This window comes from Artibeus jamaicensis, unplaced genomic scaffold (assembly GCF_021234435.1).
Source record: "Artibeus jamaicensis isolate MK-2021 breed Jamaican fruit bat unplaced genomic scaffold, CSHL_Jam_final contig_387, whole genome shotgun sequence".
NCBI classification, from domain to species: domain Eukaryota; kingdom Metazoa; phylum Chordata; class Mammalia; order Chiroptera; family Phyllostomidae; genus Artibeus; species Artibeus jamaicensis.
The window spans coordinates 40,938,711-41,009,043 of NW_026521812.1; the positions used below are offsets into that span (position 1 = coordinate 40,938,711).

Sequence of the window (70,333 nt, forward strand, 5' to 3'; positions counted from 1 at the left end):
TAATGCAGTACTTAACCTTTTAATGCTGCTTTATTTAGTATATGGTCTAATCAATGATGAAACTTATCCCGAAGCTGATTACCTGAAGAAAAGCATATACGGATTCGGCTTCTGAGATGAGACCAATGTGCAAAAATGAAATTTTTGTTGCCTGCAGGGGGAAAACTGCTGTCTCACAATAGTGTTTTTTTCTCTGCCAACAGTGAGGGGTCGCTGTCTGCCGGTTGAAAGGGGCCAGTTGGCTGCACTGTTTTTGAGCTGCAACCATTTCTGTGAGTGGATATATTTTGCTTAACAGCTAATATTGTGTCCTTGGTCTTATCTGTGATGATCCTATCCCGAACCTGAATTTCTGTTGAAAAAACTTAATACGGATCTGGCTTCTGAGATAGACCATTATAAGGACTACAGCATTTTTAAAAATAAATTTTAAAGAAGTTTTTATGGTTGGTAGTTTTATAAGTCAAGTGTTTTCTTTTCCCAGGGCCAGTGTTACAAGAATGACCTGCATGTTGTGTGGAAAACTGGTGATCAGGAAAAGCTCTTCATTTTATGGACATGGAAAGAAAATATATACATCAAGATAGAGTATTTATTTTTAATTTTGCAAATAGAGTCTGAAGCACATCAAATCTAGATTAATATATCTGTAAGATTTCAAGCCACTTCTATTTAGTCATGTTACACTACCCTAGAGAGTCACAACCTGTTAGCTGGTAGATTATATCCTAGATCTGTTTCTAGAAATGCATGTCAAACTAAGTGTTTGTAATGGAATTTTTTGTCAGTTATAAGTAGCCTTGTAATCAAATAATTGTGGATAAATGTCTTAATTTTGATCATATGTTTGAAGTTAAAATGCATAATTAAAGTGGAGTGAAAGTTTATGCTGTTTAATGGAGATGAGAGCAATGTGAAAAGACAGGGCCTATTATGGGGTGGGGGGACCAGGCATTAAAGTGATTGCTCTGAATAACTGACTCAGAATATTTAGTCTATTGTAATTGTAATTTGAAAGGATGTTTAAGCTAAAAAAAATGGAGAGTAAGGAAAATGAAGAGAGCACAACATAGCAGTTAAGGGTCACAAGAAGGTCACTGAAAAAAACCTGGGTTAGAACTAGTCAGACATTGCATGGAATGGATTTTTGTAAACAACAGTAGTAGCATCTGATCTAACCAAGGTGATTAGGTGATTCATGATTGTTTTCCCTAAATAGCTGTATGAATAAGTTGTTCCCAAGCCCATAGTCATAGTCAAAGCATGAAATGTCATATTCAAAGCATGAAATTTCTTTCCTCAGTGAGCTGTCATCTTTCTCCTAAAATGTTTGTTTTCTTGGCTTAGTGAAAAGAATTTCATTTTGGACCCATGCAGCTCAGGAGAGAGGCCCTTAAGGCTTACAAGACTATACCTGAGTGGTCAGACACATAGTGGATTTGCCCCAAGTAGTAAGACAATGTATACAATGGATCTCTGAAAATGTTTCTTGAACCCATATTAAAATACAAAGTACTGATATTAGTAAACATTAAAGGGCTCAGTGGGATAGCTGTACGATATTAAACTAGGTACAAGGAATTCCACAGTGCCTATGGTTGTGGGAAATTAAGGGACCTTGAGGCTTGTTCCAGTGAGAACAATTGATTGGTGTGGTGTGTTACACATATTGTATCTTGGTATTACCAAAAGAAATGAGGGAAACTGGCACCTTAGAGGTAAAATGCACCTTCAGGTAAAAGATGCAATGAGGTAATGTATATAAAATGCAGCAACTGACAATCTTGGCTATTACAGCTCCTATATTTCCTCTGATGCTATAAGATCAACAAACAAGTAACATTGTGTTGTTAACCTTATTAATTTCTTCTGTTACACGTATATAAATATCAGTAAACTGTTTGACATTGCAATCTGAATCCTTTAATTTTTTTTAAAATTGATTTTGAGAGACATTGGTTTGTTGTTCCACTTACACATTCAGTGGTTGCTTCTTACGTATTCCTTACTGGCAATCAAACCTGCAACCCTATATCAGGACCATACTCGAACCAACTAAGCTATCTAGCCAGGGCTACAATCTGCATCCTTGAATCTCCCTTGTCCTGGTCCATTTGGAAATTTTTAACATACTTTGTAAGATATATTTTGTTCACTGACTTGACTTAACTACCTGGTACTTGGTTGTATAGTAAGTTTTAAGAGGAACAATGAATAATAAAAGACTAATTGGGGTCTTGCACAAAACACAAAACTATCCTTTGTCGGAGCTGGCAAACAACTTCAAAACAGGGCAAAGTTGTGAAATAGACAAAATGATCCCTCTGTCCTTTTCCTGCAGTTCTGGTTTTGCTCCTTTTCCTCCCAAGCATTCTTTTAATGTCACATTTCCTTAGTTGATATAATGCAAATCAAACTGGTAATATGCACTTTATTGTACTGTAGGAGGTTCTGCCAGAAATCAGATGCAAAATATTTCCTGTGTCTTCTATATGTCAGTAGTATAAAATGCCAAGGAGAGTAAGAAAGCAGACTATAGAAATACAAAGTACTGTGGGAGAGAGGAATAATTAAAATGTCTCTGAATATTGAACAAGTGAATTTGTAACTCAACCAAATCCAATGTGAGGAAGATAGATTTGGGCATAAGAAATGGTGAAGATTTGCTCCAGAACCTGAGAGACCAAGTAAGCGAAGGTAAGGCTGAAATGTTAGAAAAGTACCTTATTAATGTTTTGGGACAAGGAGTTAGAGCTATGTAAATGCTATAGTCATTTGAGTTCACTAAGACATGTTTTCAGTGGAAGGTGCAGTTGTCATGTTCTTGACAACAGGGTCCACACCTGGACAAGAAATGGGTTGGATGCAAAAAGGTACCATTTTAGTGGAATTAAATAAAAATTCAACATGTACCAGATTCAACTAAACTTACTACTTGCTTTAAACCTTTTAGTAGACACCTGGATGAGTGTCTCTACTTATCATTTCACATAGTAGAATTCTTTCTGTTAGAGTCCTAGCTTTCTGGTTTATGAATGCTGGGTAATAAAACAGACTAAGTTAAGACCAGGGACATTAAGTTAGCCGGATGGAGGCTTTAACGTTCCACAATGTATTTGCATCTTAATAGTGAAATCAGTGGAGACTCAAAAGCCCTAAAGACCTAAGGGACTAGGATAGACAGGTGGGCTTAGTTAGGACTAGTTTTAGAGATGGAAAGCAGAATCTACATGTCTGGATTTAGTGACTAGCCAATAGGAATTCTTTTCTCTGCCTGACACCATGCTTCCAGGTTATCTTAAAAGTTCATTTGGCTCAGACCTACCATTTGGTGCTTTCTAAAATTAGTTCCATTGCAAGAAACCCAATATCCTACTGCACTTGGCTTCCCAATCAAGTGCCCTCTAAACTAAGTAGGTGCTTTTTGATCCTTTGTTTGCCCAACATGTGTGAAAGAGCTCTTGGCTGTTTTCATGGTTCTTATAGCAGTTTCCCAGTTAAATCCTTTTTGAATCCCATGCTACTAAGATAGTCTGCTTATCCTTTGCCAGTCCTTCTTCCTTTTTCCTCTCGCAAGTTTATTTTTAGGTCAAAATACAACTACTTAAATTATATTAGGCCCTCGGTGGTGTCACTCAGCAGGTTGAGCACCAGCCTGCAAACCAAAACGTTGCTGGTTTGATTCCCAGTCAGGGCACATGCCTGAGTTATGGGCCAGGTCCCTGGTAGGGGATGAGTTAGAGGCAACCTGTTGATGTATCTCTCACATATCAATGTTCCTCTCCCTCTCTTTCACCCTCCCTTCCCAGCTCTCTAAAAATAAAGTTTTTTAAAAATAAAGTATAGTATTGGGTTAGCCCCCCCAAAATTTTTTTCTCATAAGATAGTTCTAGTAGCATTTAGTTGTCTTTAGCTTCATTCAAAACAATTTTGTTAAGATTGTACTGTGACAACTGTCATATCAGTGTGCACTTAAGAAAAAACATCAAAATTTGTGAATTTTTGTGTTGCCATCCTAGTATTAAAAATACACAACATAGGGCATTTATGCTTTATTATTTCAAGGGGTAAAAATTCAGCTGAAGTGCAAAAATGTGGTTTGTGCAGTGTGTGGAGAAGGCGCTGTGACTGAACATGTCAAAAGTGGCTTGTGAGTTTCATGCTTGATAATTTTCACCAGACAGTGCTCCACATTTGGATAGACCAGGTGAGGCTGATAGGGATTAAATTGAGACATTAGTTGAGAACAATCAACATTATACCATGCGGAAGATAGCCAACATACTCAAAATATCCAAATTAATCAAGTTATTGGTGAAAATGAAAAATATGGCTTTTATATTATGTAAAAAACCATACAGACTTTTTGGCCAACCCAGTACTTGAAATTGTCTCCCTGAATATTGTCACTGCCTCTGGCCTTGTCCACCTCACTGATTTTATGTATTTGGAGAGATAATATCAAAACAGAAGTTTGCCATAAAGTTTATGAAATTTTATGGACCATCTTGGTTTCGATTTGAGAACCAGACTCCGTGGTCTCATTATCAAGTTCTGGCCTCCCACTCCCCCTTACCATTTGTCCACTATTGAGGTCCTGGCATACCATGTGGCTGAGTTAGAACAGGAAATAAGGATCTGATTTCACAGAATTCCAAATGGACTACAGTATAATTCACCCTATTTGGAAATTTATTTATGCTTCTCACTTGATTCTGGTTCTTCTCTATAGAGAATTAACAATGAAAAAGTGTTCCAGAAATTTGAAGAAAATAACATTTACAAATGCAGTACATCACTTTACTGAGATTAGGGAAGAATGTGCCCTTGCCACTCCTGGTTAGGATATATTTGAGCCTAATATGTCCTGAAAATAAGTGAGAATACAATAAATTGTACATTTTAAAAATCTTTTTGGAGATTTTACTTTTAGACAAAGGGGAGAGAGGGTGACAAATATTAATGTGTGAGAGCTACATCAATCGATTGCCTCTCGCATGCCCCCAACTGGGGCCTTGGCCAGCAATCGAGGCATGTGCTGTGGCTATGAATGGAACCAGCAACATTTTGGTTCACAGGCTGATGCTCAATCCATTTAGCCACACCAGCCAGGGCATAAATTGTACATTATTAAGTGTGTACATTTTGTTAAGTTTCTCCATAGACATGCACCCATTCGAGTATTACCACAATCCAGATAATAACTGTCCATCTCTACCAAAAGGGTAGAGAGTTGATTTTGAACACAGTAAGTTTTTTTTTCAATTTTCACTGAAGGATATGTTTATTGATTTGAGAGAGAGAAACATCAATGGGAGAGAGAAAATGATTGGTGGCCTCCCATACACACCCTGAGTAGGGACTGAACCCACAACCTACTCATGTTCCCTGACCAGATAGCAAACCCACAGCCTGGTGCATGGGATGATGCTCCAACCAAGTGAGCCACACAGCTGTGTTGAGTTTTAGATGATAAAATCCAAAATGAGATGGAGTTAAATATACAAGTCTAGAGTTTCAGGGGAGGGGTATAAGCTGGCAGAATAAAATTGGGAGTCATCAGCATGTAGATGGTATATTTAAAGCCATACTATTAGAGGAGATCACCAAGGGAGTGAGTAGAAATAGAAGTAGTCCAGGAGTTGAGTCCTGGAACATCTCAAGAGTAGGACATTCCAGGTTTAGTTCAAATCCTGGAGGTAGTTTTGTGTCGAGGGACAAAAATTGGGAGGCAGAAATCTGTTGTCAAGTCCAACTGCCATATCTGGAACAGAGACTACACAGCAAATCAAGGAGTTCTGGGATGAAAAGCAAGGGTGAGAATTAAGAAAATTGCTTGGATCACAGCACTGGGAATTGCCTTGGACTTAATGCAGAACACTTAATAACTGAGGACAACTTGTAAAATATCAGGCAAAGTGGTCTTCAGGAAAGAATGAGATGGGGAATTTAGGAAATGTCATAAGAATTATCCCTGGCTGGTGTAGCTCAGTGGATTGAGCTCAGGCCTGCAAACCAAAGGATCACTGGTTCTATTCCTAGTCAGGGCACAGGCATGGATTGCAGGCCAGGCCCCCAGTAGCTGGTGCTCAAGAGGCAACCACACATTGATGTTTCTCTCCCTCTATTTCTCCCCTTCCCCTTTCTCTAAAAACAAATAACATCTTTTTTTTTAATGGGTTATTATCAGACACTGGACTCAGAGAAGTGGTATTAACTACAAACAAGTTACAGGTTTGCCTTACAGTGCTAAACTGATGAGGCTGAAAACTACCAATTTTTCCCTCACCACTGTGGCTCCTTGGAGCATTGTCCAGTAACTGAAAGATTGTTGGTTCGATTCCCAGTCAGGGCACATACGCATTAAAAGTGTAACTCTAGAAAGCAATAATGATATCTCTGTGTAAAATAATATCCTAGAATATGATAATCCATTTTGTTTCAGTAAATAAATAAATAAATAATTGGACTAAAAAATTAAAACGGAAGATTTTTTTTTCTGAAAGTTTGGGCCAAAAACGTGGGCACACATTATACATGGGAAAACATGGTGTGTGTGTGTGTGTGTGTGTGTGTGTGTGTGTGTTTGTTTGTTTGTTTTTGCCCTGGCTCCGTGGATTGAGCACCAACCTGCAAACTGAAAAGGTCACTGGTTCAATTCCCAGTCAGGGCACATGCCTGGGTTGTAGGCCAGGTCCCCAGCTGGGGGCATGCGAGAGGCAACCAATCAGTGTTTCTCTTACACATCAATGTTTCTCTCCCTCTCTTTCTCCCTCCCTTCCCCTCTCTCTAAAAATAAATAAGAATAAAATATACTTTAATCTAAAATAAATAAATTATACATACATATTTTTCACTCTGAGTGAGGTGTTTAAGAACAGTAACAAACTAAGAACGTATCCTTAGGAAGAGCACAAGGGCTCTGGAAACTGCCATTCTGGACAATATTTTGAGGACTTGGAAATATTTAACCTGAGGAAATAGAAATCAAAGGAAGGCCTGATGACTATTGTTAGCTATTTAAAAGTATATCTTCTGAGATAATAGTAATAATACCATGTGGTAGGTACTATTGTTATGCCAATTTTATAGATGAGGAAACTGAAACTTAGAAAAGTAGCCTAGTGAAGGTCACATGGGAAAGTGGGGGAATTGAAATTTTAAATCTGGCAGTCTTAATTCAAGAAATGGTGTCCTTACCCCACTTAATACCTTCCTCAGAGGAGCAGTTTAGTGTTTCTCTAGAAGGCACAAAGGAGATCAATGAAATAGATAAAAAGTGGCAAACTTCAACTCAACCTAAAAATAAACTTAGCAACAGGGGAGTGGGAGAAGGAGAAGAGGGGAGAAGGTACAGAAAATAAGTAGCATAGACGGTAGATAGAAAATAGATAGGGGGGAGGGCAAGAATAGTAGGGGAAATATAGAATCTAAAGAACTTGAGACACGTGGACATAAACTAAAGGGGGGAATGGTGGGGGGGTGTGCAGGGTGGATGGGGAATGAAGGGGGAATAGAACAACTGTAGAACAACTGTAGTGGCATAATCAATAAAATATATTTTTAAAAAGAAGAATATACCATCTCCGTATCATGGTCTCCTGCTGATATTAGTTGGAGGAAGGAAGCTGACCTTAATCAACTTGAAAGACGCTTCTAGGTCTAAATCCAGATTCTTGACTTGCCCAAAAGAATCCAGCTAATTAATAACTAAAATGGCAACCAACATCTACTACCTCTCTTTCAAACCTGTGCTCAATCCACTGGTTTGATAGTGTGGTGCCCAATTTTTTTCCCAGTGAAAATTAAAATTTTCTCAGAATTCACTTACCTGTAGGAATGGGTAAAATCACATTAAATTGCACTAGCTCATTGCCCATCTGTTGACACAGAGCCTCTAGCCCCAACATAATTCCTTTGGAGCCCCTGTTAGAGTATGTCACATGTATTCACAAATAGGTCTTACATGAAGTCCTCCCTGACACTCTACCTATTGCTGAGGCCCCTCCTTTGGGGACCTCCGTGCATGAAGTGCTTCCCTGCTCCTGGCATTATTTCTCATAAAGCAGAAATCTGTGACACACTCTTTGTACCTCCTGTCTCACTATCCCCTCAGAGAACAAGCCCTTTGGCCTTTTTTCATAGGTATTTTTCCATGGCACTTAGACCTGGTCCCCAGGTCAGTCTTCTGTTCAGTACTCTCCTATCCTTCTCACCTACCCCATCTCTGGTCTCACCCTAACAGGCTCTCACCCTGCGATTCATCCTATATACCTGGAAGGCTCAGCCTCAGGAGCTCAGACAAATCGGAGTCTCAGATTAGGCCTAACCCTACTATGTCAATAGTAGCCCAGAATCCGTATTTGCTGATTCAATTTTGTATTGATGATTCGGCCTCCAGTTATTTAAAATATGGACTTCAACAGTAATAAAAACACAAGCCAAATAGCTTTAGTCAGCTATTTTGTTCAAAAGTACAGTTTGGGGCTTTTGCTAATAATTGATAAATTATATTTGTGAGAACATGGGCATAAAGCACACTACACTGCCCTGGGTCAATTGTAAGTTTTATTCTTTGGGGTACATCTTGATTCTCATTTTTTATTTTCATCACTAATGGAAACTCTCAGCTTATATTACATTTCTTTTTCAAAACTGAATGCACAGACTTTGCTCTGAGTCTGACCACATACCTGGGGATGCCAGGACAGTTGTGAAATTCATGAACTTTTCTCCATATATCTGGATATAGCTTAGCTTACTGATGGATATTTCTTGATGCACGTTTGCTTTAAGTTCAGTCTTTGCCTTTGGAGATTGAGCCGCACCGATTACGTGTGTGATAATTCATGAATATCTTAAGCTTCCATCTGTTTGATCATTGGACAAATAGGTACTGAATAACTACTGTGTACAGATACTGTCCTAAGCACTAAAGATATAGCAGTGAACAAAAGGGCCAAAATCCCTGCCCTGTGGAGCCTACATTTTAGGAGAAAGATGCTACATATTAAATACATAAATTATGTGAAAAATGAGATGTGATATGAAAATTAATAGAAACCTTGGTCAGGTGGCTCAATTGGTTGGAGCATCATCCTGTGCATCAAAAGGTTGAGAGTTGGAATACCTGTCAGGGCACACCTGGTTTTCGGGTTCCATCCCCTGTCAGGGCATGTACAGGAGGCAACCGATCAGTGTTTCTCTCTCTCTCTCACTCTCTCTCTCTTTTCCCTTCTCTCTCTAAAATCAATAAAAATATATCCTTAGGTGAGGATTTAAAAAAAAAAACTAAAACACAGGACATTGGGTTTGGGTTTGGGAGAGTAAGTAGCTCTGTGATTTTAACTGGAGTTGACAGATTTTCATGAGGAGGTGAGAGGGGCAAAGACTTACAGAAGGTGAGGGGTGAGGGACTACGCAACTATCTGGGAAACGGGAATTCCCATGACAGTGTCCCAAAGACAGAAGCATATGTGGTAAAGAAAGACAAGAAGCAGGTCATGCAGATCATGTAGAACCTTATTTGTCATTGAAAGGATTTTGCTCTGGGTAACATAAGAACTACTATAAAAGAAAACACAGAAATTTGAAGTTTGATTCATATGCATCAAGACCTCTGAACCCTACCCCTAAAGGCCAGACTGTGGTCTCCACCATTTACCATTAAAAGGAAACTGGGTTCATTGAAGAAATAACTGATCAGAGATCTTAGGCAATAACTGTATAAGATGAGCCTGATGCATCTTGTCATGTAGCAGAGAGCAAGAAAGCTATCAAAGACTGCTAGGGTTGGCTTAAAAGAACTCAGTAGCCAACTTGCAGCACCTCCTACTTTCCCTGGTGAAAAATTTGACTATTATTAAGGATAATAATTACAACCAATTGAAATACACTAGCTGTGTTCACATCTATGAATTCATAATGATACTAAAAAAGCCCAAAACTGATTTTGATGCTGTTAGAGGGAGGATGCTAAGAAACCAAGTTATTAATTTCAGAACTGACAAATAAAGGGACTTTCCAACACTAACTGTAGTAACAGAAAATCAAGTAGAAGGTGAGAAAGCTTGTGTTTATTGATGCATCCCAGTTAATAACTGGAAAAGATTGACATAATTAGAATATTGCCCTTTTGCAGTATCTAATGAATGGATGTATCTAAACAATTATCATCAATGGTTGCTAAAACCAAAATCGAGAAGCAAAAAAACAAAAGGCAACCTGAGTATAAGTGACTGTTTGGATATTTTGGGGTTATATCAACAACATATTACTACTTATAGACACACTTTCCAGGTGAGAAATGCCTTAAATTTTTCCCAATAAAGATAATGTATTTATCTTAAGATATTAGCATTCTACATTCTTTGCAAAAATATCACAAGTCTGCAAGATGTATGATCAATCTTCCCAAAAAGAATTTCTCAGATGAGTCTAACAAACAAAACTCTAGAAAAGTTCATTATTGACATGAATAAAATATCATGGAGTTTATTACTTCAGCTTCAGAGGCATCTTGGAAAAGTGAGTTTGTTGCATAAATTTAAACACTTCTATCAGCTAATGATATCAGTCCTACCCGTAATATTACTGTCCTTCTTGCTAAACAGTCATGTCTCAGATGTACAATAAGCTCAATACCATGTTAATCTGTATTCAAGATGTTTGGTTAGTAGATAATGTATATAATAAAACTTCAAATATCTTTGAACATTTTTCTTAATACAAAATAAAAATATAAGCTATTAAACATATCCAGTAAAATTCAAATATAAGAGACTGTCTCCTATGCAATTTTCTATTTGCCATTTAATTGGTATTTAAATTAATTATATCTTTTAACTTAAATAAAGAATAATCTGCAGAACACAAACTTTCAGAGTAAATAAAATATACATTTTTAATTTTAGGCATGGGGTTCTGGGGTGTTTAATGATCTAATTTCCCAAAGACTTTTTGTCTTTCTTTTTTACCTATTAAAAATTTGTAAAAAATAAAAGTTATATTCTCACCTCAAAAAATTATAAAAATGCATTTTATAAAAATAAGAAAGATATTAGGAATAAATTATGAGGTATTAAAATAACTCATAATGGCACCATTCAGAGATAAGTTTTGTTAGAATTTTTATGTATTTTTCTATGCAAACATAAATTTTAATCAAATTTGAATTATACAGTACGTGGTTTGTTATCCTGTTTTTTTTTTTTTAATTCTCACTCAAAGACATTTTTTTCATTGCTCTTAGAGAGAATGGGAGGGAGAGAGATAAATTTATGAAGGGGAGAGAGAAACATCCATGCAAGGGAGAAGAATTGATTGGCTGCCTACTGTATGCACCTAAACTGGGGATCCTTTGCACCTGCACCAGACTGAGCTGGCAACCTAGGTATGTGCCCTGACCGGAAATAGAACCTGCATGTTACCAGAGGACACTTCAACCAACTGTGCCACACCAGCCAGACATCTTGGTTTTTTATTTAATATTCTATAAAGACAATTTTCAGTGCCATTAAAAATTCTTCTACTCATTGTACTTATTGGTAACATTGAGAATATTTTATTTTTATGGATAATCAATACTCATTTAACCAATTCCCTAAGAATGAAAATTTTGATTGCTTTGAATGTTATTATGATGACAAATTTTACAGCAATAAATATTCCAGTGGTAATGCTACACTGGTTACCTCTGAATATCAGGTTATTATTGCTAACCAAGATTTAGTGGGTAAGCTGTCTTCTCACTTCCATTTGCAGCCATTCTAGTATGTAATGCCCCAGCAAGTGGACTCTCAAACTTTTCTACTGCCCAGTCTGCAGAGGAATAAACTACCACGCATCCTCAACTATATTTTTATTCGTTACTTCCACCACACTGCCCTAACTGAAATCTAGTCCACCCCTGAGAGCATTGCTTTTCTTTGCAGCCTTCTTAAACTATCTTCCTTGGATGTGGAAGTTAGAGTCATCATCTTCCTTACCTCCCTACTGCTATTTCTTGGCAATTATTCCTCTACCTTTATATACAATCCCCTGGTTTTTTAGTGCTCATCCCACCTGGCTTGTCACCCTTTGTCTTGCTTTAAGGCTATTATTTTCCAACCTTCCAGTTACTTGCCTTTATTGATTTTGAAGACTTTGGGGCCTTGGTGTCCCAGTTTGTATTATCTGTCTCCAATGTCCACATGTCAATGTCCAAACCATCTGACTTCTCAGCTCTTTGACTTCTTCCACCCCCAGCATTCTTATCTGGGATCCATGGCCTTCAAGGATAGAATTCAAGGGGTCTATGAGCTTGGATTAAAAAAAATCTATATTTTCACTAAGCACTAACTAAAATTTAGCATTTCTTTCAATAATAAGTGTAGGCAATAGATCACAGAATGATTAGCAGAGTCTATGGTTTTGTCACCAATAAAAAAACTATGCCCTGGTCAGGTGGCTTGGTTAGGGGCTTGGTCCTGTGCATCAAAAGGTTGCCTGTTAGAATCCCTGGTTGGGGCACATGTGGTAGGCAGCTGATTGATGTTTCTCTTTCTTCCTTTCTCTCTCTCAACAAACATGTCCTCGGGCGAGAATAAAAAAATAAAATGAAACAAATTTTTAAAAATATTTAAAGTTCTCCATATATATTTCTCACTTAATTTTCAGATGTTTATTGTCATAAATCTATTTGGGAATGGTAGACAATTTTTACAATACTCAGTCAATCTCATCCAGGGCTATGATATATCTCTCCATATATACAGTCTTATTTTTATTTTATTTAATATTACTTTTGTGATTTTCTTCATGTATGGTATTCCTATAGCTTTTATAGGTAGCTGTGCTTTTTATATACTTGTGCATGTATATGTGTGTGAATACACACTCACACACATAATATCATCACTATTATAAACTAGGAGTCATTTCCATTATATTTTATTACTAGGTATTGCTGGTATATAGGAAATCTAATGGTGTTGTTGATTGCTTTCTTATCTAGTTAATTTATTTACCTTTATTTATTAGTTGCAAATGCCCACTATCTTATCATCTGTAAAAAGATATATTTATCTTCTCTTTTCCAGAGTTATGCTTCTTATTTGTTTCAAAGCTCATTTTAATTGCTAGAAATTCTTTGTTAAGTAATGATAGTAGTAAGAGCAGGTTCCCTTTTGCACTACTTATTTCAATGGACACAAATATAGTGTTTAAATGGTCAGTGTAACATTGCCCAGATTTTACAAAAGCATTCTTTGTTATTGTAAGAAAGTTTTATCCAGTTCTGAGTTTACTACTATTAAAACTCAAAAGTAAATTTTATTTTTATGAGCATGCTTTTTAATCATGTCTAAATAAATATATAGCTTACTCCCTTTGAACTATTGATATGATATATTACATAAGGTATTTGGGGATAATCTCTACTATATCATTTAACCAATTGTAAAGTTTAACTCGCAAGTACTTATTTTAATTAGAATTTTTACAGTTCTTTTCATAATTTAAATTGGTCTGAATGTGTGTGTGCATGTGCACGCACATGCTCTGTCACATTTTGTATTGGAGTTTATGCTGATCATATAAAACGAACTAAGGCCTTGACTGGTGGGGTTCAGTGGATTGACTGCTGGCTGCAAACCAAGATATCACTAGTTCAATTCCCAGTCAAGGCACAACAAGCCTGGGTTGCAGGCCAGATCCGCAGTTGGATGTGTGTGAGAGGCAATCAGCTGATGTATCTCTCACACATTAGTGTTTTTTTGCCCACCCATACCCTCTTTCTAAAGTAAATAAATAAAATCTTTTAAAAAATGCAATGTCTGTCCAGAAAGTGTCCAGCCATATAATATGAAAAATAGTCATTTATTTATTTATTTTACCATTAAATATTTATTTATTTTAAGTTGTTCAAATACAATTTTCTGCCTTTTACCCTCATCTAGAGTCATTTATTGAACAGGAAACATTGTACATACGATAATGATGTATCTGTACCCTTCAAAATAGGCACCTTGGGACCTCACACAGTTCTCTCAGTTGCCATCATCTGCCCCATCATATTTTCCTGAATCTCACTGATGGTCTGAAATCTCTTCCCTTTCAAAGATGATTTTAGTTTGGGGAAAAAACAGAAGTCACGGGGCAGCAAATCTGGGCTGTAGGTGGGGCTGAGTCACCTGGTTGATTTGATGTTTCACCAAAAACTCTGCATGGGGTGTGATGCTCATTGTCATGATGAAGCTGCCAGTCACAGTTACCCATAGCTGCAGCCTTCTGAATCATCTGAATACTTTCCTGCGAAGGAATGTTCAAGCTTAATGGAAAATCTGATGGAGATTTGTTGTTCTACTTGCTCATTTTCAGTGCAATGGCCACACAGGACACATGCACACTCAACAGCATCTACCACCCCCAATGACTAGTATAGTGAAATCGTCATTGTTCATGCATGTGCATTCCAGCCCACTTTTGGGCTGCTAAGTTACATTGATGTCATGCAAACTGTTCTCCATATATTAACAATGGCTAGGACTTCCACCAAGATGGAGGCATAGGTGGAAGCATTGTGCCTTCTCACACAATCAAGTTTAAAAACAACAAAGTTTTAGCAACAAAAATGCAGCCAAAGCCCAGAAAATTGAACTATATGGAAGTCTGACAACAACGAACCCTTCAGTCAAACCGATAAGAGGGGCAGAGCCAGCAGCAGAGCGGGATCAGGCAGGAAAGATCCACCGGACCAACCCGGGGGTGCAACCCGGGTGTGCCAGCAGCTGTGGGCGGATCCCAGGTATAGAGTGGCGGACGGACCCACTGAGGGCTGACCATGGTCACACGTTCACGCGCAGATGAACCAGTGAAGGAGCAAGCAGTGAGATGGATCGTGCAGGCCCCAGTGGCGGGAAGCGGCAGAGGGGACCGCTATTGTCCCTTTCTGACCCCACTCCCACATACAGCGTCACAAACCAGTGACCTGGTGGCCTCCCTCTGACCCGCCCCAACATGCAGCATCACAAACCAGCAACCTGGGTGGCCCCGCCCTGGCGAACATCTAAGGCGCCTCTCCTCATACGTAACAGGCACGAACAGAGCAAAACATTATGGCTCAAGAAGAACTCAGAGCCCCAGAGCCCATAACTCTAAGAGATGAACTCTAGCCAAACTCTCAGATGCACAGTTCAAAACACTGGTGATCAGGATGCTCACAGAACTGGTTGATTTTAGTCACAAATTAGGGGAACATATGAAGGCTAAACTGATTGAAATGAAGGGAAATGCACAGGAAACCAATAGAGATGGAAAGGAAACTGGGACTCAAATCAAGGGAGTGGGCCAGAAGGAAGAAAAAAATGACCAAACAGAGAAATATGAAGAAACAAGAAATAAAAAAAAAAGAAATGAGGAGAGGCTTAGGAACCTTCAGGACATCTTTGAAAGCTCCAACATCCGAATTATAGGGGTACCAGAAGGGGAAGAGGAATAGCCATGAGTGGAAAGCTTATTTGAACAAATAATAAAGGGGAATTTCCCCAATCTGGCAAAGGAAATAGACTTCCAGGAAATCCAGGAAGCTCAGAGACTACCAAAGAAGTTGGACCCAAGAAGGAACACACCAAGGCACATCATCATTACATTAGCCAAGATTAAAATGAAGGAGAGAATCCTAGAAGCAGCAAGAGCTAAGGGGACAGTCACCTACAAAGGACTTCCCATCAGACTGTCAGCAGATTTCTCAAAAGAGACCTTACAGGCAAGAAGGGGCTGCAAAGAAGTATTCCAAGTCATGAAATCCAAAGACCTACATCCAAGATTGCTCTATCCAGCAAAGCTTTCATTTAGAATGGAAGGACAGATAAAGTGCTTCTCAGGTAAGATCAAATTCAAGGAGTTCACCATCACCAAGCCCTTATTATATGAAATGTTAAAGGGACTTACCTAAGAAAAAAGAAGATAAAAAAGGTGAACAGTGAAAGGACAGCAAACTCACAGTTATTAACAACCACACCTAAAACAAAAGAAAACTAAGAGGACAGCTAGATCAGAAGCAGAACCATAGAAATGAAGATCACATGGAGGGTTAGCAACAGGGGAGTGGGAGAAGGAGAAGGGGGGAGAAGGTGCAGAAAATAAGTAGCATAGACGGTAGGTAGAAAATAGATAGGGGGGAGGGCAAGAATAGTAGGGGAAATATAGAATCTAAAGAACTTGAGACACGTGGTCATTAAACTAAAGGGGGGATGGTGGGGGTGGGGGTGTGCAGGGTGAATGGGGAATGAAGAGGGGAAATAGAACAACTGTAACGGCATAATCAATAAAATATATTTAAATAAATAAATAAATAAAGGCTCTACTTTTTCTGGACAGTTCTCATAGTTTCAGGTATATAAATCAATTATACTTTTCTCTTATTTTTCAAATAATTTTTTCTGTTTCCCCCCACTTTTTCTTTATAAAATTTACATTTTGTATTTCATTGTTCTTTATTTATGATTGGATTGCTATGCTTGTTAATTTACTTTCATTCTATATTTTTCCAAGGTAGAAACATGTAAAATTATAATTTTAACTCTAAGCACAGCTTTGGCAGTAGTCTATACATTTTGCTATAAATATTACACTGAAACTTGGCTTTGCCTTTGGAATTAGGCTAAAATCTGCTGTTACACTATTACAGTTCTTCTTTAGCCTGTGGAAGACTGAATTGTCAAATATTAACTTAAAAAGAATTCAAGGCATCTCTGAAATTATGTGCATTCTATGATCATGTGGTAATGTACATTACCCTTATTTTAAGTCAGATAAGTACATCAGTAATATGAACAAGGTTTGTAATTTAGATATATTTTTAAATCTGAGTGTAGAACAACTATTTCTCGATATTATCTGTAAAAAAAAAAAATCCATTTGAGCCCAGGCTGGTGTGGCTCACTGGATTGAGTGCCGGCTTGCAAAAGAAGATGGCTAGTTCAGTTCCCAGGTGGGGCACAGGCCTGGGTTGTGGGCTGGGTCCCCTGTTGGAGGTGTACGAAAGGCAACCACACATTTGTGTTGTACTCTCTCCCTCTTTCCCTTCTGCTCTCTCTAAAAATAAATAAATAAAATCTTTTAAAAAATCATTTGACATAATTTATGTTTGAAATGCTATGTCAGTGGAAGGACAAATATATTTATTATGAGTATAATATTGCAACAGTTAGTGACAATTTTGAAAATACAGGTAAAGGTGTCCAAAATACACATTAAATTAAGAAAGCAAGGTGTATTAATAGGGTTTTATATATATATTATGTGAAAGTATTATTTTCAAATATATTAATATAACATTAGTATTTGGAGAGATAAAAATCTGAAGAAATATATACCAACTTATCTTTTATATGGTAATCATCTCTTGCAATGAGATTATGGGAATTTTACTTCCATTTTATATATTTATGTAACACTTGAATTTTTATGTGGAATATATTATTTTTATAATAAAATATATTTTAAATAAAAACAGAACTGAAGATACACATATATTAGTGTGTGATAATCATATGATTATCTTTCTCTTCTTGGAAGAGTCTATGATCCAGTTCTAGGATTTTCATTTTCTCACACTTTTCTACCACTTCACTAATCACATGCATTTATATACAAAGAGAGAAGAACTAGTTGGTTTTGTTATATTTTATCAGCTATGATGAAGACTTTGACACAATAATGCTGTTGACTCATATAAATGGTTAAATCTTAAACGGAAGTATTTTAATTGAGCCCTTTGTGCTAGATCAAGGTACCCAATTTAGGCAAATAAAGAGAGTATTACTTTAAAGATATACGGGAAGGGTTGGGCATAAAGGGGGAACTGAGGAGTCTGAGACTGAATGGTGGAATGATTGTACAATCAGCCCTCGCAGAAACTGGACCTGGGAAAACGAGAGCACGGAAGAGGCTCAACTTTTCTTTCTTAAATTATCTTTGCCCATCTCTGAGTATTTTCTCTATTTTTCTCCTGATTTCTGTTAGCCTAGTCCCCTTCTCTTTAATATTTATATCTATTTTCTTCATGCTTGTTCTCCTCAAAAACCTCACTCCTTTGTTCAACTCTTGTCTTGTTCTGTATTCTCAACTTTTTTCTTTTTATTGGACTTTATGCATAGGTATGTAAATATGCTTCTCCAATTCTGTCTTGAACGTACATCTCCTGTAAGCAGCCACCATTTCTCTGGGTCCTCTCTCAAGGGTCTCAAAGGAGCTGTCCATATAGGCTGCCTCCACCTTCCCTCTCGATGGTCCTTACTCATGCTACTCTGGCTGTTACTCTCATATCCCTACTGAAACTACTCTTATGATCACTTTTCTGTCCCAGTCTTAACTGCAACTCTTAACTGCATTCATTCAACATAATTGATCACTTCCTCCTTCTTAAATTTCCTCCTCTTTTCTAAAAATCAAGACATTCGAGTCTTGATTTTTTTCCTACCACTGTGGCTGTTCCATCTCACACTTTTTACAGGCTGTTCCTCCTTGACTCATTTTCTACACATTGAACCTTGCCAGAGCTGAAACCTTGGACTTCCTGTCCTTGTTCTCTTCCTAGTCTTCTATCTCAGTGATTACATCCATTCAAATGGCTCTAAATACTTTTGTAACAAAGCAACTGAAAATCCAAGTGAATTGTTCTTGATCAGTGCTGTTCAGTAGAACCTTTTGTGATATGTAGCTGTTCTCTGTCAATGTAGTCCAATATGATAGTCACTACCTACATTTGGCTATTGAATACTTGACAGGTGGCTAGTATGAGTGAAGAAGTAAATATTAGATTTTATTCAGTTTTAATTAATTTAAATTAGGTAGTCATATATGGCTTGTGCCTATGGTATTATAGCGTTTGGTTCTAGAATAAAAGAAACTGAAGAAACATAGCAAAATGCAAGTTTAACAAAGTTTGAACTTGGTTAAATGTAGTGAAAAACAGACACAGAAGTGGGTTTCAGTTTGATGCCTCCCCTGATATGTATCTAGTTCTTTTAACTAGCTGTTAACACTGCTAACCAACAGATCCTCCAGACCTGCTACAAGCCATGTAACAACCTTCCACAAAGCTCTCCTCAAGCTCTTCATCGTGGTCCCACTCCAGCAGCTTGATGTGCCCAGCCTGGTCTGCAAGGCCTCCTTTTTCACCCAGCCCTCAGAACAGTCGGTTAGTGACTCAGTTCTCATTCTCCAGGTCTCCCTTTTGGATCACTCTTTCGTGAGCTTCTCATCATACAAATCCTTACTCCTATAATAAAAATTGTATTTTATAACACTCATGGTGGTTTTTCTTTCCTGACTGACTCCTAACTGATGCACTCTTGAAACTTCTTATTCCCTCAGCCTCCCCCAACTCAGTCAATAGCACCAACATCCATCAGTTGCCCCCTTAACTCCCTACTTTCAGTCCACCATTAAGTCCTTGGCAAACTTGGTTCAAAATACACATTCCCTATGTCCACTTCTGCTTCCTCTGCAACACCCTAATCCAAGAAACTCCCATCCTTACCTGGTTTCATTTTCATCATCAATCCCCAATATCTATTCTGTCTCTAAATACTAATTTTAAACATGAAAATTTTCACTGGCCTGCTATTGCACATACTTACCTTGTCCTGCTAATGTCTTTGAACTCATCTTCGCCATTCTCCCCCTTATCAAATTTGTTCCAGTCATACTGGCTTCCTTTTGAGAAAGACCAAGCTCTTTCTCCTCTCCAATTTTTCACATATACTATTCATTCTGCCTGGAGTGTTCCTGAAGCTCCCTTTCATGCCCTACTTTCTTTGGCTAATTCTTCCAGGTCTTGGTTTAAATATCACTTTCTCAGAAAAGCCTCTCTTGAGCAACTTAAGTAGGCCTCCCTTGTTATTCTGTAGCACTTTACTATGTTAATTATTACCTTGCATTTATCACATTTTATAAATAATTTGTGAGTATATATATATATATTTTTTCACTTAGCTGTGATATCCATGACAGCAAAGACATTCCTGTTGTATTCACCTACTGCTTAATTAAGTATCTGGCACATAATGGGGTCTCAAAATATATTTGTGGAATAATAAATATAATGAATGGCTTTCTCTTACTTTCTGCTTATTTATGGTTTTTGCGTCCTTATAATTCTAGTTTGACATGAACTCTCATACTCCAGCTCTCACTCCTTCTTCATGACACTGATTTTATTTTCAGTATTCGAGTATGGTCTGGTTCCTGATGCTGGTTAAATTAGTTGTGGGAAGGCAAGGATGAATGGCGCTGAAGAGAAAAATGTGATGGCTTAGGCCGCTCCCTTAGTAGGGTGTTTGGTGAGGTTACCTACCATCGGAAAGAATGTGAGACACACCATGATGAACATATTCAATGAAATAATAATTATTGATTTTTTTGCCATGATTCATCCTGAAAATCTGAACAACCAAAGATTGCTTATATTCTGGAACTCCACTCAGAGTAGGGTGGGAATACTTTGATAAAACCATTGTTTGGATTTATATTTACATACTCCTTGTTCAATTTGTATAAACTCTGTTCTTACTCATGTAAACTCTGTGGCTTCTTGTAGTTTAATTCATCAACTTTCATTTTAAAAGTTAAAATGTAAACAGCTAAAGTGAGACAAAGCTTCTAATTTTAAAAACCTAATAGCAATAGAAAGAATGTCTAGTATCTCAAGTGTATTTAAAATGTTGGCCCTTTTAATTAATAGATTTTATTTTGAGAGCATTTTCAAGTTTAAAAAGAAACTTAAAAAGAAAAATGAGTAGAAGGTACAGAGTCCACCTCCTCCTCTAGCCCTTCTATTCCCACAATTTCCTTTGTTAATAACATTGTGCATTAGATGGTACATTTGTTACAATTGACAAACCAATCTTGCTACGTTGTTGTTAACTAAAGCCCATAGTTTACATTAGGGTTCACTCTTTATGATGTGCATTCTATGGATTTTGACAAATGAATAATGACATGTAATCACCATTACAGCATTATACAGAACAGTTTCATTTCCTTAAAAATTCCCCATGTTCCACCTATTTATTTCTCTACCTTTTCTCCATCTTCTTGAACACTCAAGCAACCACTGATGCTGTCTCCATAGTTTTGCCTTTTCTAGAATGTCATGTAGTTGCAATCATAGTGTGTAGCCTATGATTGGCTTCTTTCACTTAGCAATATGCATTTAAGATTTGTGCATGTCTTTTCATGATTTGATAGATCATTTCTTGATAGCACTAAATGATATTCCATTATATAGATACCAAAGTTTGTTTATCCATTCACCTATTGAAAGACATCTTGATTGCTTCCAGATTTTGGCAATTATGAAGAAAATTGGTATAAACATTTCTGTACAGATATGTGCATGCATGTAAGTTTTCAACTCATTTGACTAAATAGCAAGGAATGCAACTGTTTGAATCGTATGTTAAGAGTTTGTTTAGTTTTATAAGAAACTGCCAAACTGTCTTCTAATGTGGCTGTACCATTTTGCACTACTAGCAATAATGAAGAGTTCCTGTTGCTCCACATCCTCACCAGCATTCTTCTCAATGTGTTTTGGATTTTGGCCATTATGGATGTGTAGTGGTATTTTGTTGAGGGGGTGGGGGGTGGAGGAGGGCTCAGCCCAGCAGAGCTCGCCCATCTGCTGAGGATGAAAAGAAAGAAATCCTCCAGAGCACTCTGTTGTTCTGGTGGGAAAGAATGCCCTGAGCCCTTCTCTGAAACTGCTTTTATTGGGATCAGTATGTGCAGGGATATATGGTATGCATGCATAGCTCATCAATCAATGCCCAAAGACTATAGTTAATAGAAAACAGATATTGTTTACAGATTACAATGGAAAGAAATACAGAGATCATCTCAGGTTTTGGGTCTTCGAGAAATGCTGAAGCCAGGTGGTTGTTAAGGTGTGTTCATGAGATAGAGAGTTCACTCCTATCCTTAGAACTCAAACATCTGGCTTATACCAAAATTGCTATTGTTAGGCAGTGCAGGCTTCAAAGGATACAATGTATATTCCAGGTCTGATTTCCCACAGGAACCCTCAGTGTTAGTATGAGGTCTGTCTTCTGCTTGCTATCCTGGTTTTCCAGAAGACTTATTGGGCTCTTCCAAGGCTTTGCTCAGTGGGCCTCTAGTCTCCAAAACCACATGGAGTAGTCCCCAATATCTCCCCCTTTCTTGTTTGTTATGGCGGACCTGGTGGTAAATCTGATAAAGCCTGCTACTTGCTCTTCACATATACGATCGCTGGAAAACAATTTATATATACATTTCAAGGCACAAAGGACCACAGTGATTAGGAGGCATCCCATAGCCCCATGACCCAGACACACAAAGTTAGTCCTTCAAACCAAGTTTTTAAATTGAGCCATTGTAAGTTGTTATGTAAGGTCTGAAAGACCTCCTGCTCAGTGAGTCTCTTAATGTCCTGAGGTTGCTGACGTAGCTCTGGCTGGAGTTGATCAATTTTTTCTTTGAGATTGGTGGCAAAGGCCCCTCACAATCGATGTTGGACCTCCTTCCATGAGTGTTGACTGGAGTTGCACTTCAGTTGGGTGACACACAACTTAGAGAAGCCTAGATCACAAGTGAGTTGTTGGAGAGTGACAAGAGCATCCTGCCGTTCTCACAGCCATATTACTGCAGACTCTATGGCTGACAGCCTCGCAAGGATCTCCTGGGCAATATGTGTTTATTGGATCATTTCTTGAGTTGTATTGTAAGGAGGGCATCAACAGCATGAACAGTCTGGATGGACTCAGCCAGAGCAGTGGCAGCTGCTGCAGCAGAGGCAGCTATAATGATAGCAGAGACAATGCAAATGATAAGAATTCCCAAAAAAGCGCAGCACCTTCACTTGGAGGAGAGCATGATTGAGGGTGGCCAGGCCTCCTGGATCTTCCCATTCATGGGTGACATTGACTGGTACCCAAATCTCAGTTTGTCCCTACATCCTTCATCAGCTTCTCAGCCCTACTATTAAGATTCTTTAAGTCTCCCCAAGCTCTCCCATTGGGGTCAGGTTGGAGGAATCTTGGTTGTCTGCTTTTCCTGGTTCTGGCAATGAGCCCAGATCCATCATCAGTGCTCAGTCTTGGCCATTAAGACTGCTGGCTGGTCAGGTCCTTCAGACGGCAGACCCTCTCTGTCTGAGTTATCCACATAGGGTGATGGGGCCAGTCTCCCATGATAAGGTTTTATCCTCTTTGCAGGTAGCCACGAAGAACCTGTAGATACTGAAACACAAGCATACCCTCTTGCCCACATTTACAGTTCAACCAGCCCCTTCTGTTTTCCTTCTCCTAAGGGATCTCTGAATAACACTGAGGGGTGGGGCTCCTTATTATCTGTTTTGTTGGTTGAAATGTTTCTCGATTGGCTTGTTGAGAGAATTATTGCAGTTAAGAAAATTGTAAATATACATGGCCAGCATTATCAGATTTCTGAGAGAGGTTTCCTGGCTCCCCCTCTTTTGTTTTTTAAGAAGAGTTTTAAAGGTATGATGGGGATGTTCTACAATTGCTTGGCCTGTGAGTTATAAGGGATGCCTGTTTTGTGTTGAATTCTCCATCTTTGTAAGAAATCTTGAGTGGATCAGGCTATATACCCTGGTCCATTGTCAGTTTTAATTTGTTGTGGACATTCCAGATTTCTAAAAGCCTCAAGCCAATTGGCCTGTATGTTCTTGGCTGATTCACCTGTAAGAGGCATGTAATGCCCCAGAGAAAGTATCAATAGAGATACGGAGTGGTCCATATCTCAGTATCTCAGTGATATAATTTGCATTTCTCTGATGATATATGACATTGAGCAACTTTTTGAGTGTTAATTTGCCTTCCATACATCTTCTTTGATGAGGTCTTTTGCTCATTTTTTATTTTTTATTTAAAATACATTGATTTTTAGAGACAAAGGGATAGAGAGAGCAAGAAATATCAATTTTTGTTGTTCCACTTATTTATGCATTTGTTGGTTGAGTCTTATCTGTGACCTGACTAGGGATCAAACCTGCAACCTTAGTGTATTGGGACATTGCTCTAACCAACTGAGCTAACCAGCTAGAGCTTGACCATCTTTAATAATTGGGTTATTTGCTTTCTTATTGTTGGGTTTTAACTTGTTGTTTGAGTTTGTATATTTTGGATACTGGTCCTTTAACAGATAGGTGTTTTGCAAAGATTTTTCTCCCATTCTGTAGCTTTTCTTTTCTTTCTCTTAGCAGTGTCTAAAATTGAAGAGCAGAAGTCTTTAATTTTAACACACCACCCTTTCAATTACTATGAAAATAAAATATGAGAGACATTACAAAACTTTCTTAGTAATGGAAAAGATTGAATTTAATGACTTCCACAGTCTCTTTTGACTCTAAGATTTTATGGTCCTTAGGAAAGAATAATGGTGTGTTGTGGATTTTTCTCACATGAATTCTAGGGTTCCCTTCCCATCATAACATTAATATACAGTAATTGCACAAAGTTTAGAAAATGTAGAAATAAAAGAAGGAAATACGATATTTTAAAAAACATAGTGGCACTAAGAAGATAGAAGAATTTTCAATAACAAACAGAAAATCCAAACAGGCATGCTTGTATGCCTGCCTTTCATTGATTACAACTCCACAGGTCTCCATCTTTTCTTTTATTTTTTAGATATATTTTATTTATTTATCTTTAGAGAGGAAGGGAAGGAAAGAAGGAGAGAAATATCAGTGTATGGTTGCCTCTTGTGAGTCCCCTGCTGGGAACTGGCCTGCAACCCAGGCATGTGCCCTGACTGGGAATCAAACCGCGATCATGTGCTTCGCAGGCCCGCGCTCAATCCACTGAGCTACCCCAGCCAGGGCTTCCATCTTTTCTTTACTTCAGAGGCTACATTAATGGAAAGACAGTAATGGAGTATATAAATAACTTTTTTAGAGTATGTAAATGGAATATATAAATAACGTATTATAACAAGTTAAATATCACCAAAGTGTATGAATTAAAAAGTGATGGTCTCCCTCTATCCCATCCTTATAATTGCAATTGTTTTCTATAGGAACAGAATCTTTATAAACATGCATATTGGTTACAGACATGTACACAGCTTCATGAGTCAGGGATCACCTATGCCTATCTTGATATACATGAATGTAAGCCTAGTGTATACCCTGGAGCTTGGTACATGGAAAGTACTTAATTGAATGAATAAATGTAACGCTGTACATTTTTCTGTAGATGGCTTTTTGAAAAATTAAGAATGTAATCTGGACAGGATATTTGTTCGTGTTAGGATATCTACAACTATGTACTTCTTTTCAATGACTCCCAAATAATACACTATATGGGTTCACAATAATTTATTCAATCAGTCCCCTATTATTACTGGATGTTTAAGTTGTATTTGTCTTTACACACACACACACTATGAGCAATACTGTGGTAAGTATTTTACCAAATTATACTGTGAGAGAGTTATCATCCCACTAACAGTGAATGTGAGTGTCAATTTCTCTTTATCCGTGCTGGGGATAATATTCAGAATCACATAACATCAAACTCTATTATCTCTCCTAGCTTTGTTTGAAGCAAGGGTACACACAAGGGGGAATAGCAGTTATTTTGCTATAAAGGGAAGTTTGGACTCAAATGGGGATGACCTTCAGTGGCAAAATGACAAGCCAGAACAAGAGTTTGAGAAGAATTTTTATATATTATAAAATATTAAAACTAGAAGAAATCTTAAAAAATATGTCTTGATACACTTCTTTTATAGATGAAGAGATAGAAATTCTGAGAAATAAAATGTTTTATCCAAGCTCACACTATCAATTAGTAGCAGATCTGAAATTAGCACCAAGGTTGTTTGGTTCTCAGCCAATTATCCTTTGGTTTTATCAAGCAAATATTTATTAACCATCAGATTCTGTGCTAGGTACTAACAGGTTTGGGAGAAGTAAGAACACATTTATTGAGCACATTTACTGCTAAATCTTTTGCCTTAAGTCTATCCCGGTGTGTCTACCATAACAAGTTAAATCAATGTACTTTTGGCTTAAAATTTTTTTTAATTTTATTTTTAGAGAGGGTGAGAAACATCAATCAGTTGTCTCTCATACAAACTCCAACCCACAGCCCAGGCATCTGCACTGATTAGAATCAAACCCATGCCAGGACCTTTTTGCTTTGCAGAACAATGCCCAACCGAGTCTCCCTGGTCAGGGCTGATGTGCCATATGATCTTATTTGGGAAAGAGAGAGAGACAGTGAGATGAAAAGAAAAGGAGAGAAAGGGAGACAGAGAGAGATAGAGAGAGAAGGAGACAGAGAGACAGAGTCACTTGGATTTCGAATGGATTAGGAAAGCTGTAAGAGTGAATGAATTAGGAGGCATATCATTATTAGTTCAGACAGTAAATGACGGTGTCATGTTCCCTGGTTGCAACATAGAGAGACATGAAAATATATTAGGGAGACAAAATTAGCAGGACTTGATTATTTGATATGACATTGAGAGAGAAGGCAGTGTCTTGGATGACTCTCTGGTTTCCAGAGAATGCTGGTTTCCAGGTAATGCTGCTGAGTGATGTTCGTTGAGATGGGAACTCTGGACATGAAAGATTGGCGGAAGATCATGTGCTCAGTTTTTTAAAAAATATTGATTTGGAGTGCCTGAAAGTTCAAATAAAGGTCTTGGGGGTGTTTAGACAAAGGGATTAGAGCTAGGTATTTTACTTTGGGAGTCTTTGATCACCTGGTAGACAACATTGCCTAGGTAAAAGCATTTTTTTTTTTTTAAGAAACATACATTCCCCGGGAAGATCTAAATCAAAAGAGCTGGATTGCTTAAATCTATTCTCTTCATTCTTTAATCTATAGGCTTACTCTATTTTTCATATTTTTAAAATTAAACATTTTAGCTATTTGTTTTTCATTTATGACTTTTAGATTATGAGCTAAATTGTTGCTGAATTACCTGAATACCATAGCAGGTACAGATTTGTTATTGACTTTAGGTAGTAGAGATCTCAGGTCAAATATTTCACGTTTTGATCCAGGAACGTATGAAAATAATCTGACATTTTATGTGTTAGGCACTTTGAAGAGTGCTCCCCTAACTTTTTCTTGAACCACTAATTTGTTGTCATAGCATAGTTTATTAGGGAAACAGTGAGCTCTTAAAAATAAGCTTACTTTTAAATGAATAGGATACTGTCTATTCTTCATTAGAGCTGCTTTGTATAAATTAGTATCCATACCGGATCTGAAATTCAACTGCCTTTGTCTCGTCTCTCCTGTAACTAGTAAACCCGTCACAAAGGAAATGTCATTTCACGTAAGATTTAGTTGTCAAGATTTTTGAAAACATTATGTTCTTCACAGCCGCTTCAACCACGTAGCTTTGTGTGGCTTCAAGTTGCTCAAACTGCTATGAGGAAGCCCTTAACTGCTTAAAAGGCCAGGGACTGAAATGGAGTATTGCACAACTCTTCACCGGGCGGTTTCGCTTCCAAATCTGGCTTTCGTATCATTCCAAGACGGGAGCCACTCCTCGCTCCGCTGGATCCAGCCCCGTTCCCCCTCAAAAGCAGCCGGGGTTTCCACGTCTGAGCCTCGGACAGCCCCCCTTCCTGCCCAAGGTTCTCGTAAGAGCAAGAGGCGCGGGGCCCCGGGAGATCCCATTGTCCAGCGGGGGAGACCTGACCTCTCCAGAAAGACTCCCACCCTTAGATCTAGACTGCCAGGTTGACCTAAAGTCAGCGGGTCTCGGCGCCGATCTCTTCCCCAGCCGCCCCATTGTCTGCCTCGCCCCGCCCCGGGGGACACGTGCGCCTGCAGCTTCCCTAGTGAGAGCGCGGGGCGGCGGCGGCGTGGACTCAGCCTAGAACGGCTACACGCCGCAGCGCTGGGGCTGGGGTCCGGCGCGCACGGACCGGTGGATGCTCCCTCGGGAGCTAAGGTCGCGTTCCGAGCCCCCAACTCACTGTCTCGCCAGCTAGGGACAAGGGTCGGGGTTGGAGCGGGAGGGCACTCAGAGGGGGTGGCGTGCGCGCGTTGCTGCAGAGCGAGTGGGGTGGGGCGGGGTGGGGAGATGCCTGTCTCCTGACAAAGGAGAACGAGTGGAACACGCTGAGCGGGCCCGCCCCGCCCCGCCCCGCCCCGCCTGGAGGGTAGGGAGAGGTGGAGTGTCGGGAGGGGAAGGGGCGGGCCTTTCATTCACTCTTGGCCCCGCCGCCGCCGCCGCGGGAGCGGAAGGGCGGGGTCTCGCGGCCCCCGGGAGGTGAGAAGCTAGAGAGGCGGTGGGGCGTCGGGGCGGAGCCCGTAGGCGCGCGTCCCGAGGCGTAGGCTACGTCGTCACGTCAGCGCGGGAGAGAGAAAGAGAGCAGACTCGGCAGGGACCGGGGGACTGGACTGAAAGAGTGAAGGAGGGAGGGAGTGAGCAGGCGAGCGTGCAAGCGAAGAGGGGAAAGGCGGCCGGTTGTACCTGAGAGGCCGCAGACGGGAGCGGTACCGGTGGGAGAAGGGAGCAGGGAGAGGAAGAAGAAAGGCCAAGAGAAGAAAGCAGACGGAGGCGGCGGTTGCTGCTGCTGCTGCTGCTGGTGGAGGCGGCGGCTGCGGCGGCAGGGGGAGAAGGAGGAGCTGAAGAAGGGCAGGGACTGAGGGAGTGAGTGAGAGAAGCGGACGCGCGAGGGAGGGGAGGGAAGGGGGGGGTCACACGGGGACGCGCGCGCACAGGGAGCGCGCTCGGAGGCGAGTGGAACTGGATCGGGTTTGCTGCCAGCGGCGTGAGCTTCGGCCGCCATTTTACAACAGCTCCACTCGCGCTGGACATAGGGAGCAGCGAGCACGCGTCTCCCGCAACCTGATCTCCTCGGACAGGATTCCTCCGCCGCAGCCCAACGGGGAGGTAACGACCGCCAGGACCCGGGTCTGGGAGGGGAGCTTCTTGACATCGAGGAGTGAGCTAGGGCAGGGCAGTGCGGGGAGAAACCGGCTTTTCTGGAAAATGGATTCCAAGGAGGAAAGGAGCACGTTGACTGGGGCTGCTTGGGTGTAGGCCGCGGTCCGCGCCGCCACTTCCCATTCTACTCCATGTGCTGCTACCGTTCGGGCTTTGTCTGCGGCGCTCCAGGGAGGAGGCGGCCCCGTGGCCCACGCGGACCGCGAGCGGCGGCGGAGTTGGTGCTGTCGTGGCTGTCGCCGCGGCGCGGGAGTGGGCGGAGAGGAGCCGGTCCCGTCCCGCAGCCGGGAGGCGGGTTTGGGTGATACTCCCAGGCCGGTAGGCGACGGGCAGTTCGCGGAACGCCCTCACGCTGCCGGGTTGTCGGCCCCGGTCCGGGGGTGGGACAGCTGGCCGGGGTGCCGTAGTTACTGTATGGACACGAGAGGGATGGGGGCTTGCACTGCGCGCCGCGGCTCGCTTCTCGGCAGGGCAGGCGGGCGGGCGGCTGGCGGTCGCCGGCGCCCAGGGCTGAGAGAGCCATGTGTCACGGCGGAGACGGCGGCACTGGAGTGGGGGGGGGGAGTCGGGGAGAGCCTGTGGCCTGGCGCCGACGCGGCCTCAGTGTGAGGGGTGAGGTTGTGCTGCTGGTGCTTTCCGGGAACTCAGACCCTGGCTTGACGTTGGGAGCCGGTGACGGTCGTCTTGGCCTGGGACTAGGTGGGTTTCCGTTGGAGGAAGTTGTAGGACATTTGAAGGCGCAGAGCACGTGTTTCTAATGGGCTCATGGTGGCCTTAGCGGTGAAGCTGCCACTCTGGGTGCGGAGTCGGGGGCGGGCTCTGGGATGCGGGGGTGAAGGGTGGAGAAATTGGGTGGTGGGAAGGTATCTTGTGTGAGCGCTTTGTTCTTCGCTGGCTGTTACTGATATATAAGCGGCAGGCGGGAAAAGCGCGCACTTTGGGGGTTTACCTTTGAGAGGGAAAAGCCCTGTTTTGCTGTATCCACACAAACCTCATTCTCTGTATGGACACAGCTGCATGTGGCACGCTGGCTGGTCCTCGTGCTGATTGGGCTCCATTTGTAATGTGTTTTTTCCTGAGGAGTGTTAGCAGGTGAGTCAGGGGTGGTGCTAAGGAAAAACAAGTGAACCCGTCCTTCTGTGCCGCGCGCTCCAAATCAGGCTTGTCAGGCGATAGTGACTTTAAGGCTTCTTTAAAGGGAGGCGCAGTCTGGCTGGTGTAGAAATTGGTAGAGAAAGTGAAGATCGGGGCTCTTATTTTGTCAACTCTACCCTTTTTGAAGATCCTAGTTTAATTTTGCTTATTGCGTTTGAACAGATCTCTGGAAACATGGCTACAGAACATGTTAATGGAAATGGTACTGAAGAGCCCATGGATACTACTTCTGCAGTTATCCATTCAGAAAATTTTCAGACATTGCTTGATGCTGGTTTACCACAGAAAGTTGCTGAAAAACTAGATGAAATTTACGTTGCAGGTAAGAACTAACACTTGCAAAATTACATTATGAAATTTTTCTATTGGATTTCTGGCTTTGAGCTAAAATAGCAACTTTTTGTGGTTTCCAATAAGTGTGGGAACTGGAGTTGAGTTTTGCCTTGTTGTGGTAGTTGTGAACTAGAGGTTAAAGTGTCCCGTATACACAGGGAGGGAAGAAAGGTTAGGAAGTAAAGGTGGCCGGCCAGATGGATAAGTGTATGATGGTAGCAACAGCTGTTAACTGTTGGAAGCAGGTCATGTGACTTTTGGGGGTATTTTTGTAGTAGGATTCTTGTTAAATAATTTGGTAACTATAGATTTGTCTTGGAGTGGCTGTTGCTTTTTCTAGTGGTTGTTTGAAATGGACAGGTTAAGTTGTCAGGCTTGGTATTTCATTGGTTGATTTTAGAATTTTTAAACCTATGTATGTACAAATACTTAGCGTTCAGAACTATCTGACTTAGACACAGCACAGGATGAAAAAGAAATGGACTCATTTTGAGTGTGGTAGAGAAGCTTTCACACTGCAGTTCAGAATGCTTTTCATTGTATAGATGGTAAGAGGAATAGAAAAATGGCTTAGTTGGCGCATGTGTTGCCTGTGTTGGCAAACATGGTATTTTCTATAAAAATAGTTTCAAAAATATTAAAAGTTGACAACTAATTAAGCTTTCTCTTCTCCAGGGCTTGTTGCACATAGTGATTTAGATGAAAGAGCTATCGAAGCTTTAAAAGAATTCAATGAAGACGGAGCATTGGCAGTTCTTCAGCAGTTTAAAGACAGTGATCTCTCTCATGTTCAGGTAACATTAATTTAATATCATTGTAAAAGTAATAAAAACCTTGCAGTTTTGATATAGTTTAAACTTGATTTAATAAGATACAAAGAGATGATGATTAAATAGGATTGGAAAATTACTTTTCAGAACAAAAGTGCCTTTTTATGTGGAGTCATGAAGACTTATAGGCAGAGAGAAAAACAGGGGACCAAAGTAGCGGATTCTAGCAAAGGACCAGATGAGGCAAAAATTAAGGTATGTCTTTAAAAAGGTATTTTGCTCCCTTCAGTTTTAAAGTTCCTTTAACTATTTTATACCTTTGGTAAATACTCCTTAGGTATGAAATGAATGTGTGTTTGTGTGTGTTTATATTTATGTTGAGAACTAATTACCATGAGGTAATTGGTTAATATTTTCCGATTACTATTTTTTTGGAAAGTTTCCTCCCTTTAATTATTTGTTTGAAAACAGTTTTCTATTCTTAAGGGTTTTGTTATGTTGCCTAGCTGTACTGATGTTAAACATGTGCCGTTGATATTCTTAAATAAAAAATGTAAAGAAATACATCCACACCTTATTTTTAGTTTTTTTTTTTTTGCCAAAATCTGTAAGTCCAGGTTGCTGACAGTGGATCCAAAATGGGAGGGGATCAGTTTGCTTCATGCTGGTGGAGTGTGTACATGTAGCATTTGGCAGCTTTTCTTAGGATTATTGAGCCCTCAAGTGAAATAAATACAGAATTTTAATACTGCCTTTTTCCCCTCCATTATTATGGGTTATTAGGGTTAATTTGTTCATTTTTAAAGCTGTGTGGAAATGTAAATGAGGAAACTGAGGAGTGGAAGTTTTTGTGTTAGGTTTTTAGTTATGTTGTTTTTAGCTCATAGAAAATATGGTGATCATACTAGTTTTAACTTGGTGTTCTTAATACAGTGTGCCAGTGCTCTGGAACCAAGAGTTATGATTTAAGAAAATCAGTTATTCATAACAGTTATAGGCGTTAAGTGCTGTTTTAATGGTATAGGAGTAGTGAAGCTTGGAATATGGTTAACTGTTAATGTCATCCATAAATCTGAGGCTTTCACAGGTCTAGCTGTCAGTGAATTGTGTTTGAACCATAAATTTAATTTTTTCATAGAAATTTTACCCATAGTAATTAAGTCTACATTGGGAGTTAGAACTATTAAAATTTTATAAAAAGTTGAAAGTTTAAATTGTGTGACTCTGAGTCGTGTCTTTGGAAGGGAGTGGCTTAAAGTGTTACTGTAACTTAAATTGTGGCAAGAAGACAGGCATTTTTCTAGTGGTTTTACAGAGGGAGTAAGTTTTTCCTTTTCGTTTTTAGGGATTGGGATAAAAGGTATTATTTGGGTCATACAAAACATGAGGGTAGAAGAAGTACGGGGATTACATATGGGGAAAAAGGAAGATGAGCCATTTAATGGCTTTGTCTATGTGATAGTAATAGATTTGAGTTTGTTTTTAAAGCTAACCCAATGTTGCTTTGTTAAGCAAACATTTGGGTATAATAGAAAAAGACTGCTTAAAAAATGTAAGGCTTTCTGGACTTCTTTGTTAGAGTTTAGGAATAGAGGATTTTTTGTCATTTACCGTATTCTTTCATAAATACTTTGTTCTTTGAGTAGAAAATCTTTAAAATGTGTGGTCATTTTCAGAGACAAATGACTCCAAATCATTTAACCGAATTTTGATATGTTACATTACTGGTGTGTTTTTATTTCAGGATTTATTAGTTAATTACTCAATTGATTTTATTATTTAGAAAACTGTATTTGTGCTTTGTGGTTTGAGTAGGTAGAGAAGAGAAATATTCTTGTTTTTTCCTTAGGCTAACCGTGGACTGCTTTTTTCTAGTACTTTTGCCTGTAATAAGGGATGAAGAGAATTCCCAGTGCTCTGAGTAAATACGAGTTGTATCAATTTAAGTTTATTTTCAGGGAGATAAAGTGTAGGAATTGTCACATTTGTTGCAGTTTCATAGTTTTCAAAGTCATTTTGGCTCTTTTTTTTCCTGAATGATCCATCCTGTCCTAAAAAATACGGTAAATGAATGTCAAACGAATGAGCAGTATTCTTCCTGTAGCTCCAAGGTTTCTGAATTTAGTTTGAAGAGTGTAATTTCTGTAAAGTTGGTGGAATACCCAGTAGAAATGTGTACCTAGGAGTATAAGGTATAGGGAATTTACTGGGTAAAATGTCCAGATTTGGGAGAGGCGATTTATATTGATCCTCCTTCAGGAGAAAATTAAAGTCAACCAGCTCATGTGCTGTCATTATTTTAGGAGGTATTGGCAGAATAGATACACTGTGCTTTAAAAGTTGTTAATGGATTAATAAGTTTCTTACTCTCTAAGCATTATTCAATAATTAGAGACCACCAATAATTTGAACAGGGTTTTGAGATTTTCACTATAAATTGGGGCCATTACAGGTATACATTAAAGGGGAAATTCTGAAACACCAGAAACCTGTTTGTAGAAGTATTGCCAGAATAAATGGAAAATTTTGAACATGATTGACTTTCTTTTTAATTGCTAAATGCATGGGTATGGTCTTGTAAATTAAATCTATTAATGACATTTGAATTCTTAAAGGCACTCTTGGAAAGAACAGGCTACACACTTGATGTGACCACTGGACAGAGGAAGTATGGGGGACCACCTCCAGAATCCGTTTATTCAGGTCAGCAGCCTTCTGTTGGCACTGAGGTAAAGAAACTAAGAGCTTTGTACCTTTTGTAGTAATGCACAGGTGTCTGGTTTCCTAAAGACTCTCTCCATGGTTTTTACTTCATATTTAACTTACAGATATTTGTGGGGAAGATCCCGAGAGATCTGTTTGAAGATGAACTTGTCCCATTATTTGAGAAAGCTGGACCTATATGGGATCTTCGTCTAATGATGGATCCACTCACAGGTCTCAATAGAGGTTATGCGTTTGTCACTTTTTGTACAAAAGAAGCAGCTCAGGAGGCTGTTAAACTGGTAAGTTTTTTTTCCCTTCAGTCTTCATATCCACTATCTTTAAAGTCATTTTTTTCTTACTGTGCCTGCTTTTCACATTCTCTGTGTACACATTATAGCAGTATTCTTTGCATGTATAGTTGATGAGACTCAGGATCTATAAAGTAGTATGGAAGAATTCCTCCTGGTTCTTTGAAACATCTGGCCTAGTGTATTTTTAATTTATAGGAATGTTAAAAGGTTTAACAAAGTAACTAGTAGGTAGGGATCCTGTAGATTTTGGTCATACCTGTCCTATCCCTTTTTCAGAAATACTTCACAAAGACATTGTGATGGTGAATTTCTAGTTAATGAAATAAATGATTTTGTGGTGAGTGACAATACTTGATTTAAATATACAAAATATTAGGTGAGGACCTAGTGCTTTTCCCAACCTTTTTTCGAAAAAATATTTTTAAATTTTATTTTTCTTATATTGATTCCAGAGAGAGGAAGAGGGAATGAGGGAGAGAAATATCAATTGGTTGTCTCCTGCACATGCCCTGACTGGGGACTGAACCCACAACCCAGGGCATGTGCCCCAATTGCAGCCTTTTGGTTTGCAGAATGAAGCCCAACCCAACTGAGCCACATCAGCCAGGGTGTTTTCCCAACTTTTTTTAAAGTTATTCATTCATTCATTTATAGAGGTGGGGGGAAGGAAGGGAGAGGCATCGATATGAGAAACAGCGATTGGTTGCACCCCCACACATTCCCCCAACCAGTGACCCAGCTGCAACCCAGGCATCTGCCCTGACGCGGAATCTTTGATTTGTGGGACAATATCCAACCTGCTGAGCCATGCTTCCCAACTTTAAAAAAAAATTTTTTTTAATGTTTCAAGTTATGGCTTATATAACTTTTTCAAATTAGGTTTATTAAATTTTGTGACTCAGGTTTCTGCATTTTATAGTTGATGATGCTGTGGGTTAATGGTTTTCTATGGCAGATATTTGTTAAATTTACCTTATCTGCCTTATATGTTGTGGGTAATTCTGAGCACATTTAAAATCCTTAGACAGCTTTCTCCTCTTAAACTTTATTTCTCCTTCCCTTGCTACTTAGATATATTGCATTTTAAGTCAGTCCTAAAGGATAAAGATAAAAGAAGTATACTTTGTTTCACTTGCTCTATTGCTTGCATTTCTCCATTGGTGTGTGTAATTGAATATGGTAAAGATTTAACATTTAAAAAGTTGCTACTTTGAAGAATATAGGTTTCTTTAAAAAAAAAAAGAATTTATGAGTTTGGGTATTTGTTTCTAAATCATGGCTCATTTTTCCCTCCTTGAAAGAATGCTTGTTTTACAGGGAGTATAGCTTAGCTAGCTCATTAACTGGTAACCTTTGAGCTGTCCAGATTTTAGTTTAAGCTATTCAGGTATAACTAAGAACTTTTTAGAGTTCTAAAAAGTACTTTAAAAATAATTCAGATTAGGCCCTGGCTGGTGTAGCTCAGTGGATTGAGCATGGGCCTGCGAACCAAAAGATCGTGATTCGATTCCCAGTCAGGCCACATGCCTAGGTTGCAGGCCAGTTTCCAGCAGAGAATGCACGAGAAGCAACCATACATTGATATTTCTCTCCCTCTCTCCTTCCCTTCCCCTCTAAAGATAAATAAGTAAAAATAGAAAAAATTCAGATTAGTGTATAAAAAATAGTACATTTTGCAAGGTAGTAAAAAAATAGCAGTTTTAATGTGGAAATGTAGTGAGATACCACCTCACTGCCTTGTCAGTTTCTCTACAAAAAAAAAACCCCAAAGAGTCAGTACAGAATTTAGCTAGTGAGGTCAGACCCATTTCATTTACTAGGTTACTGTGTAAAGTCTTAATTTCGTTTAATAAGTATAGTTATTGTTATAAGTAATTTTTGTATTAACAATTTTTTTTAAATCCTCACCAGAGAACATGTTTTATTGATTTGAGTGAGAGAAAGGGAGGGAGGAAGAGAGAAAGAAAACATGGATGTGAGGAACCTGTATGGCTTCTTCTGTCTGCACCATGATGGGGGGACTGAATCCACAACCTTTTGGTTTATGTGATAACGGTTAAACAACTGAGCCACCCCGCCAAGGCTGTATTAATATTTTTAAAAGGAATAATTAAACCAACATGTGTGTTGGCTACTTAATTCTTGCCACCACAATACACTATGGTAGGTCCTCACTACAACTTGTTTGTAGACAGTGTCCAGAAACTACTAGGGACAGAAGTGTCCAACCTGTTGGCATTTGTGGGCCACACAGTAAATACACAAACACTAATGAAAACTGAGGAGCAAAAAAAAAAGGTTTTAAGTAAATTTATGATTGTGTTTTGGGCCACATTCATAGCCATCCTGGGTCCCGGGTTGGACACCCCCGTGACATCATTAGAGGAAGATGATATTTATAACATGGTTTTGAATACCAGTAAAAACACATGAAATATGTTTTGGTTTGCACAGTTGCCTTGATTTAACAGCTAATATAGTCCAAAATTGCATTGCTGTAAGCTTAGTGTATAGTCTAATTATTAACATAGTTAAGTTTTTTAACTAATGCAGAAACTTTCCCTAGATAACCAAACAGCCATTTTGATAGGTGTGGGAAGTAACTCTTACCCTAAATTTTTTCACGGATTTGTGATTTAAGTCCTTATCTGGTGGCATACTTACTTTAATTACTTCCTGATGAATAGGAGGTTTTGCACTTTAGTTTGGTGCTTTTAAAAGGTACTTTTGCCCTGGCAGGTGTGGCTCAATGGATTGAGTGCTGGCCTGCAAACCAAAACTTCCCTGTTCGATTCCTAGTTAGGGCACATGCCTGGGTTGCAGGCCAGGTCCCATTTGTGAGCATGTGAGGCAACCAATCACACGGTCATATTTCTCTTTTTCTCCCTCCCTTCCCTTCTCTCTAAAAATAAATTTAAAAAATTTTAAAAGGTACTCTTAGTGTTAGTGATATATATATATCCACTGGGATGAATTGAACATACTTGCTTTTTTTCTTTTTTAGTTTTAAATTTTTTATTGTATTTTTTTTATTGTCATTTATCCTTCTTAAACCCCTCTCCTCCCTGGAGAGGGGTTTAAGATATCATGGGTTTTTTTAAAAAGGATGCTTTATTGTGGCTAGGATTATGGTGATAATTGAATTGGGAGATTTGCCTCAATCCAACAGTAAAAGTGAGGAATACATTTTTGAGGAAATTATTCTACAAAATTGCAAAACTCATGTTGATTTGGATGTGTTTTGCTACTTTGTATTCATTTGTGGAAATGAGTACCCCTCCCCTAAATACATTCCTTAATGGAGCATATTTTGAAAACTGCCTTTAGTTATGTTATATGATGATAGTCCACTTGAATTGCAACTCTATCCAAGGTGAGTTTTTATATAAGATGATTGAACTGTCATTCTAGTTGTAGATAATCAGATTGAGAAAAAACCTTTTTGCATTATTTATAGATCAGGTAAGGTTAAAGCACTGTCTTTTGCTTCTCTGTACTTTAAGTGTCTTGAAGAATACCTTAGATTAAGGTAGTTTATGTATTGGGGTTTTTTTTTTTAATGATTCAGCAATGATCCCCCCATAGATTAAATACTGTTGTAGATTTTAAATTTGCATCTGTGTTACTTGTTAAAAGTGGGTCAGTTGATGTTAACAGCTGAAGAGGCATGAAGTTAGAAGCAGTCACCAAGAAGCCACAAACTTTTTAAATGACCCCATTTTCAGGCAACATCTATCTTGTATTTTGGGGGATAAAAACAATTCATAACTAAATGATGACAATCTAGCTAGGAAAGCAAGACCTAAATTTCTAAAGGTGAATAAAGCTACCACTTAAGTGCTTGTTAAGGCATAGAAGCTCTGCTGGGTGCTACATTTTTACTTTTTAATATGACCTCAACCCATTCTTCAAGATAGTGGAATTATTTTTATGCTGTGGAGAAGTAAATAGGCTGGGTGGCTTGCCCGAGGTCCTACTGCTTTAGTTTGGTACCAGCTTTGTTCAGGCGTACCTATTGTTAACTAGACATAACAAGCCAACAGTACAAGTTATGTCACCTGATAGCCTCATTTTTAAAAATTATGCAGTAGTTTAGGTGGTGGTAAAAGGAGCTCATAGTCCTGTCTGTACTGTCAGAATATTTTTGGCATCTAACCACTTTTACCATCTCATTTAAGGTACCATTTGAAGAATCTTAGCTAGTCTCGCTGCTCTCCATTGCTTCTTTTACACTCTTAACCATTCAGCAACATAAATTAGGTCACAACATTCCCATGCTAAAAACTTTTAATAAACGGCTTCCAAAGGAGGCCATATCTTAAGTTTTTTAACCTCTCTGCTCTTACTCTTCATTGCCCTTCTATTCATACTTTGCCTTTTTTACCCTCCACATAAGCTATGACCATTTCCATCTCAAGGCTGCCTTCTGCTGTTGTTTTCTAACACTTCAACCAGTTACCACGCTGTGGCCTTCTAATCAGTCAAGTTTTAGAAGGCTTTTTCTGACTTTGAGCAGCAAGCACACAGCTGCCTCATAATGGTATTCTGAACATGGTTAAAATAGAATGCTTCTGAAAATTATTTCTTGACTTAAGTTATTTGTCTCTCATCATTACATGACAAGAATCAGAATATAAGTCCTGTTTTCTCAGTAATCCCTGACAATAGATAGAACAGTGCTGATGTAGAGTGGGTGTTGAATAAGTAACCTGACTGGCTGACCAGTGCCATATAAACCCATTACTTATGACAAGAATTTATAATATTCTTATATTAGCTGTGGGTCATTGTGCTATTGAGAAGTTTTCTGGTTATTTGCGGTTGTTTATTCTGTGCTACCTTTAGTTAAGGGATTCTTGTAGAGTAATTGGGTGTGTGTGTGAAGCTTTTCTCATTACCCCCTGTAGGATATTTGGAAGTATATGTAGTGTTTGGCATTGTCACAAAGACCAGGGGGAAGGGCAGGCAAGCATGTATATGTATTTGTGTGATATGTTGCTGGAATTGGAGCCTAGAGCCATTGGCGTTGCAATGCGCATTATAGTCCTATACACTGGTAGGCAAAAGTAGGTTAATAGTATGTGAAACAGTTAATTCTTGTTTGTTTATTTATTTGTCTTATTTGTATTTTTTATTGTTATTTTGTATCCTTACTATGAATTTTTTTTTTTTTGGTAATGATGGCTGGTAATTTATCCTACTTTTGCCCACTGCTGTGTAATGGAAGTATCCTGCAGAAAATGCCATTAGGGCTCATGTTACAAACACTGGAATAGTTGGTATCTATTCGCACATTAAAAATGATGGGTTTTATGGCTGCTGATGGCTTTATTTACCAAAGTGTTTGTGTGCACCAGTGTAACATGTATAGCTGTCTTGGAGAATGCAGCTCTAATAAGCTAGACCTACAAAATATTTTAGTAGCAACTTACAGATTTTTAGTGGGTTTAATGAGAAATATTTTACTATGGGTATTCAGGGTAGTTTGATTCAGTTCTTGACTTTAGAATTTACCAGGACATGTGCGGCTAATTACAATTAAAGCAGAAGCAGATGGTTCAAAGGGTAACAAAGGGATGTTGGGATAGATTGCTTTGGGTAAGGGTTATTAGAGAAGGCTTTGTGATAGGTTTGAGCAGGACTGTGAAGGAAATAGGTGATAACTCTAGTTGAAGCAGTGTGTTTTATGGAAAATAGGAGAAAACTTAAAGTTTTTTTCATTAAAGTAAAAGTGTAAAAAGTTAGTGGTGGAAGTCATTAGTCATAACTGCTGGGCTAAATTGTGTGATACAGTTACAATGTTGAGCCTTGGTGTGGGTAGCATGATATAAATGGCAGAATGATGGAGGATGTTTGGATAAAGAGAACAAAGGCCAGGAGAGAGGCAGCAAAAAAAAAAAAGAAGAAGAAGTAGTAGTGAGGGTGAGGGTGAAGATTTTGAAGGGAGAAATAATAGGCAGTAGTATTTTGTAGGTTCTAATGCAATTTTTACTAGTGATTTAAATGAGGGTGTAGTTGGACTGCCCTCATTGGTTACTCGAAATGTTTGGTTACTTGAATTTGCATGGAGTGATAAATACCCTGGATGACAAAATCAGGATCTGAAAAGATTTTGTTGGACAGTTAATTTGCACTAGCAAGATGGAATTGACTGGGGACAAAAGACAAGTCCTGTACACATGTAGTATCAAATGCAAGCTATAGTGTGAGTCAACAGTGTGGTGTAGTTGCCAAATAAGCTGAGGTTATCATGTTATAGAGGTGTGGTGTCTAGAAATGGAAGATTAGTAATCGTCTCAGTTTATTAAACTCCTCAGTTTGCATGTACAAAATTATGGTATGTATGTCACTATTTAGTGACACTCTAGGAGGCAGTTTAGTTTGCCATGTCAGGGAAGGAATGATTAGCCAAGAATATAGAGAACAATTTAGTCTTGAGCATTGTGTGCAGATAAATGAAGTGCTGTCTTTCGGAGTAGAAAATATAATTATTGTAGAATTTTTAGGGAAGTAAATTTTGGCTGAATGTACAGAAGACTTTGTAATTAAATGTTTAAAAATAAAGTGGGCAGGCTTGGCAGGTAATGGCTTTGCCACTACAAGAAAAGTGAGGAGTGAGTAACTAACCACTTTTGTATCGAATTCTAAATCTGAGATTGCTAGGTTTCCGGGGATTTGGTGACTGGCTATGAGGGAAGGAAAAAAATGACTTGCTATTTTGAGTCTAGAAGATTAATTTTCAGACTATACAACTCCTGTTTCGGTGTTTGAAATACTGAAACTGCATTGGTTAATGTTCAAAATTTATCCTTATTTTACTTAGTCACCTCATTGTGGTACTGACTCTGAAAAGTTATGGAACTTTTTTTTTTTCAAGATTTTATTCATTTATTTTTAGAGGAGAGGGAGGAAGAAAGAGAGAAACATCCATGTGCTAGGGAAACTGATAGGTTGCCTCTCACACGTCCCCAACCAGGGACCTGCATCCCAGGCATATGTCCTGACCAGGAATCAAACCAGCAACCTCTTGCTTTGTGGGATGATGCCCAACCAACTCTGCCATACTAGTCATTTTTTTAAAATATTTTATTTATTTCTTTTTAGAGAGTGGAAGGGAGGGAGAAAGAGAGAAATATTGGTATGTGAGAGAAATATGGATCAGATGCCTCTTGCATAGCCCCAGCTGGGACCTGGCCCTGCAACTCAACACATGTGCTCTGACTAGAAATTGGGCACCTTACCATTTGTAGCCACACCAGTCAGGGCAAGATCTCACTTTCTGAAAACTTTGAAACCATTATAGTGCCCTGATAAACTAACACTTGAGAATTAGGGTTTACCAGCAAATTAGAACCTTTCGTAAGGTTCAAAAGAGTTTTTGTTATGCCCTTCTACCATCTAACTCACTGTCACCCATCTGCTGAGATGTGAAGTTTATTTTTGAGTTTAAAATGAAAGATTGGTTTTGTCCAGCCACATTGCACAGTTGCTTAGAAGGTCATTCCATACACCAAGTTTGCATGTTTGATCCTTGGTCAGGAAACATACAAGAATCAACCAATGAATGTATAACTAAATGGAACAATAAATCAAATGTTTCTCTCTCAATCGAACAATAAAAAATTTTAAAGATAAGATTAGCCTTAAAAAATAATGAATGAGTCCTGGCTGGTTTGGCTCGGTTGGACATCCAGTAACTAAAAGGTTGCGGGTTCCATCTCCAGTACAGGTGTGGAGAGGCAACCAGTCAATATTTCTCTCTCACATCAATGTTTCTCCCCTCCTCTTTCTCTAAAAACAATGAAAAATGTCCTTAAGTGAGGATTTAAAAAAAAAAAAGGAATGAGAAAAGTTGAGCGGGTATGTGTGTATGAAAGTGCATGCTTAATCTGTGTATGGGAGATGGGGCATTGTTTAAAGAGGTGTTTATTTCTGGGTACTTTTATTTGAATAATATACTCAGAGGGTGGTCTTTGCTACTTTATTAATGACGTCTTTTCATTAGCGAGCCAGTTTACTTTCTGTAGGTTAGTTATAATTATTTCAAGTTTTTTTAAGTAAAATAATATGAAGAGTTACAGTTTATAATCCTGTTAAATCCTCATATTCAGAGAACACAGCTATCCTAAATATACCATTTTTTACCTACCCTGTCTTTTTTTTTTTTTAAAGACTTTATTTATTTATCTTTAGAGGGGAAGGGGGGAAGGAGAGAGGGAGAGAAGCATCAATGTATGGTTGCGTTTTGTGCATCCCCTGCTGGGAACTGGCCTGCAGGGAACCGGCCTGCAACCCAGGCATGTGCCCTGACTGGGAATCGAACCGCGATCGTATGGGTCACAGGCCCGCACTCAGTCCACTGAGCTACACCAGCCAGGGCCTTACCTACCCTGTCTTGATTAACTGTAGCAAGGCTACTGATAATGAGTTAGAAGGGAAGAACTCTTTTTATTGATAATAATGGGAGCATTCATTACTTCTTTGAAGCAGCATTGTTAATGCTGATGGAAATGGTATAACCAATAATATAAAAACTTTAGGTTTTTTTTTAAGAAGTATTTTTTATAGTAAACTCTCAGAACCTTTGGGGAATAAAAATACAAAAAAGGGAAAGTTATACAAAATTCCTGTCATCTTCAAAATAACTCCTCTTTCTCCCTTAAACACTGTATTTTTACCTTCCATCCTTTTTTTTTTGATAATTTAATGTTTTTGTTAGCTCCTGTAGAATAAATGACCAAATTGAAAGCCAATAATTTGTCAGTAATCTATTTGATGCTATATCATAAAAATTTAGGGAATGTACATATTTTAAAATGATTGTATTTGGTTAACTTATTTGTGAAATAGTATATTGTAGTCTACTTGTTTATAATCTCTTGCATGATGGGTTCAGCCATATAGCTCTAGTATTTGCAGGTAACCTACATATTTCTAATTTTAAGAGGTTTTTTGTCTAATTAGAATATAAATGCTATGACAACAGTCTATGGCATGATTTTTCAACCCTGTAGAATGGATAATTATTTGTTATGCTGGGCTATCCCATGAATTGCAGTATGTTTAGTAACATTTCTGGCCTTTATCTACCTACTAAATACCAGCAACAAGCCTCCCACCCCTAGTTGACAAACAAAAAAGTCTGTAGACATTGTCAAATGTCCCTTGGGGAACAAAATTCCTCCAGTTGAGAACTGTTGGTCTGTGTTAACATAAAAGGGTGTTATTGTTGACTCTTACAGGATTTAGGGATTGTAGAGTATTACATTATAGATGGTTGAGCTCCAGTCCACAAGTATGTAGGTTTTGGATGGTGAAAGTTTCAGGGAAAACATTTTATTCAGAGGCTTAGCAGTATGACAGCTGTTTGAGAAATCATGTAAATAGCTAAGATTATAGTGTTGTGGAGGAAAAGATTTTAAGATGGACTTATATAATGTACAAGTATTTGAACTTTATCTTTTTGGTGATGGGAAGCCATTGAGATTTTTTTCCAATAGGCAAAAATTATGGTCATTAAAAAAAAAAAGCTTCTGGGGTATAACGTAAACAGTAGAGAATCCTAGGGGTATAGTGACCAGACACTTGGGTAGAGTGAACTGAGTAGGTGGGATAGGAAGTACAGCTGTTCTGAACTGGAGGAAGGGTGTTTGATCTTTATGTACAATTTTGAATATCTGGAGATGGAGAAGGAGACAGGGAGAGATCAGTCTTCTGACAGTGTATGTTTTCTTATGTTCTTGTTATGGGAATAATAGAGAGAGAAGGGCAGTTTTACTTTCACCAGCTTTTGCCACAAGGCTGGTCTGTAAGTTGTATGAAAATTCATGATGATTCTTTAGTTTGTATAGCTTCACTTGTGTGTACATTTAAGGCAGATTTTTTTAGGCCAGGTTTGGAGGGGATTAATCAAGTATTGCTGCTGCTGCCACCCATATTACTACTACCTTGAAATTTTGAAGTGGTTTTAACTGTGTAATATAGATAATCTACTTTTCCAGATACCTGAATAGTTTTGAACTTTGGTTTGTAAATAATAACTGATTGGTAGATTTGTCACTTTGACAGATTGGGTTTTGCTTCTGGCATATGGGATATGGTTACTTGAAGAATATATTTTTTTACTGTAATTTTATAGTTACACTTTTACTATAATCTTTACTTGTTTTTCTCCAACTTTATGCAGGCTTAATGAAATTTAAATGGGGGGGGGAGTAGAGGGATTCAGACAAGATTACAAACAAGATTCTCCCTTTTAGAATTAAGTATTTGAATTAGAAAATTCTTATTGCAACTTTGTATAACAGGTTAAGGAGAAACAAAAATAAATTTAGATGCTGGTATTTGTATCAGTTTCCTTTGCACGAAGACAAATGGTTGGCAGGATGGATTTAAGTAGAAATTAAGGTATTTGGAATCAACCATTTTGGAATCAAAATTTAAGCTGCTGTGGACCTGATTCCTAGTTAAACAAGTTTCCTAGGTTTCAAAGTTTTAACAGTTTTTTGCACTAATTTAATTCATAAACTTGTTTAGTGTGTTTTGTCACACTAAACAATCTTCCTATCTATCTCAGATTACAATTTCCTTGTATAGTGTCATCATGATGACTTTTTGAAAGGATAAATTCTTGAGAAACATAGTGTTAAAATTTTAATTTGTTTAAAAGATTTTGTATTTGTGTATGGGGTGAGCATATCTCTCTAATAAGCACTTAAGATAGGATATTGTAAGTATTTTGAAAACATGGTGTACATTTTCCCCTTTCAGTATAATAATCATGAAATTCGTTCTGGAAAACACATTGGTGTCTGCATCTCGGTTGCCAACAATAGGCTTTTTGTGGGCTCTATCCCTAAGAGTAAAACCAAGGAACAGATTCTTGAAGAATTTAGCAAAGTAACAGGTAAGTTGGATTTATTTGGAAGGAGGTGCAACTTTTAATACTGAAGGTAATTGCGTACTTCTATGTGACAAGCACTGTTTTAAACGCTACATTTATTGACTCATTGTATTCTCACTACACCCATATGAGGTAAGGAAAACAGCACAATAAGGTTTGGGGAAATAACCTGCTGAATGTTAATGTAGTTAGTAAGGAATGCAACTGGGATTTGAATTCATTCTGCAGAATTGTACATCCTTGTTTTGGAGTATTGTATTTCTTTGTTCATATGCATTTCTAGGTGGTAGTTGACACTCTTGGTAGGATTGTTTGATGTGTGTGTGTGTGTAATGGTTTGATTTTTTCCACATTGTCAATATGGTACAATTTCTTTGAACTGTAAAGCATTTGATAACAGTTTTGGAATGACAGACTGCTTTTATTTTTTAAAAAATTTTGTCTACCTAGAATATTTTAACAGATCACCTTGTTACTAGTCTCAAGGAACTTTTGAAATAATTATTATATAATAACTAGTATGTTCTATTTCATTTTAAATAAAGCTAATCAATATCTGAGGCTAGAAAAGTATTTAAAAAGTTTTTAGTGTTCACTTGCACAAGAAAAATTTCTAACCATATCTGATCTATACTGCCATTTTACTGAAGCACCTATGTAAAGATTTTATGCCTCTCATTAATGGAAGCAAGATTGTCCTTAGATATAATTTAAAAGAATGTGTGGGGTTTTTTTTTTTCTGTGTTGGGAATGTTTGAAAGTGCTTTGGAAAGGTAAATTATCTGTGGAGTCCCCCGTAAAGATAAGCGATTATTTTTTTATGTTGATGTTTAAGTATTAGAAAAATCAGTCCTTTGATCTACTTGTTCTTGTTATTTTATCTAATTTTTCTGGAATGGTTGCTTACTTTCAGAGGGTCTTACAGACGTCATTTTATACCACCAACCAGATGACAAGAAAAAAAACAGAGGTTTTTGCTTTCTTGAATATGAAGATCATAAAACAGCTGCTCAGGCAAGGCGTAGGTTAATGAGTGGTAAAGTCAAGGTCTGGGGAAATGTTGGAACTGTTGAATGGGCTGATCCTATAGAAGATCCTGATCCTGAGGTTATGGCAAAGGTAATGGCAGTCAAGTTAAAATTTTATTTAAGCAGTTGATAGGGGAAGGGGGAGGTTTTGAGGATGGGGGGGACTTATAAAACTATTATGTACTTTTTTTAAACCATATTTTTGAAAGTGAAAAGTGTTCTTTATTAAGGCCACAATACCAGACACGGTACCATGGAATACTGTTGCACACACTAGAGCATGAAAAATGACTGTAGAATTTATTTGAGGAAACCTGGCCATAATGGTGTAGCTGTCATATTCATGATAAAGTAATTACCCTACATGCTGTGGAAATGGTTTACTTCATTTTTGTATGGATTCCTAGAGCAATCTCTTTTGAGTTTTTGAGAATGGTGCTATTAGCTTGGGTGATTTTTGTGTTAAAAGTCCTACTTCTAAAAATAGTGAATGTACTGGCCTCAGCAGAGCTGCTGCAGTTACAAGGTTTATCTATTATTAGTTACCTGCTTCAGCAGTCAGTTGAGACATTCTATGAGAACAAACATCTCGAGTCAATACTTAGTAATGCAGTTTGTGGTTATTTTACCCTTTGTCCTTTAAGAATCTCCTTTAATGGTTATAGGCTAGAAAGCACAATTAAGTTCACTTAAATCAAGAGATGAGTGAAATGCCAGTGTTGACATGGTAGCTTTTTTTAGGATAATGTTTTTTAAATGTATTTTTAGAGAGGAGGGGAAGTGAGGGAGAAAGAGAGGGGAAGGAAACAAGGATGTATGAGAGAAAGCATGAATGAAATACTTGGCCTCTTGCAAAGCCCCCAATGGGGATCTGGCCTGCAACCCAGGCATGTGCCCTGATAGAGAATCAAAACTGGTGACTTTTTGGTTTGTGGGCCAGTGCTCAATCCACTGAGCCACATCAGCCAGGGGCAGGACAAATGGTCTTCAGAACAGCTGCTTAGGATTCTTTTTTCCTCTGGCCTTTTAAACTCTTATGGGTTAACACTTTAGATAAAGAAATGTGAATGCTTTATAAGTATTCTGGGAACAAGTGATAATGTTCCTTAGTCAAAAAGATTACATTTTATAATTGTATTTTCGAGGAGTTTCCAGGATTGAAAGAATTTATCTTAATGTTTTGAACACTCTCCCTTTAGCTGAGATTTTAAAAAGCTGGTCCTAATTAGTTTTGACCACCAGCATTAACTTAAATTTTCAACAGCTATTTCAGAGGGGGTGGTATTTACATTGTTAGTAAATAGCCATCTGTTTTAGTTGCAAAATAATTATTTAATAACTATTAGGCATGGGGTTTTTTTTTGAGCAGAAGGTACAGAGTTACCATATATCCCTGGCCCACAATGAGTGGCCTCCCCCCACTATCAATCAACATTTACATCAGATTTATACATTTGTTACAATCAGTGAACCTGTATTGACACAGTGTAACTCAAAGTTGGTAGTTTACATTGGGATTCATTCTTGATGGTATATATTCTGAGTTTGACCAATTTGTGACATGTATTTACTGTTACATTATCATACAGAATAGTTTTGCTGCCTTAAAAATCTTGATTTGCCTGTTCACCGGTCCCTCTCTTCTAACCCCTGGCAATTATTGGTATTTTTACTGTCCATAGTTTTGCCTTTTCCCAAGTGTCACATAGTTGGATAGTTAGAATCATAAAGTATGTAGCTTTTTAAAGTTATATGCATTTGTTTCTTTCGTTTCTTTCATGTCTTTCATGGCTTGATAGCTCATTTAACAGTAAATAATAATTCCATTGTCTGGATGTATACCACAGTTTATCCATTCACCTACAAAAGGATATCTTGGTTGTTTCCAAGTTTTGGCAATTAAGAGTAAAGCTGCTGTACACATACACATGCACATTTTTGTGTGTAAGTATTTTCAGCTCTTTTGTGTAAATAACAAGGAGTATAATGTGGATAGTTTTGTTAGTAGCTGCTCTCCAAATTGTCTATACCATCTTGCATTCCTACCAGCAATGTTCTTGTTGCTCCATATCCTCAGCAGCATTTGGTGATGTTAATGTTTTGGATTTTGACCATTCTAATAGGTATGTAGTGGTATCTCACTGTTTATCATGATTTCCTAATCACATGCTGTTGAGCATCTCATCATATTCCTATTTATCATCTGTGTATTTTTTTTATTGAGATATCTGTTCAGGTTTTTTGCTCATTAGATCCACCTGTCAGCATTCCTTGGTATTTACCCAAATGAGTTGAAAACAGTTTTTTTTTTTTCTCCTGATGGGTTGTGACTAAAGTTAACTTTGCAGGATGGGATGGTGGTGGTTTGAAAATTGAAACCTTTAGAAATATACAGAGTTTCTGTTTCTTCTTAAATTTCAGGTAAAAGTGCTGTTTGTACGCAACCTTGCCAATACTGTAACAGAAGAGATTTTAGAAAAGGCATTTAGTCAGTTTGGGAAACTGGAACGAGTGAAGAAACTAAAAGATTATGCTTTCATTCATTTTGATGAACGAGATGGTGCTGTTAAGGTAAATAACTGAGGGAATTATAAGCATCAAAAGTGGATGCTTATTTATTAACTTTTTAGAAAGATTTTTATTTATTTTTAGAAAGAGGGGAAGGGAGGGAGAAAGAGAGGGAGAGACCGATCCTTTCATATGTCCCTAACTGGGGACCAGACCTGAAACCTCAGTGTGTAGCCTAACTCAGAATCGAACTGGTGACCTTTGGCTTTGCAAGGACAACACCCAACCAACTGAGCTCCATAAGCGAAGACTGGGCTAATTATTTTTAGTTATCCTAGAATCGGAATGTTTTTTAAAAATTGAAGAAAACTCAGGTCAGGTAATCAATTCATACTTCACTCATACATACTAAACTTTATTGGCCTTAGCAAATTATATACCTGACTAAATCAAAAACATAATTAGTTGAAGAGCTAGGTCTTTAAAAAAAATCTAACCTGTTTTATCTTTCCAACATTGATGATAAATGATGTTTTTAAAACTTAATTCATAATTGGTTTAAATTCCTCTTATATTTATCAATAATTAATTTTTAAGGCTATGGAAGAAATGAATGGCAAGGACTTGGAGGGAGAAAATATTGAAATTGTATTTGCTAAGCCACCAGATCAGAAAAGGAAAGAAAGAAAAGCTCAGAGGCAAGCAGCAAAGAATCAAATGTAAGTGAAACTTGTGTAAGTTTTAATGTCGATAGATTAACTGGTAAATAACAGGTGTTGCTCAAAGCTTGATAAATCCGTAACATGTCTTTACCTTTTAAAGACTTGAAAACTTTGAGGCACAGAGAAGTGCCAAGAATCTCAAGAAAGGTTTATTGAGCTCTTGCTGTTACCATAATGTGAAGATAATCATAATTCTAAATAATTGAAATTTATATAATAAATGGAAATCATTCCAGGTTCTTTCCTACTTTATTTTCAGCATGTGCTCCTAAATATTTGTTTTAAGTATTAGCTGACCAAAAGTCTTAATAATACATTTTGTTAAGGGTAGAGAATCTTTTATCAGAGGTAGGCAATATTAAATCTTCAATTATGATAAACTTTGCTTCCTTTGTACCAGAAAGACTGATAGTGCCTTTGGCCACCCCAAAGATTTCATATGCATGGGTTTTGAAAAATGAAATGAGTGTGGTTAAATAAGCAAACAACAGTTATTGAGGTAAGAAAACTGTAATTTGTACTAATCGGATCTTTTTAGCATACCTATAAAGGAATATCTGCTCATTAAGATAGTGAAGGAACTGAGGTAGGTGTGAAAGGAGTCTGCAATTTTAAAATATGGATTGGCAATTGATTTCTAAGGAAAGGTAGTAATTGCTGTCAGAAGTAAGAACAGTAATCACTTAACTATATCAGGCCAGTGTTCTGTCCATTGCCTTGTGTGGGGTACAAAAGAGGAGGTGGGAGACTTCTACTTATATTTGTTACATAATTAGAGAAGTAATTAAGTTCTAGTTTATGCAGTTGGTTGTGCAGTTACGCAGATTGAGAAATTCTGGGCCTTAGTCTTTAGTTTTAAAGAGATTTCAGATTAAATTATGTAAGATGCCTTACACTATTGTTATCTAAGTGATCTATCTGCTTGTTCTATGACTAAAGAAAAGTGTTCTTTATATTTGGGTAGTATAAAAGACTACAAAGAACTAGGTTTTGAAGGGGAAGCTACTGCTGTATATCTCAAACCTCTTAGTATACTATTTGCAGTGAAAATACTCATCTCCTTCAGAAGACAGTTATTGTATTGTACTTTACTGGAGTAGTGGTTGACTAAGTGTGGGAGATTATATAATATATGATTAGAGCAGTTACAGTTATGACTTGATAGATGGAGGTGATAATAAAAGATGGGGCATGTCAGTATGTCTGTTAATATTTGAAAAGGAGAACAGGTCAAAAAAGATTGGTTGCATGGATACTTGTACTTTAACTTGCTGCAGTGATTCACTGATTTTTCTCTTTTTTTAAATTGAACTACATTTCTATTTACTCCTCATTGTGTTCCTTTGAGTTGAGTCCTCTATTACCCAATTTGAGATGAGGAAATAGGAACAGAGGTAAACTTGCCTAAGGTCAGTCCACACAGCTAGTAAGTAGTGAAATTGGATTTGAACCAAGGTAGTCTGGCCCTAGGATTTTCACTCTTATCCACTATACCAGGGTTTCTTACTCTCTTCCTCAGTTATTAACATTTTGTGTACACTAATTTTTGGTTATGAGGGCTGTTTTGTTTTGCGCTATAGGATGTTTAGAGCATCCCTGACCTCTTCCCACTAGATGTCAGTAGCACCTCCCTCAAGTTGTGACCACTAAAAATGTCTCTAGACTTTACCAAAATGTCCCCTGGGAGGCAGCATTATCCACAATTCCGAATTACTGCATTACCATATGCTGTCATTGTATTATTTACCCTAAGGGGGTTGTGGTAAAAAATATTACCGCATAGGTGGCGTGTATCTGAGAGATACATTCATTATTACTACATGCTGAAAACAAAAAAAAACTAAATACTCTGCAACTGCACAGCTAGTTATGACGTTGAGCTTAATCTATCTGTTGGATGTAACGATAACATTATAATGAGTTTGTGAGACAGAAAAAGATAATCTATCAATTATTCAGACAACCAGCACAGCACCAAAAAAGGAACGAGAGGATTTTTTTTGGTCAGTTGGAACAGGGCCTTTATGAAATTGAGTGTAAAATACATGCTGAATAAACACAATCAGGAGTAAATTATTCTCATAGGAAGTATTTTTATGTAGTTTTTGGTATTATCATGGGTTCAAATAAAAATGGTAAATGTTTTTTGAGGGATAAGGAACTATGCAAAATTATGCTTTTCTACTAGGGAACATGAATTGGAATATTAAGGATATTTGGTCCTTTTAGACAGTACCTCTAAAGCATGTGATGATTTTTATATTTTCTCTTCCATAACCTTTTGAAACTGAAATTTACAGAGTTGGTATTTTACTTTTGTATTTTTCCTCTCATAGCTGCATATCATTTGGCATTAATATTAAGCAATAGTGATAACTCAAAATCTAGTTACAGAGATTTTATTTTTTTGAAAGGGCATCAGAGCCTATTTTAAGTGGGATTTTTAGTGCTCAGTCAACATTTTTTTAAAATGTATTTTTATTTATTTATCTTTAGAGGAGAAGGAGAGAGGGAGAGAAATATCAATGTACGGTTGCCTTTAGTGCATCCCCTGCTGGGAACTGGCCTGCAGGGAACCGGCTTGCAACCCAGGAATGTGCCCCGACTGGGAATCGAACCTCAATCCTCTGGTTCGCAGGCCTGTGCTCAATCCACTGAGCTACACCAGCCAGGGCTTTGAGTCAACATTTTTTTATGTTTTATGTTCACAGTGGAAATACCACTTAGAGTACAATGTAGAGTTCTTTAGGAAGTGTTTACCATCGATTCTTTTTATGTATATTGCCACTTTTGTTCTATAGCACTGTAGTTGTGTTTGGGAGAGTAGCGTATGTTGCTTTTAATATTCTACATAATAGCATGATTTCTTGTAGAAATAGAGGAATTTGTAGAGTCTTTATGCCACCTTACCGTAGTAAACTTTGCTAACAGTATTTTGCCAATTGCTTGCTTTATTTTGATTATGTAATAAATAGTCTTTGGATATATAAGAATGGAATATTAGAGGAAGTGTAATTCATAGTGACTTAACAGCATAACAATTTATAAAGATTCTGTGATGGATTTTGTGTTTGATACTGTGAATCATGAATAATAACATTTATAGCGACTTGTGATAATTTTGGGATGTCTGTTGGTATGTTGTAATCCTGGTCCTCTGATCATTATTATGGCCATTAACCCAGTGCAAATAATTTTATTTTAAAGTTATGTGAATGATGTGCAACAAACCCTTTTTAGATTGTTATGAATGGTTAAGTGCCTACTTACCAACTCCCTTACTATTTTATTTAAAGTCTAATCTTTCTCTTTTTTTAATAGGTATGACGATTACTACTATTATGGTCCACCTCATATGCCACCTCCAACAAGAGGTCGAGGGCGTGGAGGTAGAGGTGGTTATGGATATCCTCCAGATTATTATGGATATGAAGATTATTATGATTATTATGGCTATGATTACCATAACTATCGTGGTGGATATGAAGATCCATACTATGGTTACGAAGATTTTCAAGTTGGAGCTAGAGGAAGGGGTGGTAGAGGAGCAAGGGGTGCTGCTCCATCCAGAGGTCGTGGGGCTGCTCCACCCCGTGGTAGAGCCGGTTATTCACAGAGAGGAGGTCCTGGATCAGCAAGAGGCGTTCGTGGTGCGAGAGGAGGTGCCCAACAGCAAAGAGGCCGCGGGGTACGTGGTGCGAGGGGTGGCCGCGGTGGAAATGTAGGAGGAAAGCGCAAAGCTGATGGGTACAACCAGCCAGATTCCAAGCGGCGCCAGACCAATAATCAGAACTGGGGCTCCCAACCCATTGCTCAGCAACCGCTCCAAGGTGGTGATCATTCTGGTAACTATGGGTACAAATCTGAAAACCAGGAGTTTTATCAGGATACTTTTGGGCAACAGTGGAAGTAGAAACAGTAGGCCTCTGTAAAATTGGAGACTGGTAGGTTGATCAGAAACTGGCCCTAAATCTGAATGGGTGCCGCTATAATTTGTGACATCTGGCAAGATTTCCCTTTATGTATATATTTTAACAATCCGCTTGGACATGAACAAAGCCACACTTCTGCTTCTGGCGAACTGATTTTATTTTTATTTAAAATTTTTTTCAATAAAGGTATTCTTTAGATATTGAAAAATAGAAAATGAGTTTGCATTTGTGCTTGAGAAAATTTGGCTCAAGTCCATTTGGCTGTAGTGTATACAATGTTTCCAGTAGTGTTTAGATTTGGTTTCTTGAGAGGTAGTTGATTAAAACTGAGTATGTCTTTAATATCTTGTATCAGAATAACTATTTGTATGTTACCAACTTAAATTGCTAGAATAAGGTAAATTGAAACACAACTGCTATTTTTAATTTAGATCTTTGACCTAATTTGGTTTTTCAGAACCTTTTTGGCTACTTGTATTCTTTATGCTGTTGTTTATTTCAATAAAAAATTCACACTTAAATGTATACTTACTAAAATTGTGTTTACAATTCGTTTTTCACAAAATTTCTTGCAAATTAGGTTCAAATTGTATAGCTTGTCAAGGCCAATTAAAGGGTTTTGTGCCTTGTTAATCTGTGTGGAATATGTCTGCACATTACACAACACTGATTTATTGCAGTTTTCTGCTTCTGGTTTAAAGTGCTATTTTGCAACATACTTCATGTTCCCATCAAAAAATAAATAAGTAGTATTATGTAGTAAGTTTAAGTTGGTAAGTATATTAGAGATTATAATCATCATGGATAAAACAATAAACCAAGGACAAGTGCAGGTAGTCTCAAAGGGTCCCAAGTCACACTGACAAATCACTTTGAGTTGCCTAAGGGCTATCCTACCTTGACGTAAAACTCAGTTTGAATATATTACCCTCTTTGAGTATTTTGCACATCATGGGGCTAGAAAGCAGCAAAGTATGCTAGTGTAAAAACATTGGGAATAGGTCTGGGTAATCTGTGCATATCATCATGCTTTCCTAATTAAAAGGGAAAAAGCTTTGTAAGTTTCGGGTAAGCTAATGTATATCTAAAAGATAAAATTTGCTTCCAGATTGGTTTGTATTAAAGATCTTATAGTTTGGATTTTGCAATCATTTGCATATTTATCTTGTTTTGAACCATAGGGTCTATTCAGAGGTATTGATGGGACAATAATGACCATCTAAATAATAGAATTTTGGGGGGTAGATTTTGTCAACAATGAAAACATTCAAAAGCCATTCTCTACTTCTGAATCTCCATCCCTAAATTTAAAAATTTACACCTGACAGGCTACATGTAAAAAATATATAATGTGAAAGAAAATGCTTGTTAAAAAAATGTTTATCAGAATTTCAGATGTCAAAGTCACAAATCAGATGTTTGCATATTTTATGATTATTTCATGTCTCAAAAAACAGGCATTGCCTGAAAGTTAATGGGAGCAATGCCTTAAGGCAGTGATTTTCAACTTTTTTCATCTCATGGCACACAAGCTAATTACTGAAATTCTGCAGCATACCAAAAATACATATTTTGCCAGTCTGACAAATAGGTGTAAATTTGATTATTCACACTGGACAGCTATTGTTGTGTTGGCTATTGCTGTTTTTTTATTTGACAAAGGGAAAAGTCAGTGCCCCTGAATAGTCAGGTATTGCATGCTTGAAAAATTCTTGTGGCATACCAGTTGAAAATTGCTGCCTTAAAGTGTAACTTCTGTTAGGTATTATTTGTTTGTTTTTATTTTTATTTTTTAAATAAAATCAGTTGTGAATAAAATGGGGTTTTTAAACCTCAATCCAGTACTTCCCCCAAAGGGCACAAGAGTGCAAACCAAAAAACTCAGCTCAAAACAAGTGAAAAGCAAAAAGAAGTTAACAGTTATTAAAGGAAACTCTTTGGTTAGACTTTATATTAGAAATAACTTCGTTAAAGCTTCTATTTGATTTTTTAACGTTATCATTTTGTATGTACACATTATAAACTTAAAAAATGATTTATCTAACTGATTCCTTTTGTTACCTGGCTAGCAGGGAAAAGGGGTCGAGGCCGGTCCTGACCTGTTACAATGAAGACTGACTTGCTATGTGGGATTACACCAGAAGCTTGCAGTGGAGTAATGGTAAGGAAATCAAGCAACCTTAAATATCTCGGCTGTATAGGAGCATATTCTATTGCAGAAGACCTTCCTGTGAAGATCATGGAATCAGATACAGGACATTGAACTAATACTTGGACTTTGATATGAATTTCTTTAACAATTTTCTCTGCAGTGCAAGTTATTAAACTAAAAGCTACTCTATTTTCCAAATGTGTTCCAACAGAAATTCTTCATAACTTCTAGCATGGTATCTTAATAAAGAATAAAGTTCTTCTCTTTAAAAAATCTGCTCTAAGTAGATTTTTCCCCTGGTTTTTTTAAATTAAGGATCCCAGCAGTGGTTTTCTGAAATATTCTCTTGAATTTGTGCATTTAAATTTTATTGCAGTGGTATATAGATGAATACCATTGTTGGTATCCTTTCATTTTATTTCTGCTCACCAAGGTTAATCATGATTGTCTATATCTTTTTTATAGTAATCACTTTTGAATTGTGTTCAGATATGCAGTTTCAGGTGTAATCATCAGAGCTGGTTAGTCAGGCATTCCAGATAGTGGTTCTTTTCAGAACCTTTTTTAAAGGGTTGGTTAACTACCTCAGTAGCAGAGGATTGAACTATACCCTGTCTGTACTGTACATAGAAAAATCTTTGTAGATAAAAGCAAGGCTTGTTAAATGATATGAGGGTAAGATTTTAATATACCAAATGTAACATTCTTAATTGCCTTTAGTTTCAGAGGCTTGTAAGACTTCCTCATGACCATCATAACAGGCCTTGCTTTTGTCGTATTTTGTGGCTGAAAAAGCAGCCTTGCTTCTTCAGATATTGTAGTTATTTGGATGTATAATAGTTTAGCAAGATGTTACTTTTGTAAGACATCAGATGTTCAAAAAAAAAGTGCATCCGAACTTGTACTAAATACTGCAGTGTCCCTTTATAAAATAAAGTCAGACTAAAACTGACAGTTGTACAGCAAAGCCTGACATTTGGATATTTTGAAGTTTTTTTTTCATAAATCATAGAGATTAGTATATGACTGTAGTTTAGCTTTTTAGGTAAAAGGTATGTTTCATTAGTGCATTTCTTATTGCTGATCACTGCAAACATGTGAGTCAGCTTTCCATTTCTTATGCAGGTCATGATAACTTGTAGAATAGAGTACAATCATTTGTGCTATGTTTTTAATTTTCTAAAGCACCTTGATGGCAGTGAGTGTTCAGTGGTGAAGCATCCTCTATTGAATCACCCTCAAATTTTTTTGCCAAGTCCAAAATTGATAGCTTAAAAGTCAAAAGTGAAATTATAGTTTAATTAGGACTTGGTACAAAGAAATCCCTTTTCCCCTTCCCCAAAGGGATACTGCAGTTATATCACATACCCAATAGGCACCACAATGAAGATCAGAGCTTATTATACTTAAGGTTTTATACACACCAGTTTCCCCAGTAAATGCAAATTTAACAAGAAAATTAGACATGTCATATGTTCAAAATGCTCATGGCAAACAATCATTTTGCATTCCTGCAAATAAAATTGTTTTATACTGTAAGCTGGAGGCGAGTGTAACTTATTTTTGTAATAAAGTTTTTATTTTTTTTATGTGTCATTAATATAAATGTGTGTTAGTATAGAAATATTCTGGTTTAAAAACTTAGAATTTCACACATTTCAGTATGTTTATTTGTACTTACATAATTTTAGGGTAGTGGTTGCCAATAGCCTGTATGTTTCACATGAATTGGTTTTTTATGTTATCTTAATAAACCATTTTAGTATGTTGTATGTCAGTTACTGGGATAGCTGGGATATAGAGTGTAATTTAAAATTTGTCAATAAGTATTCATTGGAATATATGTAAATGTGCCTTGCCGGTTATTGAAACTTACCTACAAAATGAGTATGGGGTGACAAAAATTAGTTCCTGGTGCTTAATGAAACTTTCTGCCACTGATTTTATATATTACCCCGTGCTTTTTTAAAGTACACCTCTCTGAAATCTTAGTGTAAGTTTGAGGGCTACACAAAACATTTACATTTCATTTTGACATATAATGAGTATAATAGGTTGTGGAAAGTGGGTAAACTCAATGTAGCCTTCAGCAAAATTGAATCTCAGTGTAATCCTTGGTGCTGGCATTTCCCAGTTTCAAGGAATAAAATGATCCCATCAAAGAGGTCATTGCCATGCCTATTGGCACTTTACTGTCATACCCTTTTTAAGGGACACTGTCAAGGTGTTTTAAGTTAATTCTCAGAATTATTAGTTGGGGTTTTAGGACGGGTTTGTTTGGCTTAAGTAAGAACTGCATTGTCAAAGTTGAAAGATGAACATTTTTGTGAGTTCACAAATGTGTTCTTAAAACATTAAAATAATGAAGCTGTGGGTTTCTAAGACTTATTTGGCATTCTTAATTTGGGGATTTGGGAGGGAAAACAAAGAAATTGTGAACAATTGATGGGTAATGTAAACAATGGTGATGAAATATATACACACTCAAGTGAAATTACTTGACAGTGTTCATTTGAATAACTTTGAATTCAAGCCATTATAATTTTAAAATTAAATATCATTTGCACTGTTCTGATAATGGGTGCAGTTTTTGAGCAATATAATCAGAGCTAAATATGCATGTAGTGATTAGTGATGTGAACAATTAAGTTCTGAGAAGAAATACTAACTGGTATTTTCAAACTTAAATTTCTGTAGTAAAATCATTATCAAACTCTTAATCAGAAATCAAGGAAAACAGGCAATGCATATAAACATACTTTTGAATGTTGTGTGGCCTATAAAGCAATAATGCAATTTATATGGAATGTCATGGGATATGAGAAATGGAAATGCAAAAATAACTAATCCTTTAGTAAAAATGTCAACATGTTAAAAGGGGAATGTTAACTAATGTAGGTTATTGCTATTTGTGATTTGTTTATGGGTTCTTGGCTTTGACAGCTTCAAAGAATGGACAGATGACAAGTTAAAAGAAATTTTGTATATATTGTCAAGGAATGGGTCTTAAATCCAAGAGTCAAGTCCCTTCCTTGGGGTGAAAAATGTATCTTTAAAGCATTCTGATTGTTAAAAAAGAAAACTTGAGTTACTTAACCAAAACAGACACAAGATTTTGTTTCTGCAGACTACTTGGCACACAAAAGTGATCATCAATTTAGTCAGTTTTCAGAAAGTTGCTTTGTGAGAAAATTGTGTTGAATATATTCTTTTTATGGAAGATTTTCAGTCATTGCAACTGAATCAGATGTTAGAAATGAAGGAGGAATTGAGCACAAAAAGCGGTTGCACATTCATGATGGCAGTTAACATGAGAAATTCACTGATTACTGCAAGTCTGATTTAACAAAACAAGTATTTTCCTCATGATAAAATATGAAGAAAGAAATGGATTGATGGGGTGATTTGGGGTATTCACTTGTATATAAGATATTTGAAAAGACTTAATATCAGGCTAGTTTGGCAGAATTGTCACATTCAGAGTAGCTTTTTTGACTGCTAAGTCAAAAGTCACTGTTGATCAGGAACAGTAAAAGATGACCTTGTTATTAAGTATGACATGTAGTCTGTATTTTAAGGGGAGAAATAAAAAGAAGGATTTGATATTAGGAGAGGGAGATAGAGTAAATTATTCTGGTTTCTACAATTTCAAGAATACCCACCATGACCATTTTCTCCCCAGTGATGTATATAAAATTTTTATTTGAACATAGGAATTCAGTGGCGGTTATAAAATGAATGAACTTAAGTAATACATAAAATGAACATACTTGGGATGATGTATAGTATTACTCAGTAATCATACCACTCCATAGGGCATGCCACTACTTTTTTAAAATGCTAATTACAAACCAATGTTACAAAGATATTTTTAACTGTGGGCAAATTAGTAGATGGACTTTTTGGTCTGTCACTTTTTAAAGTACTTATAATACAAGTTCTATTAGTACCACAGTCTGCCTTCAGTAATATACCTAAAATATTTTTCAGGACCAGAAGTATTTAGTTTGGAAAAAACAGATCTTTTTTACAAATGCAAAACAGTATTATAACTAATGCTCTGGTTCAAGATTAGGTTTTTAATGATATTAACAGTAGTCTGATAAACACTTAGAAGTCTGGCATTGAGAAACAAAAGCTTGTACTGACTAATTTTATTTAAAAAGTAATAGTTCTTTAGCTTATTTAAATTGTCTCTTACATTTATTTATCCATAGAATTTATATTTATTTCATTCCTTTCATCTCCCTGAAAACTGTCTGCAGGCTCTTTGATTTGGATTAGATGTGTGAAGTACTGTCTTTTGCCAAAAACCTCAAATTACCTGTTCTTTTCAACGTAGTGAGTTTGTGCTTGTTTGAAGATCAGTTCAAAAACTATCTGTACTATCTGTACTGCCTCTGATGTTAAGATTTTATGTATAGCATAAGGAAGCTAGCTCTGACTATATTTTCCTAAGAATAAAGACCTATTTTTGTAGCATGTCTTAGGATCTCCAGGAGTCCAAGAATTATTGTGGGTGTCCTTTATCGTTCTTCATTTAACAGCTTTTAAATAGACACTTGGAATCTTTAGAGATTTCTTTTAATTACCCATACATTTCAAAGTAGCCAATGGTAAAAACAAATTCCCCAAGATCTCTAGTGCAAGCACATGGTGGGGATATGTGTTAAATAAATGTTGGTCTTCATGTAATTCGATGATAAAAATACTCTGTGGTCATACACATGCTAGTGCACTTAAATTGTAATTTCCATGCCCCACCATGCACTGTTCTTCCATTCTCTCAGTCTTCCTCTGAAGGTTTGGAAAATGAGATTGAGGTTTTAAGTAAGTCAGGAAAGGGGAGTGAACAAACATCTATTTGAATGAAATGTTGCAATTTAGATGACCGTAAATGAGGTTAAGTTCGTGAACAGTTCAAAATGTTTCATAAAGCTAAATTGGCAGATTATCAGAGAGGGAAATTTGTAAATATATTTTTGGGTGGGGGTGGGGGTGTTGGCTTATGACCCTAGAATTTTTTTCAAAGGGAGCAGTAGGGGTAGTATAGGCCACTCGAGAACAAAACTCCATTTAGGTCATTTAGTGCAGAGATTAATCTGTGGTTAGGATTATCAAACTTTACACTGATAATTGGAAACAAGCTTTTGTCATTTCAGAACAGTGGCAAGTTCGGGTTGAAACCACCGCTGCTGAATAAACTTTTTGGGTGAGGGAGGAGTCCTAATAAACCACTATGGAAATGAGTGTCTTCAGGTCACCCTAAAATGTGTTTCTAGTACAAGCGATAAAATTGGGGGCAAAGATGAGGGCATTTTCAAGTCTCAGTGAATATCTGATTTTTTATTTGTCCTTAAAATGAGTTAAACAAGTTCGGGTCTGAGAGGCTGCTATATGTAATGTTAATAAATTGTGATTTCCTGACTCTTTAGGCATTTAACTGTATCTAAGAAAATTCTTACAACACAAAACATCAACTTGTTTTGGAGAGAAGTTTAGGATGCCTAGGGGAATTGCAATCTTCTGGCACTTAGGAATTACAGTTGGTTTTACTTTTTCAAGATAAAAGGACAGGTTTTGGTATGGACAAGTAATTACCACAGATCAACTGATCTTATGAATAGAATTTGTAAAATTGGTAGAAAAATGTAGATCCCCATATTCTAAGTTATACCAAAAGAATAATACCACTCTGGTTTGACTTAATGATGTTAATTTTAAATTGAGATGAAGGAAAATTTGAGATACGGGATTTATGTAACAACTTTTTGTTTGAACTTCAGTACCTTTTCTCGAGAATTATAAAATGCTGATGCTGCATCATTTGAACACAATTGCTAAGATGAGGTGTCTTTTATGTCATGAGTAAAGAGACCTTTATGGTTTCTTTTTTTAAAGAATAATGTTTGTATTCATGTTGCTTAAGTTGAAAGCCTTGGGAATTAGGCCTCTGAAATTGCTTTAATTTTTTTAACATCATGAAATACTCTTCAGAAAGGCATATATACTCGTTTTTCTCAGTGTGTTTAATATTTGCAATAAGCTTGGAGGAAAATAAGCAACACGTCAAAGGTCATTTATGAAAATTGGCAGTATATACTTCAGTTGTCTGTTGTTACAGGCATATGTAGTACAGTGTAGTTTTGACAAAATTTGATATCCTTTTTTTTTTAAAGATTTTATTTATTTATGCTTAGAGGGGAAGGGAAGGAGAAAGAGAGGGAGAGAAACATCTATTGGTTGCTTCTCACACATTTCCCATCTGGGCACCTAATCAGCAACCCACCCATGTGCCCTGATTGGGAATTGAGTTAGGGGCCTGTGCTGAATCCTCTGAGCCACCCCAGCCAGGGCATCCCTTGCTTATTTTCTAGAAACAGTAAAAATGTTAACTGAATTTGCAGAAACAATTCTTAGGGATCCTTCACCATTAATAATAGGTTTAGTTCCCTCTAGGCATTCTAACTTCATATTCATTTATAAGTTGATTTAAGACATGAAAACTTTTTGTTCCAAGAAATTTTAGTTAATCCCTTGCTTTCCTGAAGACCCATGTAACATATGACAGCATCAGCAAAGCTAAGAAACCCAGCAGCAAATTCTTTGGTTCAGTTTCTTTCTGGCTTTTAGACAATCTTTTAATCAGTCTATTTAAATTACTACCGCTTTTCTTTGCAGCAGTATATATAATTCCTACCCTTCTTTATTTTTTTACTTCTTTAAGACTGGACGCTCCTAAGGACAGGGAAATCTAAATGGTGCTAGGCAGGCACTTAAAAATATTCCAGATATTTTCCAGTTTGGTGGGAATTTAATTTATTTACATAATTGGGTTTAATTGTGGCATGTTGACTTGGAATGGGAATCAATTTTTGAACCACCTTGTAACATGGAAAACTTAAAAATTTAAAGAGCATGCAATGGTCATGTTGTAAGTTAATTTGAAACTCCACATTTAAATTGTTTAATATTTAAAGAAATCAAAATTGTTTTGAAGTGAAGAGGATAGTTGGTCTTGAAATTTGTAGACAGCTTTGTTTGTATCTACTAATTGTAAGAGATCAACCTAGCCCAGTGCTAGTTTATGCTGATGCTCAGCTTAATTTCAAGCTGCTGAGCAAAACAGTATTGACCTACAAACTCTACTCAATTATTTATGAAGAAGGGCCACTTCAAGATGGAATTTTTGTAGTAGGTTTTGAGTTCATAAAGCTTGTATAAGATTCTTTTGCAGAGCACTTTGGAGAGGATGAGTAGTGAAGGCTAGATAACTGTGTCTTGACAACAGTTATATTTAAGAGTCAAACATACAATGAGCGACCCCTAAAACCCCAGAATATATTTACAAAACATTGTCTATTAGATTTTTAAACTTCAGTCACCTTCACAGTACTCTGCATTTGATGCTATCACCTATCAAGACTTTTCCACTGCTTGAATAGTTTTTTTTTGTTTTATTTATTTATTTAAATTGATTATGCCATTACAGTTCTATTCCCCCCTTCATTCCCCTCCACCCTACCCCCCGTCCCCACTATTACCCCCCCTTTATGACCATGTGTCTCAAGTTCTTTAGATTCTATATTTCCCATACTATTCTTGCCCCTTCATCTGTTTTCTATCTACGCTACTTATTTTCTGTACCTTCTCCCCCCTTCTGCTTCTCCCACTCCCCTGTTGCTAACCCTCCTTGAGATCTTCCTTTCTATGTTTCCACTCCTGATCTAGCTGTCCTTTTAGTTTGCTTTTGTTTTAGGTGTGGTTGTCATAATCAACAAGTTCAAAAACTATTCGATTGCTCTATCCAGCAAAACTTTCATTTAGAATCAAATAGTTTTTGAACTTGTTGATTATGATGCCTTTTAGTGCTTCTGCCAGTTTTTGTGTCACCTCTTCCCATTGGCAAAATGTTTGTTTTTGGGGATGTTTTTTTATCTAGAGATACAAGTTGCGAGGGGGGGAGGAGATCAAGTGAATAGGGAGGGTGGGGCATGGGAGTTGGGCTGTTTTTGGTTAACTGAATTCAGTGCATTGTAGGCAGGTGTGCTTGTAAATGCCCATCATGAAATGGGCATGTATTGAAAGAGTTAAAAAAATGCACGGAAGCTTAACACAGCCTCTCACACCACCAGTTGGCAAACTGATACAGATGGGTTCCTAGAACACTCATCTAGACAAGGGGCCTGCCTTCTGGAAGAGAATTTCAGTGTTGTGGAGGGAGGTTCTCCTTCATACTATATTTTAAAGTAGCTAGAGCAATGGTTGCATCCATATCAATAGACTAAACGTGTACCTTCCAGTTGGTAGGTGGTTGGAGTTAAATTGCTTGAAAAGGGATTCTGAATTTAAAGCATTGTCTCAATATATATACCTCTTAATTTGAGTAGTGATGGGAAAAGGTATTTGTTGTTACATATGCTTAATCAATAGTTTAACAAATTTTAAAGGACTTCTATCTGGAAATCAGGATATAGTACAGCATTTAAAAAAGCACAGGATATAGAAGTCTGCTTTGCTGCTTACACCCTACTCAATTCATGGGGATGTTGACTCCATTCTTAAAGGGGTTACCTTTTACATGTCTTAATTATGAAATTTAAGCAGTATTTACCCCTTGTGAGGAACTTAGCTTAAATCCTGTTTGTTACCAAACTGAAATTCAGTTGATTAACTTTATTACTCAAACTTCACTTACCCTTTACTTATACCAATTTTAGTATCTTTTGCTCCTCACTATGTATAAGGAAGCAGCATAATTAATACTTCTTTTCCATTGTTTCCCGGTTTCTGGTAGCTCCATCTTTTCTGTGACTTTTTTTTATATATAAGTTCTTTGGCTTCTCCATTTCCCATACTATGCATAACCTCCCCCTGTATAGTTTGTTCCTAGCAATTCTGCTTTTTTTAAAAAAATAGTTTTAGAGAGGTGGACGGAGGGGGAGAAAGGGAGAGAAACATCAATATGTAGTTGCATCTCAACATGCCACCCACTAGGGACCTGGCCTGCAACCCAGGCAAGTGCCCTGACTGGGAATCAAGCTGGTGACCCTTTGGTTTGCAGGCCAGCACTCAATCCACTGAGCTGCACCAGCCAGGGTCTAATTATGCTGTTTATTCCATGTATATTTCCCCCCATTCTTTCCCTTCCTCCTCTCTACTAATCCATGTGGTCTACTTTTCAGTAGTTCTGTTCCTGTTTTTTTGTTTTTGTTTTTGTTTTTAGCTTCAATTGTTGATCATTGTGAGTCATATTACTGTTCATAACTTTGATCATCTTAGATAAGTCCCTTTAACATTTCATACAATAAGGGCTTGGTGATGAACTCCTTTAACTTGACCTTATCTGGGAAGCACTTTATCTGCCCTTCCACTCTAAATGATAGCTTTGCTGGATAGAGCAATCTTGGATGTACGTCCTTGCCTTTCATGCCTTTGAATACTTTCCAGCCCCTTCTTGCCTGCAAGATTCCTTTTGAGAAATCAGCTGACAGTCTTATGGGCACTCCTTTGTAGGTAACTGTTTCCTTTTCTCTTGATGCTTTTAAGAGTCTCTCCTTATCTTTCATCTTGGGTAACTTAATTATGATGCTCCTTGGTGTATGCTTCTTTGGGACTCGGGATGACTTAATTCCCTTTGCCAGATTAGGGACGTTCTTCATGAAGTTTTCAAATAAGTGTTCAATTTCTTGCTCTTCCTCTTCTTGTGGCACCTGCATGATTTGGATGTTGGAATGTTTAAAGTTGTCCCAGAGGTTCTTCAGCCTGTCGGGTTTGTTTTTTTTTTTTAAATTCTTGTTTCTTCATTTTGTTCTGTTTGAATGTTTATTTTTTCCTTCTCCAAGGCCTGGTTTCCTTACCTTCACTGTTGTTCCCTATGTAGTTTTCTTTTTATTTCACTTTGTATATCCCTCACTTCTTCCTTTATTTTAAGACTGTACGCAGGCATTTCTGTGAACATCCTTATTACCAGTGTTTTGAACTCTGCATCTGATAGATTGGTTGGCTATCTTTTCTATCTGCTTGTCACTTAGTTCTTTTTTTCCCTGGGGTTTTGATTGTTCTTCTTTTAAGAGTTTATTTTTAGAATTGAGGGAGAAAGAGAAACATCAATGTGTCGTTGCGCCCTACTGGGGACCCTGTCTACAACCCCTGGCATGAGTGCCCTGAGTGAAAATTGAATGGGTGGCCCTTTGCTTCACAGTCCAGGGCTCAATCCACTGAGCCATGCCAGCCAGGGCTGACCTCTTCTTTCACTTGGGCCATATTTATTTGTCTAGGTGCACCTGTTATGGTATAAGTGGTGGGGCCTTAGTTATTTTCCAGGGGAGTGCAACCCACTTGACTGCATTGTGCTGTATGTGGGGAATAGGTCAGAGAGGGAACGAGGCTGGTTGCTTGGCTCTCATCCCACTTTCAGTCACTTCCCCACTTGCCATAAGTGAATGGCTCCCTTTCAGTTGCTACCCTGGTGCTGATTCCACAAGTGGGAGGGCTCTTGTACATTGTAGTACCATTTCTGTACATTGTGGGCCCCTCCTTTGGACTCTCCTGAGAGACTGGCAGTTTCTCCTGCCCCTGCAAACCCCATAGTTCTTACAGCCAGAGGTTCGGAGGCTTTATGCCAGCTCTGGAACCCCAGGTCACTTGGTCTGCCTTGCTTGTTAGTTGTTCCTCCTGGTTTATCTGCCCCCGAATGTGGGACTGCCTGGTCCACTAGCTGCTGCTCTGCTGGGTGTCCTGTCACCTTAGCTGTCCATCTTCACCCCTATCAGTGTGGATGAATGTTTCTTCTTTACCTCCTTGGTTGTTAGACTTCCGTACAGTTCGATTATTTGGCAGTTCTGCTCCTCTGCTACCCCCAATTGGTCGTTTCCTCCTTTTGGTTGGGTGAGGAGGTGAAGGGTGTTCACCATCCCCTCCATTTTGTCCTCAAGCTCTGTTGTGAGGTTTATGACACTTTATAAAATACTTTGTATTTTGAAGATAGCCAAAATGTAGCATTTAAAATGGGTGATGGCCCTGTCGTAGCTCAGTTGGAACATCATCCCATAACTGAAAGTTGCAGGTTTGATTCCTGGTCAAGGCACATACCTAGATTGCAAGTTCCATCCCTGGTCCAAGCATTTATTGGAGACAACAATGCTTCAACCAGCTGATGTTTCTCTCCCTTTCCCTCTGAAAGCATTGAAAAAATGTCTTTGGGTGAGAACAAAGACATGTAATAAAAATGGGTGATATTCTTAAAGTCATAAATCTATTTTGACAAAATTTGTCCTTTGGAAGGCAACATTCTCAGGTAAAATCTAAATTTTTAAAATTTCATTTACTTAGATTCATACCATTAATAAAATATGAACCATAATTTTGATGATTTTCTTGCATTTGTAATTTTCTTTTCACTGAGCTCTTCTGATTATTTAATCATTTACTGCTCTGTGTACTCTTGTCATTGAAGGATTCTTGTTTTGTTCCATCCCATTGCTGGGTTCTACCACTTCTTAGGTTCCATAGCTTCCTCTTTGTTTTTTTTTTTTAGTCTTGTTGTAGTAGATTCTCTGGTAGTATTTTCAGAAAGGGTACATGAACAGTAAGCGATCTTGCACAAGGGGAACATAGTTTCACCCTTGCTTGGGATATAGGATTCAAGCTGCAATGTCATTTTCCATCAGAACTTTGGAGTGGTTTTTTCATTGTTCTCTAGTATCCGGTGTTTGTAACTATCTGATTTGAAGGCAGTTTTTCATGTTTAGGTAATCTTTTTTCTTATGCTTCCAGTTTTTGTTGTCGTTGTTACTTGGTTTTTCTAAAGTTTCTTGAGATCTGAGATTCTGTGCATAGGTCTTTATTTAGCTTTTAAACTTGAGGTCTTAAGGGTTTCATTACCAAGAATTTTGCTTTTCATTTTTTTAAGTTTTACTGCTTTTCCTTTAGAGTTTGGATTGGAAGTTGGACTAGATTCTCTTACGTTTAAACATTTCCCCCTATGCCTCACCAGCATTTTATGCTTTATAGAAAATGTCCTTTTTTTCTTCCAGTGCTTATATTGACTTTAGGTTTCAGCAGTAGAGCAGTCTGTTTTCACTGTGTATGTGGACTGCCATGCTCACTCTTGGATTCTGAAGAGTTTGAAGTTACCAGTTTCTTATAGGATGTATTTAAATATTAATTCACTTGGGTTATTTGTGCACTGCTGGTATTTGTTAAATGGTGATTCTTCATATTTATGAAAGAAGGATATTGATAAAAGTAGTTAGGTATTAACTGGGTATCTGCACCGAGACAGCTAAGGGGGGGGGGGGTGTGTGTGTGTGTGTGTGTGTGTGTGTGTGTGTGTGTAGAACATGAGAGGACTAACAGGCTTCCTTAGGAGCAAACAGGCAAGTAGGGTACCCCCTCCAATGCCAGAAAGTAAAAGACCCAATTGCAGGAGCATTGACCCCTCTCAGGCAGGTTATCAGATACAGGGCGGAGCCTGAAAACTGTTTCACAACCTTTACTCACCTAAATTTCTTCCCCTCTGACTTGCAAACCAGAGGTCTTACCTTTTGCTTCCCCCTTATCCCTCCCATGAAAAATGGTTCCTGTTGTTGTAGCCCCGTAAGTGCAAAATTAAAATGAGCCTCAGTTTATCTTTTATACTTAAATTGTGCAAATAGTATAAAAGTGCTACTTTTTAAACAGCTTAGTTGTACAGTACAACAATATGGTATACATTACTTGGATTTATTAAAAGAAACTATATTGATCTGTATCATCAGTCATATGTCATGACTCATTTAAAATAAATTGTCTAGGAAAAGTTTGAATAAATCTTAAATGAAAAGAGAAAAAGTAGCAAGCTAAAGGGTAGATAAGATGACATTTTGTGACTAAGGGTGCAAATTTCGTTTTGACATTTCATGTAGATGTTCTTGACTGTGCAGAGCAAATTATTTTAAAAGGCCTTTTGGGGAATGGTGCTAAAATAAGTTTTGTTTTAACAAACAATTTATGAACATTAAAAAAACACTCCACTGAGCCCTGGCTGGGATAGCTCAGTGGATTGAGCCCAGGCCTGTGAACCAAGGGGGTCGTTAGTTCCATTCCCATTCAGGGCACAAGCCTGGGTTGTGGGCCAGGTCCCCCTGGTGTGGGGTGTGTGATGCAATCATAGACTGATGTCTCTCTCCCTCTCTATCCCTTTCCCTTCCCTTCTCTGTAAAAATAAATAGAATTGTAAAACAAAAAACAGTATATTGGTCTTCCATTTTAAAAAAAATACTGAGCATTATTATTTTTTATTTCCATTTAACATAGCTGTCTTCATGTATACTATTTTACCAGGTAATGAGATTATATTCCTTATTCTGGCAGTGTTCTCTCAAATCTGTTTCCTCCAGATTTCATGTTACGGATTTGATGAGAATTCCTTTTAATCTACTTGTGGAATATATTCTCTCATACTTCTGTTGTATGCCCCTTATTTGTTGATTAGAAGGTTTAAATCCTTGAAAAATTTTCCACATGAATAGGGGAATTCAAACATCTTAGGTTAATTTGGTTATTAAGGATCAATGTCAGTATCATATGTGAGTTTTATTTTAAATAAAACTTATTTTACTTATTTACTTATTTATTTTATTTATTTTTAGAGGGGAAGGGAAGGAGAAAGGAACAGAAACCTCAGTGTGTGATTGCTTCCCGCATGCCCCCAACTGGGGGGCTTGACTTGGCCCGCAACCCAGGCACATGAGTTTTTGATTAGGATTTGTGATAATGAATATTAGCTGACATAGGGAGAAGTTGACTTCCATGGTTTTGGGTACAAAAAATCTTGCATAATTTTTTTTTAAGGATTTGATTTCTTTTTAGAGGGGAAGGAGGGAGAAAGGGAAAGGAACATCGATGTGTGGGAGAAACATCCATCGGTTGTCTCTTGTACACCCCTAACAAGGGACCTGGCCTGCAACCCGGGCAGTGCCCTGACTGGGAATCGAACTGATGACCCTTTGGTTCGCAGGCTAGCACTCAGTCCACTGAGCCACACTAGCCAGGCCTTGGATAATTTAATGATAATGGTATCTGGACACAGAGACAAAAGGAAATTGAAGAGGAAAATCAAACTTTATTAACTAGTGTACCAAATTCTATTCAATTGAAGTAGGTGGATATATTAGGCATTTTTTTTTTTAAAGATTTTACTTATATTTAGAAAGAGGGAAAGGGAAAAAGAGAAACATCAACACGTGAGAGAAACATAGAGTGCCTCTCGCATACCCTCAACTGGATACCTGGCCTGCAACCCAGGCACGTGCTCTTGCTGGGAATCGAACTGGCAACCCTTCAGTTTACAGGCTGGTTCTCATACACTGAGCCACATCAGCTAGGGCCGTGTCAAGTATTTCAAGCTCTTGTATTCATAGGGCTTTCCTATTGTAATAAGGCTCATGTATGGTGTAGCCTGTATATGAGCATTTTTGTATTTATTCACTTTATATAAACTTAATATTTAAGTATAGGTTGCTAAAAATACAATACTGTATGTGCATTAAGACAGTCTCAAAATTTCAATGACTTAATATTTTTTGGACTATAAGATGCACTCCCCCCCAACCCTCGCAAATTTGGGAAGAATAATGGTGGTTAATGCTGCTGTTGAGTTCTGTTTACATTCACATTGGCGAAATATTAATGTTATTTATGTTATTAAATATTTTACCACATTTTTGCTTCAATTTTTTTTCTATTTTTCTTTAAAACCTAGATGCACCTTATGGTCTGAAAAACACAGTAGATCATCAAGTTTCAGCCTTTTTCATCTCATTGCACACAAACTGCTGAAATTGTGGCACACTAAAAAGGTTTT

At 37.7% G+C, this 70,333-nt stretch overlaps 1 protein-coding gene, 1 long non-coding RNA gene and 2 other non-coding genes across 9 annotated transcripts in view; all 4 read left to right on the forward strand.

Annotated features, from left to right (window-relative positions):
- Nucleotides 1-987, forward strand: part of LOC119048253 (uncharacterized) — a 2,038-nt gene extending 1,051 nt beyond the window's left edge. For all 3 annotated transcript variants that reach the window (XR_005082297.2, XR_005082298.2, XR_005082299.2), the window contains 2 exons: nt 204-272; nt 485-987. This is a non-coding gene — a long non-coding RNA (uncharacterized LOC119048253). The remainder of the gene's footprint in view (nt 1-203; nt 273-484) is intronic.
- LOC119048434 (small nucleolar RNA SNORD50) lies at nt 49-118 on the forward strand. Its single transcript, XR_005082336.1, has one exon. It is a non-coding gene; the product is annotated as a small nucleolar RNA SNORD50 (small nucleolar RNA).
- LOC119048432 (small nucleolar RNA SNORD50) lies at nt 320-390 on the forward strand. Its single transcript, XR_005082335.1, has one exon. It is a non-coding gene; the product is annotated as a small nucleolar RNA SNORD50 (small nucleolar RNA).
- A 27,717-nt stretch (nt 988-28,704) lies between the features above and the next one.
- Nucleotides 28,705-59,969, forward strand: SYNCRIP (synaptotagmin binding cytoplasmic RNA interacting protein). 4 transcript variants are annotated; one of them, XM_037143832.2, is made up of 12 exons: nt 28,827-28,911; nt 30,283-30,442; nt 31,129-31,247; nt 31,371-31,478; nt 33,839-33,952; nt 34,052-34,228; nt 45,011-45,146; nt 46,057-46,262; nt 48,593-48,742; nt 49,277-49,398; nt 52,723-53,089; nt 55,403-59,969. In XM_037143832.2, exons 2-12 carry the CDS (start codon nt 30,295-30,297, stop codon nt 55,442-55,444), a joined length of 1,689 nt encoding a protein of 562 aa, XP_036999727.1. In that variant the 5' UTR covers nt 28,827-28,911; nt 30,283-30,294; the 3' UTR covers nt 55,445-59,969. The 4 variants fall into 4 exon arrangements, with proteins under 4 accessions (XP_036999730.1, XP_036999729.1, XP_036999727.1 ...); XM_037143833.2 differs by having other exon boundaries at nt 55,406-59,969; XM_037143835.2 differs by lacking the exon at nt 55,403-59,969 and having other exon boundaries at nt 28,705-28,911; nt 52,723-53,819.
- The last annotated feature ends 10,364 nt before the right edge of the window (nt 59,970-70,333 follow it).

What these genes read in the sequence shown, in the direction of transcription:
- SYNCRIP (XM_037143835.2), top strand. Translation starts at nt 30,295, where the DNA reads ATGGCTACAGAACATGTTAATGGAAATGGTACTGAAGAGCCCATGGAT. An exon ending in AGCCTTCTGTTGGCACTGAG is followed by an intron (nt 33,953 to 34,051) that starts GTAAAGAAACTA and finishes TTTAACTTACAG; the next exon opens with ATATTTGTGGGGAAGATCCC. An exon ending in AACGAGATGGTGCTGTTAAG is followed by an intron (nt 48,743 to 49,276) that starts GTAAATAACTGA and finishes TTAATTTTTAAG; the next exon opens with GCTATGGAAGAAATGAATGG.